The sequence below is a fragment of the Coffea arabica genome, chromosome 10e (assembly GCF_036785885.1).
Source record: "Coffea arabica cultivar ET-39 chromosome 10e, Coffea Arabica ET-39 HiFi, whole genome shotgun sequence".
NCBI lineage: Eukaryota > Viridiplantae > Streptophyta > Magnoliopsida > Gentianales > Rubiaceae > Coffea > Coffea arabica.
This window is the reverse complement of record NC_092328.1, coordinates 21,463,859-21,535,947: the sequence shown is the minus strand read 5'-3', so window position 1 is coordinate 21,535,947 and position 72,089 is coordinate 21,463,859. Positions and strand designations below refer to the sequence as shown.

Genomic DNA, 72,089 nt, shown 5'->3' with positions numbered 1-72,089 from the left:
GGATACCAACAGAGCTCTACTTCAGGAGGTGGAGGAGCTGAGCATTATGGTGAATGCTCAGAGTGCTAGGATTGCTGAGTTAGAGGGAACTGTAGTGGACGAGGTGGTTAGGGCTGAAGCCGCCCGTGATGAGCTTCAGAGAGTTAGAGCTTGACTTACTAGGATTGGTGAGGAGGTCCTGGATCGGGCCGCAGGGATCCTAGCAGATACTACTATGCTGATTGACAAGGTGATGGACGTTGTTCAGAGTTCGGCTCGGGAGGAGGATCCGGAGGAAGACCCTGAGGAGGAGATTCCCCCTGATAGCCCTACTGTGGATTATACCTAGAGTGATAGACTTTTGATTTTTGTAGCTAGAAAAAGCTAGGGTGATGCTAGTGCTAAGGCCATTGTATTTTACTTGACTGTATGGCCTACTTTTGAGGCACTTGGCTTTACTTTAGGCGTACATGACTAAAAGTACTTTTGTGGCACCTGTGTGTTATATTTTTGTAATCCCCCATGACTTGCTAATTGTATGGACTTTTAACATGCTAATATATATAAATTATGGTTATTTCCAATATTTTCATGATTGGTTCTTATTTTAAGTAATTCCTCGCGTAATTACTTTTATTTCTTGCATTAGGCATACCTAGAATTATGGACGGACGAAGGAGTGGTAGAGGTCATGGGTGAGGGAATAGGCAAATCCAACCTCAAGGACCAGGGATCGGCAACTGGGCCGACCCAGGGACAAGAGAATGTAGAGGGTAACCAAGTATCTACTGCCATTAATAGGATGACTGATATCCTTGAACGATTAGTTGAGAGACAGGGTCCAGGGCCACTTAACCAACCTGGGGCCCAGGATAGAGGGGAAGATAGAGGTTTGGAAAGGTTTCTGATGTTTAACCCGTCTAAATTCACTGGTGAACCTAATCCCGAGGTAGCGGAGAACTGGTTGGAGAGGATGACCAACATATTCGCCGCTTTAGACTATACTAAAGATAGGCAAGTGAACTTTGCTACTTTCCAATTTGAGGAGTAGCACGTGCCTGGTGGGACGTGATAAGGGGAAAGTGGGAGAGAGCCCAAACCTCTTGGACTTGGGAGAATTTTACGAGGGAGTTTAATGAGAAGTTCCTTCCGCCTCTGATCCAAGAGAAACGAGAGGACGAGTTTATAAAGTTGAGACAAGGAACTTTTAGTGTGGCCGAGTACGAAGGGAAGTTCACTAAGCTCTCAAAATACGCTCCCGAATTGGTGATTAATGAGCGAAAAAGGATAAGACATTTTGTACAAGGGCTTAATGTGGAGATTCAGGAGAGCTTGGCTGCAGCCCAAGTCTCTACATTTACTGAAGCTTTGGAGAAAGCGCAGAGAGTGGAGAGCGCAAGGATGCAAGTTAGGGACTTCCACTCTAAGAAAAGGAATGCTTCTAGCTATACTTCTGGACAGGTTAGTAAGAGTACCCCACATTCCAAGATGGGAAGAGGAATGGGAGGAGTAAGGACCGCAGAAGCTTCAAGGGCAGCTCTATCCAGAGGAGGTCGTAGTGGGCCGGTTCAATCGAGAGGAGTGCCTTCTAGTGGTTTGGTCATAACCATTCAAATTAATTGTGGTTACTGTGGCAAGTCAAATCACTCGGATAATGATTGTTGGAGGAAGTCGGGAAAGTGCTTGGTTGTGGTAATGCCTAGCACCATCTCGCGAATTGTCCAAGTAAGTTGAAGGTAGGAGGTAGCACTCAAAGGGCTGAAAAGTCAACCTCTAAGTAGACTAGTGCTGGAGAGAGTCGACCAAAAGTACCTGCTAGGGTTTACGCATTGGACTACCAACAGATCCCCGATGCTACTGAGGTGGTTGAAGGTACGATCCCAATCTTTCACCATTTAGCTAAGGTTTTAATTGATCCGGGTGTAATACATTTTTTTGTAAACCCTAACTTTATGAGTGGTATAGATCTGAAACCAATTAAGTTACCTTATGATTTGGAGGTTAGAACATCTACTGGAGATCAAAGTTTAATCACTAACTTGGTGTATAAGGATTGTGAGATTTGGGTTGGTGAACAGAAATTATTGGCCGATTTGATAGGTTTAGTGATTAAGGGGTATGATGTGATCCTAGGAATGGACTGGTTAGCCCGTTACAATGTCCAGTTGAATTGTAAGACAAAAACAGTAGAATTGTGCATTCCAGGAGAGGCAACCCTGAAATTGGATGTAAGGGGTAGATTAACCTTATCTGCACTTATCTCAGGGATTCGAGTTAGGAAAATGTTAAGTAAGGGAGTTCAGGGATATTTGACTTTTCTTATTAATACTCCTAGTGATAAAGTGAGTTTAGAGGACATGCCTGTAGTGAAGGAGTATCCGGATGCCTTTCCTGAAGAGTTAGAGTCTTTACCCCCGGAAAGGGAAATAACTTTTAAGATTGATGTGGCTCCGGGAGTAGCATCTATCTCTAAGACGCCGTATAGGATGGCCCTAGTTAAATTGAAAGAGTTGAAATTGCAGTTACAGGATTTACTAGGGCGGGGTTTTGTAAAGGAGAGTGATTTACCGTAGGGAGCACCCGTGTTAGCTCTACTGAATGGGAAGGATAGTTTTGTGGTCTATACAGATGCTTCAAAGGAAGGTTTGAGATGTGTATTAATGCAAAATGAGAAAGTGATAGCGTATGCCTCTAGGAAATTAAAGCCGCACGAGAAATATTACCCGACTCATGATTTGGAGTTAGCAGCTGTAGTGTTTGCATTAAAGAAGTGGAGGCATTACCTTTATGGAGTGACGTTTGAGGTTTTTACCGACCATAAGAGCCTTAAGTATTTGTTTTCTCAAAAGGAGCTGAACTTGAGACAACGCCGTTGGATGGAATTCTTGGAAGATTATTATTGCTCGATAAAATACCATCCAGGGAAAGCCAATGTAGTGGTTGATGCTTTAAGTCATCAAGTGCAAGTGGCAGGATTGATGATTAAAGAGATGCACTTGTTGGAGGAGGTTAGTACATGGAATCCCCAACTTGAATCGAGAAAAGTAATTCTGGGGAATATCGTCGTGAAATCCACTTTGTTGGAACGTATTAAAGAGACTCAGGGAAGGGACCTTGAAGTGCAAAAGTGGTTGGAAAAAGTCAAAAAAGGAGAACAGTCGGATTTTAACTTGGGAGTGAATGGTGTATTAAGGTTTCGGAATCGGATAGTAGTGCCAAAGGACGAAGGGCTTAAGAAGGAAATTTTGGAAGAAGCACACCGATCTAAGTACATGGCACATCCTGGAGGGAATAAAATGTACCAAGGCTTGAAAAGTTTGTACTGGTGAGAGAGCATGAAGAAAGAAATTGCTTAGTTTGTCCAAACCTGTTTGATTTGTCAACATGTTAAAGCCGAACATCAGAAACCATCAGGTCTTTTGTAACCTTTAGAAATACCCGAGTGGAAATGAGAAAATATCACAATGGATTTTGTATCGGGATTACCTAGGACACAAAGGGGTCATGATGCCATTTGGGTAACAGTGGATAGGTTGACCAAATCGACTCACTTTTTGCCAATTAATATAAAATACCCATTGGAGAAGTTAGCTAAGTTATACCTAGATGAGATTATAAGGCTACACAGGATACCTGTAAGTATTTTGTTCGATCGAGACCCTAGATTCGTCTCACGATTCTGGCAAAAGATGCAAGAGGTGTTGGGGACTAAATTGAACTTTAGTACTACTTACCATCCCCAGACAGATGGACAATCTGAGAGGACGATTCGGACGCTCGAGGACATGTTAAGAACTTGTACTTTGGATTTTGGGGAGAGTTGGAGTAAGTATTTGACTTTGGTGGAATTTGCCTATAATAATAGTTTTCGTTTTTCCATTTTAATGGCTCCGTACGAAACACTATATGGTCGGAAGTGTAGATCTTTGATCTGCTGGGATGAAGTTGGTGAAAGAAATATTTTAGACCCGACTACAGTGCCTTGAATTGAGGAGGCAAACGAAAAGGTGAAGTTGATACGCCAGAGGATTCAAACCGCACAAAGTCGTCAAAAGAGTTATGCGGATAACCGAAGGAAGGACTTAGAATTTGCGGTTGGAGATCAAGTTTTTCTTAAGATTACCCCTCTGAAAGCGAGTTTGATGACAGGAAGAGGGAAGAAGTTGCAACCGTGATTTGTAGGACCATACGAGATAATCCAACGTGTAGGAAGTGTGGCTTATAAGTTGGAATTGCCACCAAGTCTATCTCGGATCCACAATGTTTTCCACTTATCGATGCTTAAGAAATACCATCCAGATCCGTCTCACGTTCTGTAACCGGAGAATATTGAAATTGACGAGGCACTGACCTATGAGGAGAAACCGATAAAGCTTCTAGATCGAAAGGTGAAAGAATTGAGAAACAAGCGGATTCCGTTGGTGAAAGTTCTTTGGAGGAACCATGGACTCGAGGAAGCAACTTGGGAAGTTGAAGAAGAAATTCGAGGAAAATATCCAGACCTGTTCTCAAATCAAGGTATAATTTCGAGGACGAAATTCTCTTAAGGGGGAGAGGATGTGAGGACCCGAAAATTTTCTTATTTTATCTTATATTACTAGTTTATTTAAATATTTATTGACCCGTTTTCTCCGAATAATTTATTTCAACCATTTTAAATCCATTTACATGGAACTATGCCTTACTTGTATTTTAAAAACGTTCCGTTAGCAGATTTAATTTTTGGAAGCTCGTTTAGTAAGAAATAGCGAATACACGCTTTTGAGGCAATATTCGATCTGAGAGTGCAATGATCTTGGAGATTTGAGGATTCATGCCTTAGTCTTCAAATAGTTATTTTTATGATTATTTACCCTAGTATTAGGTACTTATATTATCGTTACAAGAATTTCTTTTAAGTTTCGCTTTATCGCGCGCGAATTGGAAGTTCGCGTAAACCGAGCCGGAACGGTTAAATGGAAATTTAAGAAATTAATACTAGACTACTAAGAGTGAATAATTATAATGTTAAAGGAAGTGTATTAGAGGTTTAGTGCACAAGTGAAACAAACCCGAGAGAAAACGGAGACGAAACTCGCGCGTGCGCGCACTATTCATAGTTGACTTTTGCTCAAAAATTAACCACAAACACTCAAGTTTCTCCAAGAAGCTTCATTCATTAGCTCACTCTCTCTCTCCTCACTACCTTGCTCGGCCGAAATACTCCAAGGAAGAAGAAGAAAAGCTCTCTTCAATCCACTTCACTTTGTGCTTCCATCTCACTTCAAATCTTTCACACAACCTCACATCTACTTGGAGACTTACTTACTCTTGGCGGAGGTCCTCATCTTGCCGGTTTTCTTAGGAGTTTTGGGACAAAAATTTCTGATTTCTCTCAAAGCTAGGAGGTAACCATCCATCACCATCCAATCTTTCATTCTTGGCTTTAATGGGTTTTATTCTTAGCTTTGAAATTGTAGCTTCATTAGTGTTGTTGTTACTTGGATTGGAATGGCTGATGCGGGCTCTATGAATTCTCACCTTGGTTGTATGGGCTGATATGATGATATACTTCTTGATTTGATTTGTTTAAGTGTTGTTTAAGATGATTATGGATAGAGAATCGAAGGAAAGTTGAAGGAAAATTTCGCATGGTTGCTGACCGAAATCTGTCCTTTTTACCGTGGCTTTAGTTTGAATTTCTGATGCTCAAATGAATTTGAAACTGATGTATATATGTTGTAGATGGTGTGTAGAAAGTTTCTACCAAAAATCATTTGAATTGGTTGGATAAAAATTGAATTTTGGCAAGAACAAATCTAGAAAATTCGTGTAGCAGTGGTCCACTGGCAGTGTTCTTTGAACGAACGTATCTCTCTGTCTGAATATCGGAATTGAGTACCGTCAGTGGCATTCAAAACTAGACATCTGTAGTTTTCTAATGGTGTATAATGTACCTTCTAATTCGAACTTAGTCATCTGTAGTAATTGATCAAAGTCGGTTGTCCTGTATGACTGTTCAACCGAGAGCAGAGTAGAAGCTGCAACTTGTGCCTCTATTTTATCTCATTTACAAACTGAATTTCAAAATGATTTGTTCTGATGAAATGTAGACTTTTGAATCTAGTTTCAAACGCCAGTGATCATTCTCAATTTTGAGTTGTATTGAGTGAGATATAGTCCAATTCCCGAACTGTACCAAAGCTGGAAAACCCTGATTTTTGCTAGCCGATTGGTCTAGTTTGACTTGGGACATGTTGTTTCGAAAATTTTGGTGTCAAACACCTATCAAATGTATATTAGATGTTTCATAGACCTTAGTGTCACCAATAAACCAAATTGGAGTTGATTTCATTGGGCAAAATATTTGAAAAAGGAAAAGGAAACAAGAAGACAGATTTGTCTTGGAAATTCCTTGAACTTTGGTAGTTTTGTTAACTACGTTCCCATACGAGTTTTCAAATGAAATTTTATAGAGTAGTCCTTATATGGAAGTTGAATTGTACCAAATTTGGTGTTGTTCTAAGACCATTTTGATACCCAAATGATGTCCCAAAGTTTACTTTCAAATCTGGAAAATTCACGGTTTAGTAGTGAAAATTTACCAACTTTGAGCTACTATATCTTGACGCTCAAAATTTTGAATTTAGTTCCGTTTGTTGTGTTTGAAAGCTTGATTGGACTTCTTATTGTGTTATGAATTTTGGAGGCTAGTTCACTTTCTGTGAATTTTGCCGAATTTCCAAAGTTGCCGAAAACTAAGATTGAAACCGTCTTATAGGTTCAAATCAGCCACTTTGAGCTGAAATTTGAATATCTTCTGTTTAGAATCTTGGAAAGGTGTCTTCTAGGAACTTTTAGTACTTTGAAACTAGTTTCCAATGGTCAAAGTTTTCCAATTTTGGACCTACTGAGTGCAAGATATGATTTTTCAAAATTGACACTTAAAACTGAAATTTTCCAACTTGTTGGGAAATGGGTTTTAAAACTCTTCACTACCCTTCGATATTGATTGACTATTTTACACTTGATTTCAAAGAGGAAAAATTAGTTTTCCTTGTGTTATTAAACCCCATTTTTGAGCCTCGATTTACGAGTAATTAAGGCTCTCTTTCATGATATTTTCTTAGATTGTACAAGTGTACAATCTTCCTTGTTAACAAGGGATTTATAAGTGATAGTGTGTGATAGCCAATTATTATTTGCTCAGGCACTCAAGGGGACCTTCAGGAGGACCTCACGGTGGACGCCTAAAACATTTGATTGAGCACTACTCCCTTATTTTTTATTGGTGAGTGTCAAGTGCATGACTTGTTGAAATTATGTGAATTACATCTTATGTATTGAATGATTGATAATTGTTGAGTCGAGTGTGTACTTTATCACACTCGTACTCTTTTAACTGATTGAAATACTGAATTGTTCATGACTGAATTGTAATTGATTGACTAAACTAAAATTGAATGACTGAATGTCGTTGGAGTGAATCTTCTCGACCCATAACTGAACTGCGGGGACGCCCAAATCTCAATTGGCCGACCTTGCGACTCGAGCCAGCAAGGGCTTGGTCGAGGAGTTTGGTGAACCATGAGACAACTGTAAGATTGATCTATTGAGAGATCTTACTTGGCCTACTCGCGTAGTAGTGCCTTTTATTGAAGTGCGGGCCCGGTGAGGTGTATGGTGGACGGAACTGTGAAGTAAGTGGAGTTCTACGGAATTAAATGCCGACCCGGTTGATTGAGTGTCATCGCGGGAAGGTATTCGATCGAGGTTTGGCGAAGCAAGTGGAACTTAGATCCTGAGAGCTTCAATATCCTTGAATTGTTTCTGTTTTACTTTCCCTACTTGAAATGTCAATTAATTGGATTGTACTGTATACATACTGTGTAATCGTGATTGTTACTTGAACTACGCGTCTGCATGTGTGTTTCTTGGCCTCACGAGCATCCGCTCACCCCGTTAGATTTGTTTTCCTTAACAGGAACCGAAATGGAAGGAGTTATGGAAAAGCCTACTTGATGGCTCTTTGGATTTGAATTTTGGAATGTATTTTGTCTAGACATCCTTTTGGGAAGTTGTATATTTTGGAAAGGGGATGTACTTTTAAACGTGTGATGTAAGATTGAATATTTATGTATGGAAATGACTTCATGCCTTTATTCCGATTTCATCGTTAGTATTGTACTTTAAGTTTGAACTGGAATTGTACTGAGTCTTGGCGAGAGCTGGGCAGGCATCCCACCGATACCCTTTGGTTCGCCTTAGGAAGAAGTGGAGGCATCACAAAACCAGCCAAGGCATTTAAAGAAAAGGTGACAATCAGATTGTTTTTGTTTTTGTTTTTTTTTTACGTGATTGACACAAAACCTCACGAACAAGAGAACACACAACTCAAACAAGGCACAAGACACGGACAGCAAGGAAATAAGACTCGAACAGCCAAGACGCAACACAAAACCCTAGCGGCACAACTAGGATATATACGGACATATTTGTTTTTGTTTTGACACAAAAAGGAAAGAACAGGAACGTATGACAGAAACACAAGGAAAAACGTATGACAAAACACAAAGGAAAGATATACTTGATACCGTTAACTAGCTCTGATGCCAAGCTGATACCCACCACGATTGGCATGAACTCGTATCCCACGTAGCCCTGGATCTAGACGAACACTCAAGTTGGATGTGGTGTCCTTGACCCTTCATACCCGCGTAGTTGCGAACCTATTGAACTTAATCTCAACCCACAACTAAACAAAAGAGTGAACCAAGGTTTTAGGTAGAAGACGCCACAACCAATGGTGGTTTATTGGTTGATAAGTCCGAGAACACCTAAGAGCAATTCTCAATATTCAAGCAAAGATCTCTAGGAAAAGAGAGTGCAAAACTCACAAGTTTTGGCTAGAAATTTCGTGTATTCAAAAACTGAAAAAATAAGGTGGCTAAAGGCTATATTTATAGCCTTTTACAAGACTCAAAAATCCTAACTGGATGCTACTTCCCTAAACCTAATTGACTATGGTCTTGGTCAACATGACCTGGACATTATTTCCTAACTCAATGACTGTTTTAACCCTTAAACTAATAACTAAAATCCGAATAACAATCTGGAAAATATTAACTAAACAAGACATCGTGCTTTATTCGACCAAGTAACTCGAACTTCTTTAATCCTCGGCTCCAATGCCTTGATCTCCATTCTCACTTGCATCCATGACTTGAATAAGTGTATAAAGTGTTGTATCTTCATGATCAAGTCCTTGAATACTACGTGTATCACCAACTAGAGCTTGTGTATCACGAACTAAGGCTTGAAATGACTCTCTAAGCTTCCTAGCACGTGCTCGAGTGATCGTGTGATGCCCCGAAAAAAAAATGAGTTTGAGAACCCGGAAATTTTTTACTTTTCTAGGGTTTATTTTTTAAACACCCGCCTTTTCTACATTTTCTTGATTAGAAAAATTCCCCAGATAAAGTTTATGAGCAAATATAGTTTTCGAATGATTTTTCTAGTATCGGTTAGTTTTGAGAAATTAAAAGCGTATTTTGGACGTGGGACCCGCTAGTGCGGTAAATGCATTATATTTTTAACCACTTGTTGGAATTTTGTATTTTCAAGATGTTAAGTGATATTATTTTACAAAGTGTTAAGATATTTTTATTGAAGAGACAAAAGGATAGAGTTGCATTAATGGAGTGACATGTGTCACACAACCATTGGTTGGACTTTGTTGGCAACTATTCACACTTTTGACTTTTGACCAAATTGAGTAAATATCTTGAAAAATTGCTCAAAAATCGCCATTTTCTTCTCCTTCATGGCCGATTCTTCCTTGAGCAAAGAAGAAAGAAATTCTTCAACTTTCTAGTTTCCATTTCACTCAATCTTCCAAAACCAACCACATAACTTAGATTCTACTCCATAAAATTTCTCCCTTGGGTGCTAGTATGTAGTTTAGTGAAGTTTGTTTGAAGACTTAAGGTGTCCAACATCTTCCTCTCTCTTGGTTACTTGGTAAGTGGTATATGAACACCCTCCTATATCTAATGATGTTGAATTTGTGCCTAATGGTGGCTATAGTGTTGGAAATTGTGGTTTATTTCTTGGTTTGGGATGAAATGGTGAAGTTTACAATTTATTGGTGAATTTTCTGGTTTAATGTGATCATGATGTTGTGGCCTTGTATGATGATTGGAAATGTTATGTAATGAAGCTAGAAGGTGGAAAAAGTGGACAATTGCAACCAATTTTGGGTTTGGAAGAAATTCTGGAAAATTAGGGTTCTTGAAGCTACATTCTGTCCGAATTTTTAGGTCATAGATAGAGGCCGAATTGGCCTTAGCTCAAAACATGAAAGTTGTAGGGAATGACATTTTAGAGGTGTCTACAAAATTTCAGGTCATTTGGAGTATTTTAGAATGAGATATGTCATTTTTACTGTTGCTGTTCTGGGTGATCAGAATGTGTGAACTGCGATTGTAATCGTCTGTTTTGACTGGAATTGCTTTGGATTTGGATGTTGGTGTCTTCTGATGAAATGTATCTTGATGTCTTAGCTATCATATTCCTTTGGAATCAATGCATTTGGACCTGTATAGACTGAATTGGACTGATTACAGTTTTGTGTGATTTGGGAACCTGCAATTACGGTTCTGGGTTGGTTTTCTGCATTTTTGACCTAGTTGTGCTAGGATTTGGACTGAGTGGACTTCTACATTGTTGTAGCCCTGTCTTTTACCTTCTAGATGGTGGGTCTTACACCCTTATCCGATAAGCGTAACGTATTTTGTGCCATTACCGCAAAAGGACGTCAAAACTGTTTTCTGGTTTTGAGCAATTGTGGTTAATTGCTATGTGATTGGGTTTGATTGTAGGATGGAAAGGATGAATTTATGGGAAAATGCTGTCCGATTTTTAATAGCGTTGGTTACCTTAAGTTTGAAGTGAAAGGCTTGGACTTGAATGATGGAATTGGCTACATTGAACAAGGATTATGAGTCGTGGAGGTGAGTGACCCTAAACTATTTCCAAAGTACTTGTGACATGTTTCTTGCATTAATTATTCGATTGCATATCATGCGTGCTTGCATGTGAATTCATGACATGATTTGGCTTCAATGAGTTCTGGGAAAGTCTTGTGCTGGACACCAACGTCTCCACCTTGTTATGGTTCATGTTCATGGTTATCTGGAGCACCGATGTTGCTCCCACTTTCGTGAGTTCGTGAGTTAATGTTAAATGAAATATTTGAGCGTTGGGTGTTCAAGTGCTATGATTTCACCGGCTCACGAGAGCACTAAACGGACATTTGATCTCTGAATCATGACATCATCGAAATCATCGAAATGCAACATTGTGAAATATATTTGCTTAATGATTTTGCTGGTTACTCGCTGAGCTTCTAGCTCACCCCAAAAATATTTTATTCCTCTCCACAGGGCTCAAGGCGAAGGCAGGACTTGTTGTGCTTATTCACGTGAATGGATGGCCTTTATGTTGTACAATTTGGATTTGGAATCATTTTATGTATAGTTGGGAATTGTTTCCGTTGCATTTGTGACATGTAATTTTTGGAGAATTTGATGTATATTGGAGATTTATATTATAATATTTGAGGTTTATTCTTGTAATTCATTTGAGGACTTTAGTGAACGACTGAGTCCCGGCGAGAGCCGGGCAGGCGGCCCGCCGATACCCTTGGGTTCGCCCTTGGGAGAAGTGGGGTCGTCACAGATCGGACCTCTTGAAACGGCTTGAATGGTACTCCCTTGAGCCGTGGGGTTCTCTTCACCATTATTTTGAGTTTTCCTCTAAGATTCTAATTGTCTTGTATGGAAGCGAAAGCCATTAACAAGAATCTTTTGATATGTTCTCCCCACATTATTTGGACCCCTAGCCAGAAGTTTCAAATCTTTGGAGATGTCAACATCATCAACCACTTGAATCTGCTTAACCTATTATATACAAAATGTTTCAATGAAAAATTTCTTCTTTTATGCATAAAAAAAGATAACAAAACCTGTAAGATTGTTGAGCTTACATGGTCCAAAAACCAATCTGCAAAGTTCTCACAATGAATGCGTTAAATGACATGTTTTCCAGCATGTGGATTTTGCTCCTCCACCATTTTATGGTGTTGGCTGCATGTAGAAACTCACTAAGTATTCAACATATATAATTTTTTGAATTGAAAGGAACTTACTTACTCAACATATGGCTTCATGTGGTCGTAGTTAAATAGCACATATTGATGTGTTTTTCTCAAAATTTCATTGCTGAAATTTGTTGGAGTTCCTTTTCCTAATGGATGACATGAACAGGAAAATACATGTACCTTCACTTGAGGTCTCGCCCACATCATCGTTTCTACTTGTCCGATTAAACTTTGTTCCAACATAATTAGCTAGGTATAAGGAACAAAAATTCAAACATTCCTCGACTAAATACCCTTCAGCAATTCAACTTTCTGGTCCACTTCTATTTCGGATGTAGGATTTCAAAGTTCCTAAATACCTTGACAAGACAAGTTTTAATTCAAGTTTAGAATATTGAGATGAAGTTGATTATGAAAAATGTCTAAAATTTTCAAAATACTTCACTTAAATATTTCATGAGTACCTTTCTATAGGATACATCCACCGATAATGAACAAGCCCTCCTGTAACGGCCCCACTTTCCCCTAAGGCGAACCAAAGGGTTCGGCGGACCGCCTGCCCAGCTCTCGTCGGGACTCAGTCAGTCACTATAAGAAAAGACCATAAAACCCACAAAACAATCGAAATAACAATAATCCCAAACTTAAACGTAAACTTATATACATAGCCATCCCAAAAGCAATACAACTTATGTACAAAGGTTCTCCATTCTCCATACAACCAGCCCACCAAACATTGGGGCGAGAACCATAACAAAAGAATCAAAAGTACTAGATCGGCTAGTCTATACGTAGCTTCCGTCCTTGCACGTCTTCCCCTGCTAAGGAAAACAAAAAAAACTAAAGGAATGAGCTGGAAAGCTCAGTGAGGTTCCGTACACATAGGTAACAAGAGAATCAATGCATTCAATACATATAAACAACAATTCAAGATACAAGTACAATAAAGCGATAAACACATTCATGAAAAGGATACGGACTCACAAGGAGCCATTCGTTCATTCGTTCGTTCATTCATTCTCCTTTCATTCCCCTACCTTCAATCATTTAAAATGCATTTTGTATAAGTAAAACCCCTCATTCATTCATTCGTTCATTCCTTTCATTCACCCCGTCCCTGGCTTTTGGCCAGGCTCCACCAACCTACAAGGTAATACTCGAGTATACCGAAACGTTCACCCAAGTCCCTAATCGCCCGACCGAGTCCGCTTCTGGCTCGAGACGACCGGTAACAAGGGGCAATGGCCAGTTCAGCCCAAAAGGCTTACATTCATGCACAATTAACATTTCAATCGCTCAATCATTAAAATTTCACAATCATTGAGGCTAAGTGCGATAAAGTACACACTCGCCTCGAAAACTCATTTAGCAATCATTGAAAGCATTTAACATGTTATCAATCATTCAAACAAGCCATATAATCATGAAACGTAACAAACAAGGAACACTCACCTAGTTATTGTGCACTTCTCAATCACCAATGAAACCTAAAATTAGATAAGATCACATTACAATTCATCGAGCATGATTTAGATGAAATCAAGAAATACCCGACTACTTGCGAGTAAACGTATAAAAGACTTTCAAAGTATAAAGAGGCATTTGGATCCGTGGACAATAATAACCCTAATGCGACCCAAACCAAAAAGGGTTATAGAAGTTGTAACGGAAACACTTAACTCAAAACAATTCACATTTCCAGGAAATAAGCTAAGGCAATATTCTTTCAGAATTGTTTGTATGACTCAATAGCATATATATTCAAGTGGTCAATAAATGACCGAAACCAATAAAAATCATGTGAAAAGGAGGACAAAATACTTTAACTTCCACACTTAAAACCTTGCTTAGAAACAATGCACTTATGGCCGAAAAAACCCGAACTCATACCTCTATAGGTTGAAAAGGCTTAAGGAACATTTGAAGTTTGAAACGGAAGAGGTATCATGTTTTCCAAAAGATAAAATGGTTACATTATTTGCCAAAGGACAATGTACGAGTTCGAATAGAAACTTAGCCTTCGAACCTTTATTCAAAGACCCGAAGACACTTCCAAGGAAATACGGTCAATTTGATACAAAATACATTTCCAAAACCCACTTTAACTTATTCAATTTACAAGAAAATAAACGGATGGCATGTCCCTTGTGTTTACCTATTTTCCAGCAATTAATGGCTTCATTAATTCTCAAATCAGTCCCAACAGCTCATTAAAATCATATAAATACAAAATAAATACGAAAAGCAAGCTAGAAACATTTTCGGACAAAAACAGTTTTGACATCATTTTGCGGTTTTGGCACCATTGGCGCTACGATTATCGTATTAGGGTGTAAGACCCACCATCTCGAAGCTAAAATACAGGGCTACAACAATGTAGAAGGCCACTCAGTCCAAATCCTAGCACAACTAAGTCAAATATGCCAAATAACAAACCAGAACCGTAATTGCAGGTTTACAAATTACACTATGCTGTAATCAGTACAACTCAGTCTAAACAGGTCCAAATGCAGAAATTCCAAAGGCATATGGTAGCTAGGACATCAAGCTACATTTCACCAGAAGACCTCAACCACCAAATCCAAAGCAATTCCAGTCAAAACAGCCAATTACAAACGCAGTCCGGCCATCCTGAAGAACCCAGAACAGCAACAGTAAAATCGACATTTCTCACTCTACACTACTCCAAATGACCTGAAATTTTACAGGAACTTCAAACACATCAATACCTACAACTTTCATGTTTTAATCCAAGGCCAATTCGGCCTCTAACCATATGATACAAAACCGGCCAGAATTGGCTATATAAAACCCTAACTTTTCACATTTCCTTCCAAATCCAAAATTGGTTGCAATTATCTATCATATACACCTACTAGAGTCATTACCCTACATTTCCAACCATCATAGATAGCCACAACATCATGGTCACATTAAACCAGAAAAATCATAATTAAATATAAAACTTCACCATAAATCAACCCAAATCAAGATATAACTCACTAAGTGACATATCCAACCCTTACAATTCACAATTTAACCATTATCAATGCAAGAGAGAACTTTCTTAATCAACTTACCTCACAACTCAAGAAGACTAGCAATTCAAAGCTTCCCTTTCAAAATCACTCCACCCAAAAGCTTTAACCTTCCAAGAAGCTCACTTGTACGGAGTGGTTTCAAAATCTATCGGTGAAATTCCAAGATTGAAGCAAAAATCAAAGATGAAGATTGAAGAGTTTTTCTCTCTTTGCTCTCAAAGCTCACGGTTGGACAGGGAAGAAATGAGATATTTTGGACCAAAAAGATGATAAGAAGGAAGAAAAAACGCTGGTCAAACCAGCTGTCCTGTCACAATCCGGCCGGTTTCTGGCCGGATTCCCGGCCGGATTCCTGGCCGGATATGAGGCAGAGACGAATCAAATTTTTTCCAAAACTGCACCACAATCCGGCCAACAATCCGGCCAAGAAATGGACGGATTTCCGGCCGGATTCGGTCCTTCAGCATTTTCGTAAAATTTTTCCTCTTTTCCAAGTTTGAATGCCATGCTCAAACGTAGTTCTAACACATACACATACATACATATCTCATACATAATTGCACCTAACAAAAAGGCCTTCCCGTTTTGAAACGATTAGTGGACAAAACTTCAATTAAACGGGAAACGAGAATAAACCAAAACACTTAGAAAGTATGAAAGGTTTAGGGTTCTCACACCTCCTATATTTGCTTCACTAACCAAATGAATAGCTAGATGTACCATCACATTAAAAAAGGATGGCGGAAAAATCCTTTCCAATTGACAAAGTATGATACCAATTTCTTTTTCCAAATGAACTAAATCTACTGGATACAAAACTTTGGAGCACAACTTGCAAAAATACCTGCTCAATTTGATCAAAGAAGAGCGAACTGTTTTTGATAAGGTTCTTCTCAAAGCTATTGGGAGAAGCTGTTGCATCAAAATATGGTAATCATGACTTTTTGGTGGGAGAAATTTTTAGTGGCTTTACTTTAACACATCTAGATATATTTTCTGCGTATCCCTCTGGAACTTTTATCCCTTTCAAAACTTTGTAAAATATCTCCTTTTCCTTCTTTTTCATTGTAAAGCAAGCTGGAGGCAGAAGACTCCTACCATTTCCCTTTTCAATGGGATGCAATTCTGATCTTATACCCATATCACAAAGGTCAAGACGTGATTTTTTATTATCTTTGGTTTTTTCCAGATTCAATAATGTAGCCACAATGCTCTCACAAATGTACTTCTCAATGTGCATAACATCAAGATTATGACGTATCATATTGTCTTTCCAATAGGGCAAATCAAAGAAACTACTTAATTTTTTCCAATTAAATGCCAATTCCGAATTGTCACTAACTTTCTTCCCAAGTTTAATACTATAACCAGCTAACTTATCTAAATTTACAGACCCCATTAACCTTCCTGGTGGATTTCCATACTCTACAGTTCCATTGAAAGATTTAGCATCTTTGCGAAATGGATAATTCATTTCCAAGTACCTCCGATGGCCCATATAGCAATATTTTCCCCAATTTTGTAGATTTTGTGAACATGTGTATTTATGACATACAAGACATGCAAGTTTTCCTTTAATGCTCCATTCGGAGAGGATTGCATAACCAAGAAAGTCACTAATGGTCCATAAAAGTGCTGCGCGAAGTTGAAAGTTTTCTTTCTTAATGCATCATATGTATTCACTCCAACATCCCACAATTCCTTTAATTCTGTTATGAGAGGTTTTAAATATATATCAATACTATTTCTTGGTGCAAATGGACCGGGTATCAACAATGACAACATAAAGTTTGGTTGTTTCATACATATCCATGGCGGCAAATTATATGGCATCAATATTACCGGCCAAGCGCTATGAGTTGAACTCATATTTTTGAATGGATTAAATCCATCTGATGCTAGGCCCAACCTCACATTACGAGAATCTTGAGAAAATTCTGGATGTTGAAAGTCAAAGGTTTGCAAAGATGGAGAATTTGCAGGGTGCCTTATGTTACCATCATTAGTACGACCTTCTGCATGCCATCTCATATGGCCTGCAATTTTGGAGGACATAAACAGGCGTTGTAACCTATGTTTTAGGGGAAAATGCCATAAAACCTTATACTGTATTTTTCTTCCCTCACCAATCGGATCATTTTTAGATTTAACCCATCTGGATTCTTTACATGTTTCACAATGCTTTCTTCTTTCATCTACCCCCCAATGCAAAGTGCATTCATTCGGACATGCATCATATTTATCATACCCAAGTCCTAATTCCTTCATTAACTTTTCAGCTTCATAATAAGATTTAGGCAAACCATCCATTGCATCTGGAAAGTCTTCTTTCAACAAATCAAGTAACATATCAAAAATTTTGTTGCTAAGTTTACCAAGGCATTTGAGGTGAAGCAACCGAATCATAAGGGAAGTTTTGAGAATCTTTTACATCCAGAGTAAAGCTCTTTGTTAGAATTATCAATTAGATTGTAAAATATTTTAGCTTATACATTGGGCAATTGGTTTTTGTTCCAGTTCCATCTATCTTTGTATGATCTTGTTCAGGAATTCCCAATGCATCATGAACCAAACCATGCATGTCATCAAGTTCATCCCGTACCCCATGTGAGATATTATGGGAAGTAGGTTTTGGTGCACCAGAGTAAACAAATTCTCCATGAGCTGCCCAATGGGTGTATCCTTTAACAAAATCATAAACTTTCAAATGAAGTTCTGCATTCTCCCTGGTAATACATGCACCACACTTACATTCTTTACATGGACGTAATATCATCCCATTTATACTTGAATTCTGGAATGCATAATTTAAGAATTTTTGCAAACCATCCCAATATTCTTTGCTTAGTCCATTCTTTTGCATCCAAGTTTTATCCATATTCTATAACCATGACAAATTTAACCTTAAAGTATACACATACATACATATACATATATATATAAGCAAAAGAAAGCAATTAAGAATAATATTAACAAAGAGCATCACTCATACAACAAAAAGATTATTAGGATACCAAGAAGCTATTTGGAAGTCAACAAGAAGGTCACTGTTTGAGATAAAAGCACAAGACATGAGCAAATAGATTGAACCCCAAAGATTTTCCACCACTAGCCATTTATCACGTGTCACGAAGTAAACAGTTTTTTACACGAATCAACGTTAAGAATAAAATTTGCATACCATATGATATATCCACTGCAATGACACTCCAGTTTAAAAAAGAAATTAAGAATCCCAATGACCAAAAGATGAAAAGGAATGTACATTACAGGTTCAAACAAATGAACAAATTTAATATCATATATGTAACTTAATCTGATTTATACTAAACAAAGAACACAAGAATATAAGTTGGCTTGTACATTTGGTGAAATCAATGTGCAGCGTCTTCAACATGATTTTTTTTCACAGATAACTATCGTCAATTCAAACATGTTGTGAAACATTAATGAACTTAAGTAAAATTTTAATAATTGTATATTTTGAATAGGTGGTATTCGTCTTTCTCTAATTATTCAAGAAGAAAAATAACATCAGCTTGCAAATTTCTTGAAAAATATTTTTAAAAATGAGAAAGAACCAAAAGTGCTGAATGACTTTTCCTAATTATTCTCAAGCAAACAAAACAAACAAATATATAAGAGTTTTAAACTTATCTTTTTGAGATGTTGATTAATTGTTTATATCTATGATTAGTTGTCTTAAATTTTTTTTTGCCTAATTGAGCATCGATTTTAATTTTCCAACTATATCAGTGGCTATCCAAGGAATATACTTTCTTTGTGTACATATATAAAAGCACCAACATATGCATGAAAATGATCCAAGACATGCACATTTTCCCCATTTGAACAGAAAACCACAAATGCAAATTATTCTCATTGAATAATACTTTCATTAAAAGCATCGAGATAGCAGGAATTTTATCTAAACTCAAGAAATAAAAAGATTGTATGTTCATGTTTGAGGGATTAACTTAGCTTCCAAAGTTAAAATTCAGAAACCCCTGTATTGGTGCCAATTATTTTTCAGGTAAACTTAATTGCCATATTACCATATTATGAATCAAGTTTGGAAACTCAACTAGAACTCAAACAACTATTAACAGTTAACTTTCTTCCCTAAACCTAAACCATCAAATTAAGAAAACATCCCTACCATTAGTAAGGAAGAATTGCAATTTTTGTTGTATAGGATCTATCAAGGGCATGAATAATCTCAATTTTGCAAGACAATATCGACAAACAAATTGCAATTATTCACATAGGGCAGGCAAAGCATATGATTTTCAAAAACCCATAATACACTTACCTTTTAATCGCTACACTATCCTTCTCTTCCTCTGGTCAAATTGGAGTGCATCTAAAAACTCAAGATAGAAAGAGATAGGGTAGGGATTAAAGAATGAAAAAATAATGTAGGTCTGGAAGATTGATTTTGATGATGATGGATTTTGTGAATAGGGTCCAAGGGTTTAGTTTTGGAGAAGAAACTGGTTGAACTTTTTTGGTGTGAATTGTGAGAGGTAGAGCTTTCAAAGAGAAGTGTATTGGGCAAAATTTTAGTGAAGCGGCAAAATTTTCCTTGTTGCATTCATTTTTTCTTTTCCCCACTCTTTTTCACCATTTCTTTTATACCAGTGACAAAACTACGTCGTTTCTATCTCAATTTCCTATTACTTCTACTGACATTCACAGAAAATGCCCTAATAGCTATTCATATTATTTTATTATGACACGTACTTTTTTATGTCTTCATAAAAGATGTAAAATGACACTTACAAAAAAGTGTCCTTATAGGTATGTCATAATAGGACTTTTTTCTTGTAGTGTTCATTTCAACTTTCTATGAATTTAATGTAATCAACTTTCTATGAATTATTAATGTAAGGCTCTGACTAACTTCCAATTAATGTAAGGGTATGTTAGGAAAGTAGTATTCCAAATTTATTCTTCCAATAAAATTAGGGTAATGTTATTTGCACTCCCACTATCTCATCTTTATTTTGATAAGACCATATTGTACCCTCTGTAATTTCATCTCCTTGTCTATGAGTTAACTTTACTAGATTTTCTCTTACATTCTAAAACGAATTAATTATTCCATTACACATTAAAATGACTAATTTAAAATTGTCACTAATATGTATTATGTATTTTTCTACAAAACTTAACGAAACTATATGTGACGGCCCCATCTCCCCCTAGGGCGTACCCCAAGGTTCGGCGGGTCGCCTGCCCAGCTCTCGCCAGGACTCAGTCGATCACTTCAGTTCTCAATTAAAATCGGAATAAAACCACAAGAATAAATAGGCAACTATCCAAAACTTAAAGCGGAACTTATATACATTGTCATCCCAAAAGAGAGTATAAACATCGAATATACAAAGGTTCTCAATCCTTCATACGTCCAGCCCGTGCCAAGCACTAGGGCGAGAACCATTACAACAGAACTAAACTGGCTAGTCTATGCTCTCATCCTGCTCGCCGTCCCCTGTTAAGGAAAACAAAACTAAAGGGATGAGCTTGAAAGCTCAGTGAGGTTCCGAACACATATACAAGTAATAAACCCAATACATTAACCCATAATTCAAGAAAACATTTACACTATAAAGCGATAAACACATTCATTAAAAGGATACGTGCTCTCAAGGAGCCATTCATTCATTCGTTCATTCATTCATTCTCCTTTCATTCCCTTATACCTTCAATCATTTAAAAATGCATTTTTGTCAATAAAACCCCTCGTTCATTCATTCGTTCATTCATTTCATTCACCCCCTTCCCGGACATTGGCCAGGCTCCACCAACCTCCAAGGTAATACCATATCGCCCGACCAAACGTTCACCCATATCGCCCGACCGAGTCCGCTTCTGGCTCGAGTCGATCGGTAATAAGGGGCAGTGGCCAGTTCAGCCAAAAGGCTTACATTCATGCACAAGTAGCATTTCAATCGTTCAATCATTGTAAAGTTCACAATCATTTAGGCTGAGTGCGATAAAGTACACACTCGCCTAGAAAACTCGTTTTGGCTAATCATTGAAAGCGTTTAACATGTTATCAGTCATATATACAAGCCATATAATCAAGAAACATAAAAAACAAGGAACACTCACCTATACAAGCAAAATAACGTCCAATTCCTCAATCACCAATGAAACGTAAAATTAAGCAAGAGAACATATTACAAGTTATCTAGTAAATCAACTAGGTAAAAGTAAAGGAAGTCTGAGAAAGAGGGTATTTGAATCTGTGGTCGGAAATAATTAGGGTTTCGTAATCCAAGCGAGAAACCAAATTCAAAAGAGCTATAAAATTTTCCAATGGAAATCCTTGAACTAACGACAAGTCGGAATCCAACTACATAGGCTAAGAAATACTGTTTTCGGAATCGTTTATATGGTTCAAAATCATCTCATATTCAAGTAGATATTATAGACTAAATGCCTTAATGAAATTCATGAAAAAGGGAGGACAAAATACCCAAAAAAAACCCTAAACCACTCCTCTTTATTTGGGTAAGAGTAAGTAAATATTTGGAGTTTCCAATTAAAGAAGGATCATGTTTTAAGATGGAAAAATAGTCATAGGATTTGCTAATCGAAAATATATAAGTTCAAATAGAAACTTAGCTCTTAAGCGAAAATTTGGGCAGCACGCCCTTTGTGTTTACCTATTTTCCAGCCATTTATGGCTTCATTATTTTTCCTCAGCCAATCCCAAAGTCATACATATCATAGATTCAAGTAAATATGTGACAGCCCCACCTTCCCCTAAGGCGAACCAGAGGGGTTAGCGGATTGCCTGCCCAACTCTCGCCAGGACTAACGGTGCAGTTTAGAGCGATCTATTGCGTTCCGGAACTTATAACGCGCGTAAACGAGTCAAAATGGTAAAATAACCCAAAATAAAAATAATAAATCTGGAGTCGGTCATGAATAGTAACCGACCCGTCAGAATCCAACCAAATAGCAAGCAAACATTCACATCTTGAACTTTAGCAATTACAACCCAAAGTGGCATACCAAAGTTTCCAAAAGTTCATATATACACGGGTTGCCAAATTAAAATTGAAAACGGCCCTAAAGATACATTTAGGGTTTCACTTCAAATACAATACAAAAGAGATATTCACCAAGTTCATTCGGCAACCATCTATCAAGATTCATTCCAAAAGAGTCATATTCCTGTAAGGAAAACAAAAGGAACGGTGTGAGCTAATTGCCCAGTGAGATTACTACTCAAGCAACCAAGTTCATAGATGCATCAAGCTTCTCAGTCCAATTCATCAAGAGTTAATAAAAACACACATCAATAATGAGGATAAAAGGATACGGGCGGCTCTCAAGAGCCCTTTTCCTCGTTGGCATTCTTGATCGGATCGCATTGACTCTCCGTCAATGTTTAAAAGTAACCAACCGTAGACTCCACTTTACTTCCGTTCCTTCCACCTAACATCCCCCTACCGGGCCCGAAATCCAAACACTTGCACTTTGGTATTACTCGAGTATACCGGAATCGAGAGTCTCGCAAGCAATTTACATTCAAAGCCATATAGTAACACACAAGTGAGTAGTACACTCACCAAGCTCGCAAATGTGGTTTCATGCACTTCCGTCAAAAGAACGTTGTGCACCAACGTCACACCCTAAAACATGCAAACAAGTACAATGAGACTCGATAACGAGTCATAAACCAATGCTAAATACAACCCCAATAGGGTTCCATAAGCATATACAAACATTAGAGGAAACCAGAAAATGCGGAAATGCAATTAGCTTTGGCCCTGAAAAAAACAGTTTTTGACCTCTTTTGCGGTAATGGCACCAAAGGCACTACGATTACCGGATGAAAGTGTATGATACACCGTTTCGAAGCTACAAGACAGGTATACAACATTACAGAAGGTCACTCAACCCATTTTTGAGTGCAAACAGGTCAAAAATGCAAGATACTACATCAAAACCGTAAAAACGGATTCACAAAACGTATTCTAGCGTAAACATCATAAATCAGGATATCCAAGTCCAAATCCAGAAATTCAAAAACCAGATGAAAAATAAGAAACAGGGCTACATTTTATCAGAAGACCTCAACAACCAATTCGGAAGCAATTCCAGCCAAAACAACCAATTACAGGCGCAATTCTTACATTCGGGTAAAACCAGAACAGCAAGGGTAATTTCGACTTTTCTCATTCTACGTTACTCCGATTGACCTGAAATTTTGTAGGTACCTCTAAAATGTCATTACCTACAACTTTCATGTTTTAAGACAAGGACAATTCGGCCTCTAACTAGGAGCTATAAATTCGGGCAGAATGTTCCCTAACCAAAACCTAACTTTCCAAAATTTCTTCCAATTCAGCAATTGTTTGCAATTAACCACTTTTTCCACCTCTTAGAGTCATTATATACCATTTCCAATCATCATAGATAGCCACACAATCATGCTCATATTAAAACAGAAAAAACCCCAAAAATAATAAAACTTCATCACTTCAACCACAAATCAAGAAATAATCCATAAACTTGCATCTCATACTACCACTAATCATGATTTAAGCATCAATTAAGGAATGAGAGTGGTTCTTCTCAACTCACCTTAGAAACAAGAGAGAGAGAGCAATAGGTCCTCTTAGCTTTCCAAATAACTCCACAAATCAACTCACTAACACTAATTGAAGAGGTTTTATGGAGAAATTGCAAGTTTCAATGGTTGGTTGGATGGATTTGAGCTAAATGGAAGCAAACCTTGAAGAGTTTCTTTCTTTCTTTTGGAGAGAGAGGGCCGGCCAACAAGGGAAGAGAAATGGAGAAATTTTGGTTGTTTTTTGATTTAGTTAGTCAATTGGTAAGACCATGAATAGTGGTCTTAAAGGTAAACCCACTCAAATGGTGACACTTGTCACCTTTTATTAAATGCTTACCTATCTTGTCTCTCTTATACCAATCCACTTAGCCTCCTCTAATTATCTCTTAACACCCGGTAAATTAATTTTAGTATCCAAAACTTAACCTAGTTAACCGAATTTTTCTGAACTTTTTGCACTAGTGGGTCCCACGTCCGGTATACGCTCTTAATTTCTCAAAACCTATTCGATACTAGAAAAATCATCTAAAAATTGTATCTGCTCCTTAAAAGTATCTAGAAATTTTTCCTAATCACGAAAATGCAGAAAACAAGCCATGGAAAATAATAAAACCTAGAAAATGGAAAAAATACGGGTTCTCACACTCTCTCCCCCTTAAAAGAATTTCGCCCTCGAAATTTTACCTTCAAAATTTAAAGTAACCAATGGCTTGTACCTGCTCCGTCTTCAGAGTCAGAAGAAACGAGGTTCTTCATTCCAGTCCCTTCTCCACTTGACGGTCCAGGGTCGGTCTTGATTGGTTGTTGGGTTCCTTTCTTTTCACGCACTTTAATCGGGCAATGAGCAATTCGATGCTCGGCGCTCCCACAGCGCAGACATCTCCTCCCCTTTCTCCAACAATCCACTTCAATCTGATTGGATTTTCCACAATAACTACAACTTGTCACACCACCCTTTCCATGACCCTTCTTAGCAAATGACCTACCTCGCTTACCCTGTTCTGGCCTTTGACTCTCAAGAGATGCGCTCCTTTTCTTTGCATGGAAGGTCTTCACTTGTGGCCTTGCAACTTCGGTCCTTTGAGTTTTCTCTAGAACCCCCATGGAAGTAGTGCTTTGTGCCATTGCTAAGGCCTCCTCGGAAATCCCTTCGTATTTCCTTTTTAGCTCTAAGTTCTTGTGCAAGAGCTCAATTTTCTCTGAATACTCATGCTTCCATCGCCCTTCCCAGTATGCGACTAGTTTCTTTTGGACTTCTATTTCGTCTCGAAGAACCGCGATTTCCTTATACATCTCAACCCAACGTGCCATTTCACCGAATTGTTGGACCTCAGATGGTAGCCTGTCGGCAAAACAATGGGTCATAATAAAGTCTTGAATACAAGTGGCACTCTTGGTCCATGTTTGGTTCAGCTGTTGTTTCCTCCCTTTCTTCTCTTGACTCTTGGTCTCGTTTTGTTTCACTGCTATGACCATGTCCGCGACTACGTCATTTTTTTCCCCCCCTCTCTCTTTTCTTTCCAAAAGGGTACTTTAATAAATAAATGCAGTAAATTGACTAAAATAACAAAATCCATCATACCAATTACACAAATAACATATCGCACATAACACGCCATGTCAAAAAAATGGATAAGCAAGTACACACATACATATCAAGTTGGACAGATAACCACGTACACAAACACATATACTAACGTCAGGTGGTAATAATATACGGACGAACCAAAAGGAAAAGGTGCAGTCGTCCCAGTATCAGCCCGTCTGGTCTCTCACGTCACTTACTATCCAAACTAGATGTTCATTGATCTCTTGTGCTCATTTTAGTCAGACAAAGCCTGTTCATGTTTCCAAAATACAAGACTCGTTTCCAAAATACAAGGCTCGTTTCCAAAATACAAGGCTCAAATACCTAGTAGCTTGCATCGCCTCAATTCTGGAGTACTCGGGCACGAGAATCCGAAATAAGATAGTTCACATCTCGAGCTGGCCAGTCCCAAGAGTAAACCATCTACAAATCGAAATTCCTGCCCGACATACTTATCTATGGTCCTTAGATACCATGAGAAAGATTAAAGACCTATAACACTTCAAGGTTCATAGCTTATGCTCGAACGAGCACTTAATCCTTCATACCCATTCGGATATCCGTTGAATGGCTGTGGCGACTTGATCTGGCCCATTTTCATTATTTCCTTCAGAGCCTCGTCCTGGCTCCCCATCCCTACTTGGACCACCGGAATCCATCTAGGGATACAAGTCTATAGATCGGAACATAACATGTACTTATTGTCCAAACTATAGGCAAAAGAGGGGACACAAAACTTATGCATAAAAGACACACAAAAGAGAAGTTCTAAAATTATACTCAAATATATACATGTATTTACAAAGTCACACCCAAAAGATTTACAATTTACCCGACCTCCAGTCGGTACAAAACCCAATATACACATAAGCACTGGCTCCAAAAATCTAGCCAATCAACCAAATAACAAAAGGGAGTAGTCATGCCAGTTCTAACAAAAGTAATCCACAAAAGTAGCTGGTCAGCTAAACAAAAATACAAAAGCGACCCTACACGCCTCCCCTAGGGCCTAGGTTCCCAACGGAACCTAACGTGTCCACCTCGTCAATCACCTCTGGACCGGCGGCTCGTGGTGGTGCCTCCGCGGCCATATCTAGTATGACCTCGCAGTCCATCGAAATACTCCGAACCCTCTCCTTCAGCTGCCTCTTCATAGCGAAGAGGTGCTGGTGTGTGTCCTGAAGCTGACGGCGTAAAGCGTCCGCCCTATGCATCTCATCTCGGAGACCCCGCTCCAAGTCCCTAATGTGCATCGCCTGCCCGTGGCCAACCTCTCTGGCCTCCTCTAGCTGACTAATCAGGCTGCGTCGCTCATCGTCCACTGCCAGGACGACCTCGTCAGGGTAACTGTACGTATCCCAACACCTACAAGGTCGGTGCGACACCTGACCAAAAGGGGAGTACAAAGTGTAAGGCTCTCCAGGCCTCTGCCGATAGCGGATCGCCCGCTTACGCAACACTCGATCCTCTGGGCCCCTCGCACTCAGAGATCTCGGTCCCACGCCACTAGGTCCCGCACCACTCGAACTGCCCGGGTACATACCTTCAAAACATTAATTCGTCAGTTCTCCGGCATTTCAGCTTAAAATATATCAGTCATCTTAAAAGAATCAAGTATGCCTAGTGCCTATCACGTATGTCCCACTTGCCCCAAGTCCTCTTAACCTAGGCGCTCTGATAACACCTGTGACAGCCCCACCTTCCCCTAAGGCGAACCAGAGGGGTTAGCGGACTGCCTGCCCAGCTCTCGCCAGGACTAACGGTGCAGTTTAGAGCGATCTATTACGTTCCGGAACTTATAACGCGCGTAAACAAGTCAAAATGGCAAAATAACCCAAAATAAAAAAAATAAATCCGGAGTCGGTCATGAATAGTAACAGACCCGTCAGAATCCAACCAAATAGTAAGCAAATATTCACATCTTGAACTTTAGCAATTACAACCCAAAGTGGCATACCAAAGTTTCCAAAAGTTCATATATACACGGGTTGCCAAATTAAAATTGAAAACGGCCCTAAAGATACATTTAGGGTTTCACTTCAAATACAATACAAAAGAGATATTCATCAAGTTCATTCGGCAACCATCTATCAAGATTCATTCCAAAAGAGTCATATTCCTGTAAGGAAAACAAAAGGAACGGTGTGAGCTAATTGCCCAGTGAGATTACTACTCAAGCAACCAAGTTCATAGATGCATCAAGCTTCTCAGTCCAATTCATCAAGAGTTAATAAAAACACACATCAATAATGAGGATAAAAGGATACGGGCGGCTCTCAAGAGCCCTTTTCCTCGTTGGCATTCTTGATCGGATCGCATTGACTCTCCGTCAATGTTTAAAAGTAACCAACCGTAGACTCCACTTTACTTCCGTTCCTTCCACCTAACATCCCCCCTACCGGGCCCGAAATCCAAACACTTGCACTTTGGTATTACTCGATTATACCGGAATCGAGAGTCTCGCATACTACAAGATTCCATATAACTTTACCCAAGGTTCATTAATTGGCACGACCAAGCCCTCGTCGGCTCGATTCAATCAACTACCAATGGGGTTGAGCTCAATGATAACATTTGTAGTCGTTGGATACTCGTCCAATCGACACCAAGTCAAGTACTTTCATTTCATGTAACATTTCATGTAACATTCCAATAACATGACAACAATGATATAAGGCATATAAGTGAGAGTGATAAAGTACACTTTCACTTCAATCAAGTCACATTCAATTCACTTCAAGCAATTTACATTCAAAGCCATATAGTAACACACAAGTGAGTAGTACACTCACCAAGCTCGCAAATATGGTTTCATGCACTTCCGTCAAAAGAACGTTGTGCACCAACGTCACACCCTAAAACATGCAAACAAGTACAATGAGACTCGATAACGAGTCATAAACCAATGCCAAATACAACCCCAATAGGGTTCCATAAGCATATACAAACATTAGAGGAAACCAGAAAATGCGGAAATGCAATTAGCTTTGGCCCTGAAAAAAACAGTTTTTGACCTCTTTTTGCGGTAATGGCACCAAAGGCACTACGATTACCGGATGAAAGTGTATGATACACCGTTTCGAAGCTACAAGACAGGGATACAACATTACAGAAGGTCACTCAACCCAGTTTTGAGTGCAAACAGGTCAAAATGCAAGATACTACATCAAAACCGTAAAAACGGATTCACAAAACGCATTCTAGTGGAAACATCATAAATCAGGCTATCCAATTCCAAATCCAGAAATTCCAAAACCAGATGAAAACTAAGAAACAGGGATACATTTCATCAGAAGACATAAACAACCAATTCGGAAGCAAGTCCAGCCAAAACAACCAATTACAGGCGCAATTCTTACATTCGGGTAAAATCAGAACAGCAATGGTAATTTCGAATTTTCTCATTCTACGCTACTCCAATTGACCTGAAATTTTGTAGGTACCTCTAAAATATCATTCCCTAAAACTTTCATGTTTTAAGCCAAGGCCAATTCGGCCTCTAACTAGGAACGATAAATTCGGGCAGAATGTTCCCTAACCAAAACCTAACTTTCCAAAATTTCTTCCAATTCAGCAATTGTTTGCAATTAACCACTTTTTCCACCTCTTAGAGTCATTATATACAATTTCCAATCATCATAGATAGCCACACAATCATGCTCATATTAAAACAGAAAAAACCCCAAAAATAATAAAACTTCATCACTTCAACCACAAATCAAGAAATAATCCATAAACTTGCATCTCATGCTACCACTAATCATGATTTAAGCATCAATTAAGGAAGGAGAGTGGTTCTTCTCAACTCACCTTAGAAACAAGAGAGAGAGAGCAATAGGTCCTCTTAGCTTTCCAAATAACTCCACAAATCAACTCACTAACACTAATTGAAGAGGTTTTATGGAGAAATTGCAAGTTTCAATGGTTGGTTGGATGGATTTGAGCTAAATGGAAGCAAACCTTGAAGAGTTTCTTTCTTTCTTTTGGAGAGAGAGGGCCGGCCAACAAGGGAAGAGAAATGGAGAAATTTTGGTTGTTTTTTTTATTTAGTTAGTCAATTGGTAAGACCATGAATAGTGGTCTTAAAGGTAAACCCACTCAAATGATGACACTTGTCACCTTTTATTAAATGCTTACCTATCTTGTCTCTCTTATACCAATCCACTTAGCCTCCTCTAATTATCTCTTAACACCCGGTAAATTAATTTCAGTATCCAAAACTTAACCTAGTTGACCGAATTTTTCCGAACTTTTTGCACTAGTGGGTCCCACGTCCGGTATACGCTCTTAATTTCTCAAAACCTATTCGATACTAGAAAAATCATCTAAAAATTATATCTTCTCCTTAAAAGTATCTAGAAATTTTTCCTAATCACGAAAATGCAGAAAACAAGCCATGGAAAATAATAAAACCTAGAAAATGGGAAAAATACGGGTTCTCACAAAATATCCGTTCCATAGGCTCATAACAACATAAGAACAAAAATCAAAGTGATAACAAGTGCCGAAATGCAATCTAGCAAAAGATAGATTTGACGTGTGGTTGCGGAAAGAACACATCTGAGGCTACGCTTATCGGATTGGGATGAATCTTATGCCGTTTCGAAGTTAACACACAGGCTACAATTTTCATGAAGACCACTTAGTGCAGTTTCCAATGCAACCTAGTCAAATTCCCAATTTACAGAACCAAAATCCAACTAGTCGGCTAATTAACCGCACTACCTTTAAATGGCTATATCTCAGGTTACCAAGGTCCGATTAAGGTGTTCTTGGAGGCGTTTAAAAACTAAGACAGAACACTAAAAATTTCATGTTTTGGACATTGGCTAAATCAGTACGTATCATAGTGAACAAACACGATTAACTGGATGAATTGTCGAACACGGGTCACTGGAATGCATCCTAGGGCAGCGAGAGTCTTTTGCCCTTTTCTCAGTCTACGTTACTCCAATTAGGCTGAAATTTTGTAGGCACCTATAAAATACCATTCTATACAACTTTCATGTTTTAGGCCAAGCCTAATTCGGCTTCTAACTATGAGTACTAAAACCGGGCAGAACTGAACTGAAAATTTCCAGAAATCTGGGATTCTTGCAATCAATTGCTAATTTCCTTATTTTTGGCTTGCTTCACTACCTTAACTTCCCATATCAGATTATAAATGTAAGGATCGAAGACAACCAATCGAAAAGTCAATCAATAAGCAATTAAAAGATCGCAATATAACAATAAGTAAAAGGAAAGAATTGCAAACCAATTAACTACCCAGCTCCTCTTGAGCTTCAAACAAACTACTTCAAATTGATGAATTACAATCACTCTTGTGTACAAAGGAAGGTTCACCTCCTCCTTGCCCCGAACTCCCTCGGTCAAGCCAGGACGTTTTACTATCCCTCAGGACAACCCACACAGAGCTACACTCATGAAAGATTCACTCACAAATGAAAAGCTTACAATGAACCTCACACCACTAAGACTACAAATCTTCTTTGAAGAGTATTTTCTCACTAAAATCTCTCTAGATCTTTTGTATCTTCAGTGTGCCAAAGTTGTTTGAAGTATCTGACCAAACACTATTTATATAGGACCAAGAAAGAGCCTCATTAAAGCTTCCAACGGATAGAAAGTAGCTGAAGAGTCAACTAGCCGTTGGAGTGTCGGACGTCCGATAGCCCTGTTTTATGCGTCCGACAGCAGGCAGCGAGTTTCAGAGATTTTCTTCAATTCTTTCGGACGTCCGGTGCAAGCTCTTTATGCGTCCGACAGCAAACAAACAGATTTGAGAAATTATCTTGTTTGTATCGGACGTCCGGTAGAGACATATTCAACGTTCGATAGTTTCGTCGACTTCGAAGGATCCTATCGGACGTCCGAAGCATGCGTCCGAAGTTGTGCAATGATTATCAGACGTCCGATCCTGACTTCTTGAGCGTCCGACAGCTTCAGCATACTTTGTCATCTTTCAATTGTACTTGATCTTTGGAACTAATTTGCTTCATAACTGAATAGATCTTTTAAGAGACATTAGTAACATCCATTTGTTTTGTAAACATCAAAAGATAGGGATCAAGATCAACAATCTCCCCCTTTTTGATGATGACAAAACAATGGATGAAAAGAAACAAAAATAAATATAAGCTCCCCCTCAATCATTGCAACCAAAACTTTTAAGAGCCAAACTCATAATCGCAGAATAACTCCCCCTTACACATTGCATCCATTTCTCCCCCTTTTTGTCATCATAAGAGTAAAAATCAACTACTATAATCCAGCAACAATAACAGAGAATTCAATATTCCAAGAAAAAATAGAGAAATGACAGCAATCACAGCAAATCATCATGAGATCAGCATTATTCTTTTATCTCTCTTTTTGACATCATATAGATTCAGTAGTATTCAAAGACATCAGCGAAAACTCAGATCAAAGTATCAAAAGAAAAAATATTATGAACAAGAATCACTGCAATGATTAGACAAAACCTCCTACTTGTTAAAATTAGCATCATGTCTAACTATCCACATGAATTTCATGCCTCTTCTCATATTCTTTCTCACATAACAATCACTATTCATGTGACCTTTTTGACAACAAAAATTACACATAACCAAAGAGTTATTTACATGAACAGGTTTAATAAATCTTACTTGTCTTCTCCTATGGATAGCAAACTCATTTGAATTAGAATTCAACCTATTCTTTTGAAAATAGACTTGTTTCTTGTGTTTAAGCAACTCATTTAAACCATCCATTCTTCTTTTCAAATCACCTTGTTCCTTTTTGAACAAATCACAAAGTTTTGCTTTTCTATCAAGCTCAAAATGTAAAGCAGTCTCACTCTTTTTGAAGTAATCATTTTCAGCAATCAACTTTTTGTTTTGTTGAAAAAGATTTGCATTATCTCGAAGCAAAAACCCAATTTTCTGTGTTAACTCCTTGTTTCTAGCATAAGATTCTTTCAAACTATCATGCAATTTTATAATGAAATGTTCAAGATCATCTTCAGTTTCATCATCACAATCAGATTGAGAGTTAGAAGATGTTACCTCATCATCTCCAATGGCCATGAAAGCCAATTGAGCAGATTCTTCTTCCTCTTCAATTTCACCATCGGAGTTGCATTCATTCCATGTGAACTGGAAGTTATTGAATCTGGGTTTTCTTTCACCTTTTCTCTTCTTCACTGGACACTCACTTGCATAGTGTCCAGGTTGGCCGCATTCAAAGCACTTGTCACCTTGCTTTTTGTTGGTTTCATATCTTCCTTTGTTTCTTGCATTGTTGAATTGATTAGAATCTGAATTGCTAGGTTCTCCTCTTCTAAATTTTTTTTTGTTGAGAATCCTCTTGAAACTTCTTGTGATGAGAGCAAGATCACTGTCATCAACTTCCATATCTTCTTCATCTAGGGAGGCAGAATCATCTTCATTTTGTGATACCTTTAGAGCAATGCTCCTTCTTACTTTCGCATCCTCCTCCTCTTGCACTTTGGATTTAAATTTCAGCTCATAAGAGGTTAGAGAATTAATAAGAGATTCAATAGGCATAGTATTCAAATCTTTAGCCTCCTCAATAGCAGTCACTTTATTTTCCCAATCATTGGACAAGGCATTCAGGATTTTTCTATTTTTCTCACCTAGAGAATATTCTTTTTCCAGCACCTCTAAGTCCTTAATGAGGTCGTTGAATCTACAATACATCTCATCTATGTTTTCATGAGGTTCCATCTTGAACGATTCATACTTGGTAACCAGAATGGACTTCTTTTGTTCTCTAACATTCTCACTACCTTCATGAAATTCTCTCAATTTATCCCAAATTTCCTTGGCTGATTTGCAGCCTTTGACTCTAGCAGATTCATTTGAATCTAAGGCACAATATAACACATTCATGGCTTTTACATTTAAGGTGAGATGAATTCTATCCGTAGCAGTCAGTTCACTTCTCATTTTTTGTCTAGATCTGTGAGTATTTTCATCTATAAGAGAGGTATCATAAGGACCTTCACTAATAATAAACCACAATTCAATATCAATAGACTGCAAAAAGATAATCATTCTTTCTTTCCAACTCACATAATTTGACCCATTAAACATAGGTGGTCTAATGACAGAATGTCCTTCAAAAAACATAGCATTATTGGTTGTCATTTTTACTCCCAAGCCGATTGAGCTTAATCTCAAGGAGACCAAGCTCTGATACCAATTGTAAGGATCGAAGACAACCAATCGAAAAGCCAATCAATAAGCAATTAAAAGATCGCAATATAACAATAAGTAAAAAGAAAGAATTGCAAACCAATTAACTACCCAGCTCCTCTTGAGCTTCAAACAAACTACTTCAAATTGATGAATTACAATCACTCTTGTGTACAAAGGAAGGTTCACCTCCTCCTTGCCCCGAAATCCCTCGGTCAAGCCAGGACGTTTTACTATCCCTCAGGACAACCCACACAGAGCTACACTCATGAAAGATTCACTCACAAATGAAAAGCTTACAATGAACCTCACACCACTAAGACTACAAATCTTCTTTGAAGAGTATTTTCTCACTAAAATCTCTCTAGATCTTTTGTATCTTCAGTGTGCCAAAGTTGTTTGAAGTATCTGACCAAACACTATTTATATAGGACCAAGAAAGAGCCTCATTAAAGCTTCCAACGGATAGAAAGTAGCTGAAGAGTCAACTAGCCGTTGGAGTGTCGGACGTCCGATAGCCCTGTTTTATGCGTCCGACAGCAGGCAATGAGTTTCAGAGATTTTCTTCAATTCTTTCGGACGTCCGGTGCAAGCTCTTTGTGCGTCCGACAGCAAACAAACAGATTTGAGAAATTATCTTGTTTGTATCGGACGTCCGGTAGAGACATATTCAACGTCCGATAGTTTCGTCGACTTCGAAGGATCCTATCGGACGTCCGAAGCATGCGTCCGAAGTTGTGCAATGATTATCGGACGTCCGATCCTGACTTCTTGAGCGTCCGACAGCTTCAGCATACTTTGTCATCTTTCAATTGTACTTGATCTTTGGAACTAATTTGCTTCATAACTGAATAGATCTTTTCAGAGACATTAGTAACATCCATTTGTTTTGTAAACATCAAAAGATAGGGATCAAGATCAACAATAAACATCAAAGCCCCAATTTTTAAGCACTAGAAAAATTATAGGAAAGCTGTAAAAATTCCAATAAAAATGGAAAATCAGGATCCAAGCCTCTATTTCACCACATACATCAATAATTCAACCGTATGTGACATATTTAGCAACTAATCGCGAATTTAATCGGAGAGTCAAGGTTCTAGCATGTATACCTTTCCAAGGAGACTAGAAACAAGTGTTTAAGGCCTTTGTTCCTCAAGAAAATTACACCGGTAGGTAGCCCTTATGCTAGATAACAACTTAATCGGAGTAGATTTGCGTGAATAGAAGAAACTTTTCAAGATTTGGAGAAGAACAAGATGAACTCTCTTTGTCTTTCTCTCTCTCTCTTGTCTCGGCTATGGAGCAGAAAAAATGAAGAAGAAAGGCTGTTCTCAGGGAGTTAAGAAGATAAGAGATTAGGATTAATCTAAGCCACAAGTTTGGCCAACACTTGGCTTAATTACAACCACAAAAATTTCTCTTTCTTCTCCTTGCATTTTGGCCACATATTTTGGTCAAGAGATAACCATGAGAGGGAAGATATTTTGCTCACTTAGTGATAAGCTTGTATGGCAAGAAAGTGGTGATCAAGTGGTGGTTAAATTGGTAGTACACGGTATGCGTCGGTTCGAGCCGTTTTTCCTTAAATCACACGTACTAGGGTTTTTTTTTTCTTTTCACTAACTTTTTATCATTGCTTCTAATCACATATTATTTCTCACTTAAAAGTCACTCTTAAGCACCAAATTTGATCCGTACTCTGTACCGGATAATTACACTGCGGATACACGAAAATTCTTATTTCACCTTGAATTGAAAACGAATAGGAAAACCCTAATTTCCTATGACTTTTGGCATTTTTCTAGGGTGATTTAGCCGTAGGATGGTATGAATAATAATTACCAAATAATTTTCAAATAAAAGGGAATTTGAGAAAATATAAGGAATTTGCAAGTCCTCACACTATATGATGCCAAAAATCAATCTGGCAATATAATATGAACAGATTCCAAACTTCAAACCCAAAAAATAAATAAATAAATAAATCCAAGCATCAAAGATGACCAAAAATTGAGTGTAACTACAATATCTCATAAATAGGACACTAATACTTCAAAAAGTCTATTAAGAATATCTCAAATAGCCACCATAGAGGGAGTGAAACTTTCTAGTATATTTCAACTAAAGCATAACAGCATCTAGTATTCAGATGATGCAATGGAACCTCAATTGTGCTCATAAAAAATCTACAAAATTGAAATTGAAATAAAAATATGAAAAATATTTGAAAAAACAGTTATGTAGATTTAGAAATGGTGAAGCAAAAGTTAAATTTTTTTTAACCTTTTGAACACATACGACAATGTCTCCAATTTCCTTACATGTGAACACAAGATAGAATATGAAAAGAAATTAGGGTAGAGGTAACATGGTCTCATAAAGATGAAAATGGGATAGTGGGAGTATAAATAATATAAGGGGAGTGTAAATAACATTACCCTAAAATTAAATAATTTTCTTAATCTGTGTGAAAAAAAACTAGGCCTATCAAATTTTATTGTTTTCCGTTCAAACTTTAGAACTCTTTGTTTAAATTATTGAAAGTGTATGTCAATAGTATTCTTGCGCGTACGCATATCATGCATTGTTGCTTTTTAACAACAACAGTAGTGGATACCCAAGTATTTCTCTCCTCCTCATTTTCTCCTTCATTTCCTATGCTTCATTCATTAATCCCAACCAAAAACACAAAAATACAGGATTAATTGAGGTCGAGTTGTCTCAACATTATTGCAAATAGAAGTGCAGTGCAAGAACCAAGAGTACAGTCTCCAGCTATAGCTATGGTGTTTCAAGAATTTGGAGATCTAAACCCGCAGTATGATACATCAAGCTCAATAAAGAAATTAGCCCTCGTAGCATCAATAGCTGCAGCTGTTCATTATGGATGGGCATTGCAACTTTCACTCTTGACACCCTATATTCAACTTCTTGGTGTTCCCCATAAATGGGCAGCATTTGTTTGGCTTTGTGGCCCTATTTCAGGTTTGCTCATTCAACCAACAATCGGTCATTATAGTGATTGTTGCACGTCCAGGTTTGGCCGTAGACGCCCATTTATTGTTGTGGGTGCTATTCTCCTATGCATTGCAGTATTCCTTATAGGCTTTGCTGCAGATATTGGCCACATGTTTGGTGATTCCCTAGGAACAAGGACCAAACCAAGAGCGGTTGCTTTGTTCGTGCTTGGATTTTGGATACTAGACATTTCAAACAATTTGATTCAAGGACCTTGTAGAGCTCTTTTGGCTGACCTTTGCAGACAGAACGAAGCTAAATTGACGATTGGAAATTCCCTCTTTGCATTTTTTATGGCCGTTGGAAATATGATTGGTTATGCTTTGGGATCTTATGTGAGCTTTTATCATCTTTTTCCGTTCACAAAGACTCAGGCTTGTGATATTTATTGTGCAAACCTGAAAACTTGTTTTATATGTGGCGTTTTCTTTGTCATAATTACTACAACATTAGTTGTTACCTTTGTCAGGGAGGAAGCATTGGATCCATCCATTTTCCCGAAAAAGGGTGTTTTTCATGATGAAGAGGCACAACTGTCATTTTTTGGGCAGTTACTATTAGTACTTGGAAACTTGCCTAAGCCAATGAAAAATTTACTCATTGTAACTGCCTTAAATTGGATTGGATGGTTCCCCTTTACTATGTTTAGTACAGATTGGATGGGCAAAGAGGTCTACGGTGGTCAAGCTAATGGAAACGCCCAAGATATTCAACTATATCAACTAGGGGTCTGGACTGGAACAATGGGACTAATGTTATATGTTGTGGTTCTTGGCACTGTGTCACTTTTCATGGAGCCACTTGTACGTATGATTGGCAATGTAGCAAAGGTTTGGGGCATCAGCAATTTTGTTTTGGCAATTTGCATGGTGATGACAACTTATATCACAAAGATGGCAATCGATGCTAGACAATTAGTGGACAGCACTGCTAGTAAAGGACTCATAACGCCTCCTCCTTCTGTGAAGATATCTTCTCTGTCTTTGTTTGCCATCCTGGGTATCCCACAAGCGGTTAGTTTCCATCTAGAGATCTTATATTGATAAGAGACTGATCAATTACTTAGCTTTGATGACTCGAAATTTATTTTAGCAATCATAGAATCTAAAAACATTCTTTCAACAACCGAAAGACTGAATGATTCTAGAATATCTATTTCAAGTAATACTTCTTCTTTTTGAATTCATAATTTAACACAAGGTAACACTAATGCATATTTTTCGTTTAAAAACTCTAGCTTCCCCACCTAATTTTCCAATAAATATATATTCCAGATGACCAAATCGATTACTAAAACCTTGTGTGTCTATAATATATGTGCTTGTAGGTGACTTACAGCATTCCATTTGCTCTTGCGTCTATATATTCCAATGAAAGTGGAACAGGACAAGGTAGCGAATATTTCTTTTGAAAAAAAAATGTATTATTTGTTTTGTAGTATTCCTCATTTATGCCAAACATAACAAAACAAACTCCTAAATCCTATTCCCTTCTGGTCTTCTTTGACTATTGGATATTGTAGGGCTCGGACTTGGGGTTCTAAATCTTGCCATTGTTATCCCACAGGTATTTATATCTCACTCATTGTAGACAATCTTTTATTTTCCTTTTTCAAAATATTTCCTTGTAATTGAATAGTAATTTTTTGGGTAAATTACTCATAACACCCCTTTGCTTGTGCTTAATATTACATGATCCCCTAATGTTTCAAAATATCCACATTACTTCCATGTATTTTATGTAAAGTATAAAATAGATGAAAAGCATCTTTGCTCATGTTGATTAACCGAAATGTACTCCAAAGGTGCATGTCAAAAATTTTTAATATTATGTTAACCTGCCTATGATTTTGCACAAATATCCACTTATTTCCCTTGTAGTATTGCATCTTCCATGCAATCTCTTTATGATTTTATGAAAAGTGGTTAGACTATTGTTATATTTATATTTAAGTAAGGGAAACACTCACATTTCAGCTAACAACATTATAGAGACTAGTTTTCATCAAATTTTCACTTTATATAAAATAACAGAAGATGTTATGTGGATATTTTGAAATCTTAGGGATCATAAGGTATCATGCAAAAGCACAGAGGGTTATGAGTATAGTAATTAAACCCAACCCGACCCAACAATTGAACCGGTCAAACCAATGGGCAGGCCATGGAATTGGGCCGGTTTAGCAAATTGCAGATGACTCGCTTTAAACCGTTTGACCCGCACGGTCGAACCAATTACCCGCTAAACCTGATGGTTTTTGATGAACTTGGCGGGTTTTGGAAATTTTTCTGAAATTACCTTTTTGCCCAATTTTTTAATTTGACCAACCACACTAATATGGGCATTGTCGTCTTTTTTACGATTAGATGAGAAAAATTGAAAAGGGATTTGGGAATTAGGGTTTCTTTCTTTCTTTGACACTTAAATTTATCATTTACGTTGGTGTATAATATCAATATGAATTCATAAACTAAGGAACACGTATAAGTATCACTTGTGTGTATGAACTATGAAATATGAATAGATTATGGCTTGTTAACATTTAAGAATTTCTATACTTATATTATAATTTATATGTTTATTTAATTATATTATATATTTTTTATTATATATTGTGATCCGATGGTTTAATCAGTGACTCGCCGGTTGAACTACTAACTCGCCAACCCGGTCCTCCTACCAAGTTGATGCCCGGGTTGGTTTTAATTACTATGGTTATGAGTAATTTACCCTTTTCTTTTGGGTATATTTGAAGACTACATTTTTGAAGTGTTTAAGCGAACTTATATTCACCAAAATTGATAAACCTTTTCAACCTGTGCAGATGTTTGTGGCAGTTTCAAGTGGACAATTGGACGATATGTATTACGATAGCAACTTGCCGGCCTTTTTAATGGGAGCCGTTGCAGCCGGATTAAGTGGCACTTTGGCTTTTACGTTGCTAAGTGTTAATCAGCAATCAACAAATTGAGAGCAATTATGCACTTGTTATTAGCCAGTTGTCACTTCGCTAATCCCATATGCGTCAAGTGAAGATAGAGGATTCAATACAAACAAAATACTTCCGTTTCAAATCTCTTCACTTGAACATGATAACCAACCTATCCATGCAATTCTTGATCATAATACAGGATGGTGTCAGAGCATATTTTTTGACTTGGTAGCCTCCAAAGCTCATGCTATTAGAATGTTAGGGCAATGGGTAAACAAGCTAGCTGCATGTACTGATGTACTGAGTGTCGGCCGCAGGACTGGGATGTTGTGTAAGGATTGTCGAGGTTGTTCTGAAACGTTTCTTGTAAATAAATAATGTACACTCTAATCTGTCTGTTGTATATACTAGCATATACTCTATTTGTAAAAGCTTTTAGTTAGTTAAAATAAAACCCTGTGTATAAATCTTAAATTGCAATATGTCCAACGAAAATTAGTTATCTGCAGTTTGTACTTATGATTAACGATCAAAATTTACAGTTAAATTTTCCATTTCAAAATATACTGTGATGACTTCTATGCACTTTGATAAAGTTCATAAATTGATTCGCTTACCTTTTTCCTATTTCTTTTTGTTTTTTTTTAACTTTGCCCTTTTCTTCTTTCACATGCCACCCCTTTAGCTCATTTTCCTTTTTTTTTTTTGGGTATTGATATGGTTCTTCAATCTGTTGTCTTTTGCTGTAATTGTTGCTCTTATGCTCAAGACTAGAAGAAAATATATGATGCCTCGCATTTGGCTTTTCACATGCTTTTACTGCGTAACTGTACAAAGGTCCCCTTGTAAAGTGAACTCCAATTTTTTCTAGTCTCACACATCTCTGTAACATATGAAGAAACTAGAGCTTATGATAAAAAGATTACCAAAAGTAAAAATAATAAAATAAATTGTAACAAATACTGTAGGGTGAGTTAAAGCAAATAATTGAAAGAGAATATGTTGAGAAACAATTATATTATGTATCCAAATGATGATAATAGGTGAAGAAGTGATATCCTATCGCACATAGTAGATAATACAAAGGAAAGAAAAACCGAAAAGAAAACATCTGTTTGATGACCCATTCTAGCTAAATTTAATTGAATCAAACCTTAATATATTCATATGTGTTTGTTAACCAAAAAAAAAATATTTTAATCAATTAAGTGGTTCTAAATTGTTTAGGAGAAACATACTTTAAAAAATAATAATAAGTTGCTCACTTATCACTTAATGCAAATGTAAGATTTATAACTTTTATTGTGTCAAAATAATTTTTTTTTACAGTATCTTAGATTTTAACAAAGGAGCAAAAGAAACTATTGAACTTTGTGCTAAAATTTGTACTTTCTCAAACAAATTTGTTCTAATATATTTTTACTCTTAATTTGTGGTTCATTTTTTTTAATATCTTATTTTCAATGAAATTAAGTCATATATTACTAATTAAATATAAAATTTTAATAGCATCATTAATGAATAAATCAGCACAAGTATAAATTACAATAAAAATGAAAATTAGCATCCATGTGTTTATAATTATCCAACAGGCATATAAAATGGAGTGTTTAGATTCAGAAATTGACTTGTATCAAATTCAGTATTCATCAAGTCAATTACTTAATAGATTCAAATTTTAGATTTTAGAATTTAGATTTCAATTTTATCAAATGCATACTTGTAGTTAAGGAACTTAATATTCAACCTAACTTTTGACTAGTAGGCATAGGGAAAATTTCAGAAACCTCAAGGGAGGCTTGTGACAATTTCACTCAACTCGCTTGAGATTTACATAATTACGGGGACCTCCTTTGATGCAATAAAAACAACAACAAAGCCTTTCATTGAAAAACTCTGCCAAAAATTAATTTTTTCTCATCTATTGTCAACCAATGACTTGAACTACAACCTTGCATATTTAACTCTCTATCCTCTCCCGCTGACACCTTTTTTCTTCCAAACTCATTTATCTATTCTCATTTACCAAATGTGTACCGCCGCCATGAAAAAAACCACCACACATACCAACCACCAATGCTTATCCATCATGGTGCCTATTTCCAATTCTCTCTCTTTCAATACTAATAAAGAGCTTCTTTGTGCCCATTTTTATTTTCAATTTTGGTAGGTATTAGCAAGTTGAGTGATGATTTCGTTGTCAAACAAGATGGAGAAAAAGAAACAAAGATAGTGGCGATGATAAAACAAATTACTTAAGGTGGGAAATGGAAGAAGGACTAAATAAAGATTATACTACTATGGTTATTATAGAAAAAAAATGTTCCTGGTATATTTATAACTACATTGTGTTTATGTGAGGACCCGAATTTTTATTTTTCTTACTTTTATTTTATTTTTCTGGCTTATTTAATTATTTATTTATCCGTTTACTCCGAATAATTTATTTCATCGATTTTAAATCCATTTGCACGGAACAATGTGTCATTTATATTTTTAAAACGTTTCGTTAGCGAATTTAATTTTTCTGTGGCTCGTTTAGCGAGAAATAACGAATGCACATTTTTCGAGGCAAATTCGATCCCAAAGTACATTAATCTTGGAGAATTAAGGATGATTAATAGTAGACTAAAAAAATTTAATGGAGGGACTAGAGGTGAGTGAGTTAAATTAAGCTCAATTAGGAGCACTAATTGCTCACTAATCGGTTGTTGACTTTTGGGGTATCAAGAACACCTTTATGTCATTCCTCTTGTCACACCATCAAATCACCCAACTACCACCAAAACCTTTCTTCCTCTCCACTCCTCTTGGCCGACTCCCCCTTCCCCATTTCCCCTCAAAATTTCAGCTCTCTTGTCCTCCATTTTCCTCCAAGAAAGCTCTCCAAATTTGCTCTTTTCTTGGTTCTTCATACAAGCTCAGAAGGTGGCTTAATCAAGGAAGAAACTTTGGTGATTTAAGAGCTCAAACCCTAGTGTTTAGTCTTCATCTTGGCAGCAAGGTAAGCATCCAAAGAAACCTCAACTTTTTCTTCTCAAATCTTAGTAGTAAGTTAGTCTAGTTAGTTTAGTTGTTGGGTTGTTGATGGGTTCACAAGAACCTTAACATTAGGTAGTGGACTTGAGGTGGCTTTATAGGTAGAGGCCTTGAGAATTATTTTGTGTTTATGTGCTTGTTTGATGCTTATTATGAGATGATTTGGTTTAGTTCTAGTTGGAAAGTTGAAAAGAAAGCTAGAGGAATGAGAGATGCTTGCTGGCCGAAATTTGCTGGTTGTTCCTCTATTGTTAATTTTGAATTTTTGATGTTATTTTGGTTCAATAATGCTTGATATATGATGGTGTTTATGTGTGTTTAATATCTCCCAAAAAGCTTTACAATTGGTTGAGTTAAAGTAGGGTTTAAGAGAGGAAGACATCTGGAAACTTTTATGATCAGGAGCCCTGACCAGTACTCACATTTTGGATCATAACTTTCTGTCTGGGAGTTGAAATTGAGTGCTGTTTGTGGCATCCGAAACTAGACTCCGAGGGATTTCCGTCGGTATAAAATGTACCTCCTAATTCATTTCCTATAAGCCGTAGTGAACCGGCAAAGATGACTGACTTTCCCTCACTGCTTTCATCCGAGGAACAGTCTTAGCTGCAGTTTGTAGCTCAATTTCACCTATCTTGCAAAACAAATTTTAAGACAGTTCCTTCTAATGATTTTTAGCATTTTGAACATAGTTTTCAATGCCATAAACCATGCCAAATTTTTGAGTCGTGTAGCTCTAGTTTTGATCAGATTTTGAAACTCTGTCAAGTACGTCAGAACAGGAATTTCGTGAAACAGGTCACAAAGATCCATTTTCTTAAAACTATTGTATCTTGGTGTATAAAGGTCCAAATTGAGTTTTGTTTATTGCATTTGAAAATAGATTAGGAATTCTAATTGTGGTATAAATTTCAAGGGTTGATTCAATTTCTACGAATTTTTTCGAATTTCCAAACTTTGCTGAAATTGGAAGCCTGTTTTGCTCTGTCCTGTCTGGAACAGTGACTTTGAGCTAAAATTTGAATGATTTCAAATTGGAGTCTGAGAAAAGTGTCTTCTAGAGAAGTTTAGTACATTAAGTCTAGTTTCCAACGGTATAAAGTTTCCAAATTTTGGACTTACAGAACTCGAGATACGATTTTTCCAAGTAGTGTTGCACCAAGCTGGAAATTTTCTGGTTTCAACCAAAGTACTCTTTTAAACACTTTCAACCTCCCTTTGAGATTGTAGTCCATTTTAAGTTTAATTTCATGGTTGGATACAAGGTCTCTTTGAACATTAGGCCTTCATTTCGAATCTTGGTTTCCAAATGATTAAACTTCCCTTAATGTGTTTCTTGGTTGTTAACTTCCTTGGTTAATGGCACCTCTATTCTTATGCCCTCGATTCCCATGAGTTTGAATTTCAAAAGGAGAGCATTTTAACTAGAGTAATTCTTGGTGAATTTCAATAGTTTATACTCGAACTTGGAATCTTTAGCTTTGATATTTACTATGAAATGAGTGGGGTTTTGAGGAATTCTAACTCCATTAGTTTAGAAAATTTGAACGTTCCTTATATTCTTTAAACTTGGGCGTAGGACTAGAAGTTTTGAGAAATGAAAACCACTTTTCCTTTTCTCGATTTTCGTGTCAAAAGTATATATGATACTTTCTTTTGGGAATTGATATTACTTACCACGACTTGAATCGAAAACAACCTTTGAGCTCTCTTTAAGCATTATTTCAATGATCTAGCGAGAAAAACTCTTTTAACTCAACTCCACTTGTGACCTTGAGAGTAGGTAGCAAGAAAATATTTTTTCTTTATAATCTTGGTCGAGTACCTAGGTAATCATGATTGTGCATGTCTCAGGTGGTCACGAGGACGCCGAAGAGCTCATCTGATTCTCGCTTTGCTCTTGTTTTGCCTTGACTTTTGGTGAGTGTCAAGTGCATGTTCGATATTAATATGATTAAATTGAGATTTGTATAAGTGCTATATGATACGTGAATTTGCCGAGGCGAGAGTGTACTTTACCTCCCTCGTCCTCTGTCTCTCTCTCTCTTGATTACATGATACTTGTTACATGAATATATATGACTTGCACTTGTACATGAACATGTTTTAAGTCGTGAGCACTGAGCGGCTAGAAGTATCACGCCCTATCGGGTGGAAGGTACCGCTCACCCCGACTCAGTACTATGATCGACTCTAAATCGATTGGAGCGTTGTCTCATCGACCCTTATACTTGTTGGGACGCCCCAACCCATTGGCTAACATTGTAAATCGAACCGGCAAGGGCTTGGTCAAGAAGCTTGGTGAACCTTGGGAAATATTATAGCTTGATCTTTTGAGATCTCGCTTGGCATACTCGAATAGTATTGCCATCTCATGCGTGTTTGGTTCCGGATCTGAGTGGCTGTTATGTTGGATGGAGGAAGTAAGTGGAGCACTACGGTCGTGTTACTACTTGGGTTGACACAGAGTCAACCCCAGATGGCTCAAATTGATCGAGACGTGGGAATAGCTCCTGAGAGCTCCTGTATCCTCCTTGTGTGTTAAATTCCTACTTGTGCACTTAAATGAAATGTCAGGTTTTAAGTTGCTTTTAAGCATGCTATTTGATTAATTGGTTCTACGTGCTTGCTTGCTTGCTTGTTTTCTTGGCCTCACTGAGTGTTAGCTCATCCCTTTAAGTTTGTTCTTCCTTAACAGGGTTTGGAGGTGAAAATTGGAGTTCCTAGACTAGCGACTTAGTTGAAGCTAGTATACTTTGGTATGTTATGGGAGACCATTAAAGTGTAAATTTTGTATACTTGGGTTTTGTTGTTTGTAATTATAAATGGTATACTTGGGAGTTTCGAGCTTGTATTTTGAAGTACTTCTTAATTAAGTCGACGGTTGATTTGTAATCCTTTGTTAAGCTTGAATGAGTGTGTGAGTCCTGACGAGAGTTGGGCAGACGTTCCGCTGATACCTAAGGGTTTGCCCTAGGGAGGGGTGGGGGCGTCACAGTTTATATTTTTAATTTACAATTATTGATGATGGTATTGCTACACAGATAGAAGTTGATTGATTTTGAACTCTTTGTTGATGGAGTATATTGCATATTAGCATTATTGGTCATGATACTTTTCTTGAAACTAATCTTGATCTATAAGTTGGTTGATTAAGTTTAATCAATGATAAATTAAATTAGTATAAGTTGGTTGATTAAGTTTAATTAATGATAAATTAAAGGAGTTTCATTTATCTAGTTCTTATTATTAAGAATTTTAACTTGTACTTATTATCGACGTATTAGAGAGTCTAATGGATCACACAAAAAAAGAGTCAATTGTACAAAGTTAAAGATATTCGAGTAATAAGAACTCAATTGATAAGTTTAAGAAACTTATAGTTTAATTCGTAACATAAGTTAAAATTGAGGGACTTATATTGCAAATAAGAAAAAGCATTTCCAAAGCAAAAGTTGTATTGGAAACTGGATTCCTAAATCATAATGCAATTGAATTAGACTTTCCTAATAGAATTAAGAAACTTATTTGTCTATATATATCCTAATTACTCTAGCTTGCAAGAAAATTAATTCTTCACATAGTAGTGTGAGATTTTTGAGAAAAATCTAAAGAGAAAAGAATAGAAAAATTGGCTCCCCAAAGCTTAATTACTTGCTATATTTTCTTGGTTAAAGAAACAAAGTTTTCTCCATTAAATTTTGCTGTATTATGAGGAATTGTCTTCAGGATAGTGGCCTAGAAAATTTAAATTCAGATGTAAATTTGAAGAAGGTTCTGGGTTAAACCAAAAATATAATTGAATATTTATATTTGAAGCTATAATTTCTATTTCCATCAATATTTCTAATCTACATTCAGGATGTATTATAACTAATGATAAAATATTATTATACGAATTTTCCATGAATGAGCAATAGAGTGACCATCTTCTATCCTATACTCAAAGCTTTACATTAAAAAGAAGGGTCCATCATACTTCCATACCTTACTCCTGATTTTTTGACCAATAAAGTTTCGGCTACCTCCCCAAGGACTTCTTATTGGGTGTTTCAGCCTCAAACCACCTGAGTGACTTCCTTTAGGGGCCGCTTCAAAGCCTTGCAGCGCAGTTTAATTTCATTTCCTACCTCTAGATGTACTCAGAAGTAAAATAATGGGAGTTTATGAAGGAAAGCACTTGTTTTATTAATATAAAGGCTATAGGTACAAGGTAAATAGATGGTACACTCTCTCTTCTTTTCAGTATTCATGAGAGATATTCAAAAATCATTAAGAAAAATTACTATGGCTATTCTAGGTGGAGTGAAGGATTACATGAGGTCAGCTAAGTATCGATTGCCCCCTTCTACTTTTGGTCCTTCTATTTATAGAGCTTTTGGACTTCAACTTTGACTTTAAGTGGTTTTACTCATGGACTTCTTTCAATTCGGTGAACTTGAATTTTTATTTTGGATTTCGGAGATGCTTCATGACGTAACTGCTTACATCTATTCCATGCTCTGACTGCTGGATGAGGCGTCCTTTTCTTTTTTGCTGCAACTAGGGTTGGCTTTGTGCTATCTCATTCAGCAAAGAGTCGTTATTGCCTTTTGGCTTGATTTAATTCGGCAACTCTTAAGTAATGTAATTTTCCAATTTAGATAATTTAATGCAGCTTCTGGAGTCTTTCCAGCATAAGTGGTCATTATCAACGAAAAGGCCCCATCTCTGCCATAGGTTTGGAACCCTTGCTTGGGAGTATTTTCATGGTTTTGTAGTACAATCCTCATCCCAAAGGCTCTCCGATATGTGCTTTGTCTTCAGAAAAGTATTCATATTCTTTTTGTGAGGACTCGAAAATTATTTTACTTTATTTTATTTTATTTCTTTGAATACATTTTCTTTACTTTACGTTATTGCCTTAATTTCTTAGATATTTTTACAAGTGATTCAAGTTTTTAAAGTATTTTTCTTTTTAAGTTAGTACATGTTAAGTTCGTAGTGCATTACGGAAGTAGGACCCACTACTGAGGTGTGTGCAATAAATTTTTGAAGATTAAGAGGAGTTTTGTGCAAAGGGATATTATTTTATAAAGTGTTATGGGATAATTGTAGGTTGGCTAGATATTTTAGCATTTGGACAACCATTAGATGAGGATTAACCATTGGAAGACACTTGTCATCAAAGCCATGGAGCTTTGACTTTGACTAAGACCTTTCTTAGCCTTTAATAAAAACAAAAATTGACCCAAAAATCCTTCATTTTTCCCTTCTTTGGCCGGCCACTTTGTGACGGCCCCACCTCCCCCTTGTGAGAACCGGAAAATTTTCTTAGTTTCTAGGCATTATTTTATTTATTTACACACATTTTCTAAATTTTCTTTATTATGAAAATTTTCTAGATAATTTTCATGAGTAAAAATAGTTTTTAAATTATTTTCTTAGTATAAGATAGTTCATGAGACAATAGTAGTATATATTTGACGTGGGACCCGCTAATGCGTTAAGTGAGATAAATTCGGCCAATTAGGTTAAGTTTTACATAAAGGGATTAAATTACTAGGTGTTAGGAGATAATTAGAGGTTACCTAGATGGATTAACCTTGGAGAGACAAAAAGATAGGTTTGAAATTAAAAGGTGCTAGGTGTCGCGATATGGTTGGATGTCGGACTTTGACCACTATTCCCCAACTTTACTAAAACATTAATTTTGACCCAAAATCATCTTCATTCTTGCTCCTTCTTGGCTGAGCTTCATAGAGAGAAAAAGAGAGAAAACCTTCAACTTGTTTCTTCCATTCTTGCTCATATCTTGTGATCCAACCACTAGAACTTCAAATTACTACATAAAAAATCCTTTGCTAGGTAGGATTAAAGAAGGTGGTGGAGTGGTTTTAGAAGAGGAGGTTCTAAGTTGCTATCTTTCTTGAGTTTATAAGGTGAGTTGCTAAGAAATTTCCTCTTTGTTCTTAATAAGGGTAGATTAGTGGTTTTATTGGCTAAATATGTTATTTTGTGGAAGATTTCATGATTTTAAGTAAAGTTCGATAAATTTCTGATTTATTAGTGATTTTTTTGATTTTATATAATAATTGTTGGTTGGCCATGGAATGATAGCTTGATATGGTGTAAAATGGAGCCTTTGTGTGTTAATTGTGGTTGTTGCGGAAAATTTCAGTTTTTGGGTTTCAAAATTTGGGGCTTTTGTAGGGTTGTTGTGGAACTCTTGATTGGCTAAAATTGAAGGGTATTGTAACCCTAATAAGGTGTGTTGAATAGCTTATGAATTGTAGTTGTACTGGTAGTTGTGTTGGATGAATTTAAATGGTTGTTTGTAGGATGGAAAATCTGAAATTTTAGGGGAAATGCTGTCCAAATTTTAAGTCTATGTGATTTCTTGGTTTTGGCTTGCTTTGAGTGGAAATGAGTGACTTTGGGGGTTGTCTAAACCTTTGGCACCAACTGTTTCTTATTTTCTGTGAGAACTCGCAAATTCCTTACATATTTCTCAAAAAAATTCCTTTTATTTGAAAATTATTTGGTAATTATTATTTCGTGTTATCCATGGTTCAATCACCCTAGAAAAGTGCCAATGACCATAGGAAATTAGGGTTTTCCTATTCGTTTTCAATTCAAGGTGAAATCGGATTTTTCGTGTAACCGCAGTATAATTATCTGGTACCGAGTAAGGATCAAATTTGGTGCTTAAGAGTGACTTTTAAGTGAGAAATAGTATGTGATTAGAAGCAATGATAAAAATTTAGTCAATTGGAAGTAAAAAAAAACCCTAGTACGTGCGATTTAAGAGAAAACGCGTCACACCGACGTGTACCGTGCACTACCGTTTGAACCACCACTTGACCACCACTTTCTTGCCATACAAGTTTATTACTAATGGAGCAAAATATCTCCTCTCTCATGATGACCTCTTGACCGAAATTTGTGGCTAAAATGCAAGGAAAGAAAGAGAAAATTTTGTGGTGGAAATCAAGCCAAGTGTTGCCTAAACTTGTGGTCCAAATTAATCCTAATCTTCTTGCTTTCTTATCTTACAAACTTAGCTCATTCTTCTTCATTTTTTCTTCTCCTTGGCCGAAATAAGAGAGAGAGAGAGAGAGAGACAAAGAGAGTTCATCTCATTCTCCTTCATTTCTTCTCCAAATCTTGAAAAGTTTCTTCTATTCGTGCAAATCTACTCCGATTAAGTTGTTATCTAGCACAAAGGCTACCTACCGGTGTAATTTTCTCGAGGAACAAAGGCCTTGAACACTTGTTTCTAGTTTCCTGGGAAAGGTATACATGCTAGAACCTTGATTCTCCGATTAAATGCGTGATTAGTTGCTAAATATGTCACATATGGTTGAATTATTGATGTATGTGGTGAAATAGAGGCTTGGATCATGATTTTCCATTTTATTGGAATTTTTACAGTTTTCCTATGATTCTTCTAGTGCTTAAAATTTGGGGCTTTGATGTTTAAAGTTTAATATGGGAAGTTAAGATGGTGAAGCAAGCCAAAAATAAAGAAATTAGCATTTGATTTCAAGAATTTCCAGATTTCAGGAACTTGAAAATTCAGTTCTGCCCGTTTCTGTATCACCTAGTTAGAGGCCGAATTTGGCTTGGCATAAAAAATAAAAGTTGTATAGAATAGTATTTTATAGTTTCCCACAAAATTTTAGCTCAATCGGAGCAACGTAGCTTGTGAAAAGATGAAAATACCCTCGCTGATCTAGGTTACTTTCCAGAATTCCGCGTGGACAGTTTAGTCTCTTTGGTTGTGTTTGTTCACTATAATTAGTTCAGATTTAGCCAATTGTCAAAACATGAAAGTTTTAGTACCCTGTATTAGCTTTTCAACGCCGCCAAGAACGTCTTAAATGGACCTCAGTAGACTGGGATATGGTCATTTGAATGCAGTGCAGTTAATTAACCGACTAGTTGGATTTTGGATCTGTAAAGTGGGCATTTGACTAGATTGCGCTGTAAATCTGACTAAGTCATCTTCATGAGAATTGTATAAATTTGTCTTAGCTTTCATATGGCTTTGGAATTACTGGATTTGGAGTTATGTGTGCTGAGATCAGAGTGGATGAATCAAGACTACCACAGTAAACCTCGAACTAAAAGATCTGGGACCATTTTGATAAATTGACCTAGATACAGGGAAAAATGGACTGAGTGGCCTTCTTCAACATTGTAGCCCTGTGTCTTAGCTTCGAAACGGCTTAAGTTTCATCCCAATCCGATAAGTGTAACTCCGGTTGTGACCGTTATGCATGAACCCGTCAAAACTGTCTTTTATCAAATTGCATTTCCGCACTTGTTATTACTTTGATTTTTGTTCTTATATTGTCTTGAGCCTATGAAATGGCTATTATGATGAGTTTGTGCTGTACATGACTTTGGGATTGGCTGAGAAAAATCATGAAGCCATAAATGGCTGGAAATTAGGTAAATACAAAGGGCATGCTGCCCAAATTTTCGCCCGAAAGCTAAGTTCTATTTGAACTTGTATAATACCATGACCGTTTTTCCATCTTAAAAACATGATCCTTCTTCAATTGGAAACTTCAAATGTTTACTTACTCTTACCACATAAAGAGGAGTGCTTTCGGATTTTCTTGAGTATTTTGTCCTCTCTTTTTCATGAATTTCATTAAGACAATTAGTCTATAATATCTACTTGAATATGAGATAAGTTTCAACCATATAAACGATTCCAAAAACGGTATTTTTTAGTATATCTAGTTGGATTTTGACTTGTCTCTAGTTCAAGTGTTTCCATTAGAAAAATTTATAACCCTTTTGAGTTTGGTTTTACGTGTGGTCTAGGAAACCCTAGTTATTTTGTCCACGGGCCCAAATGTCCTCGTTCCACTTTAAAGTCTTTTTATACGTTCTACTCATCATTTGTCGAGCTTCTTTGATTGCACCTAATTGTTTGTGATAAATGAGTGGTAATATTCTTTTCATTTAATTTTAGGTTTTCTCAGTGACTAAAGATAATATCCGGAAGAATATTTTGCACGTTATTGTGCGTGAATAGGTGAGTGTTCTATATACCCGTTGTTTTCTGTGACTACCTGATTACTTGACTATCTGTTCACTCGATTTCCAATTTATGTGATTACGTGATATCCGTGAATTACATGCTCCCATGAAATCAACTTGTATTGCTTACGTGCTAAGTGTCCACTTGATTACTTAATTATCATGAATCACATGCTATATGAAGTTGTCCATCATTGTTAGGCGAGTGTGTACTTTACCTCACTCGACCTATTCAATTGATGAATTTTACCCTTTGCCAAATTATTTGGTTACTTGTGCATGTTGTAAGCTCTAAGCTGAACTTGGGCCCCGCCTCGGTTACTGACCTACTCGAGCCAGGACTGGGCTCGGTCGGGTAGGTTGGAACCCTGGACAACCGTCGGTATACTCGAGTATTACCACTGGAGGGATAAGGTGATGGCCAGTCAACCGTGGGGATCCGGAAGTTATAAGGTGCAGAGGACCGACAAAGTTCCACCGGAACACCGTATCCTTCAGTATATGGTTACCGTGTATCATGATAATTGTTCCATGCTAAAATGCCAACATGAAATCATGTGCTATACCTGTGATATGCTCCATACCTGTAATAAGTCCCAACCACTCATGAACTATACATAAGGTTTTCTGGATTAATTGTTATTACATGACTAATGTTCCTTGTTTAATTACTTGTTTATATATATAGAACCTCACTGGGCTTTTTAGCTCATACCACGTCAATTGTTTTCCTTAGCAGGGGAAGGCGAGCAAGGACGAGAGTTCTGTATAGTCTAGTTGATCTAGTTCTTTGGCCTTGTAATGATTTTCGCCCTAGTGCTTGGCACGGGCTGGTTGTATGAGGAATGAGAACCCTTGTATATTCGATGTTTGTACTTGAATGGTAAACACTTGGAAAACTTCTGGTGTGTAGAAGTTTCTTATCTTTTACTTGAGCATCTATTGTCTATGGATGTATATACATGATACGAGTGAGTGAGTCCTGGCGAGAGTTGGGCAGGCGACCCGCTGATACCCTGGGGTACGCCCTAGGGAGAAGTGGGGCCGTCACATTTTCACTTCCAAGTTCTTTTTGGCCTTGCATTAGTAGTTTATTGATTAGGTTTACGACTCGTGCCCGAGTCTCAATTGTGATTTTTTTATTGTTATAGGGCGTGTGACGACCCCACGCTACCCAGAGGCGTACCAAAGGGTTTAGCGGATCGCCTGCCTAGCTCGCGCCAGGACTCAATACTTAAAGTGAGAAAATCGATTTCACGCTAAAAGAAAGTTCTATTTACTCTATTACATCTTTAAAAGTTGTACAAACTATTACATCAAGCCATACATACCACTAGTACCAGAAAGTAAACCCTAGAAAAGCTGGTGACTATAACCACCACAACCAAAATATACATCTTACTCGTCAGCCTATAATTAGTACTAGGGCAAATCAATTATTCTTTAAACCAAAAGTCTATACACCTTCCTGAGCTTTCCCCGCGTCGGCCCCTGCTAAGGAAAACAAATGGAATGGGGTAAGCTATATGCTTAGTGAAAAATCAGGGGTAAAATTGTAAACTCACATCCAAATAAACAAGTAAATCAGGATATTTCACATCAATAACAAAAAGGTAACATCACAATGGTAGGATACGGGTGGCTCCAAAACCAGTTCAATTCCCTGAGCTTGAACGCTTGTTGACACTCCGTCAACCAAAGTACTCATGGTCCGTAGACTCCATTTACATTCCCCGTTCACCTTATCAACCCCGCTGGCCAGTCAACAGCACACAGCAGCTCGACCGAAACAAAATCACTTAGCTTTAATCAAAGCTTTAACAAAGGATGAAATCCCAAGGTTAGCATGGAACTAACTTCGACCAAACCCCGGCTGGCTCGAATAGTTCGTCTACCCTTGGAACCGGGCTGGAACCAAGCCCGGAGATATCCAATCTCTCAATAGATGATATCTCTCAACAAAGTACTTACCCCAACAGCAAACAGTAAAAGGGGTTCAACTCAGGTCATGTAATCACCCCCATCAGCACACAACAAAAGGGTAATACTCAACATAAGGCATGAATTCTCACATATGAAATCAAAACAATGGATGGGCTTAGGTCGAGTGAGATAAAGTATACCCTCGCCTAAGTACCCATTTAACATATACAAAGCACTTTGACAATTTCACATCAGTAAACAACTCAACTACTCACTCAAAATAGTGAGCACGCAAATCAAGGCACTGTATACGGGTCCACCGACTCCGTCCAGTTCGTCACTGCCTGTGATAGAAGATTATACTCAACTATCAGTGAATCGACCATCACAAATGGAAATAAGGACTAAAACGATTAAAGCGGCAAAAAGAACAAGGAAATGCATGCGCGCATGCGCGGAAATGACAACGGTATGAAAATGGGTTACACGGTTTTGATCATAACTGGAGTTGTGGTTATCGGATCAAGGTGTACTAGGTAGCGTCTCGTAGCTAAGACAAAAGGTTACAACTTTCATGAAGACAATTCGACCCAGTTTTCAGTGGATCCAGGTCAAATTTGCAAAATACAGAACTAGAACTCGAAGGTTAGTTTATTCCTCTAGTGAAAATTTGGGCGGCATGCCCCTTGTGTTTACCTATTTTCCAGCCATTTATCGCTTCAATATTTTCCTCAAATCAGTCCCAAAGTCACACATATGCAATGGTAACACAATAGCCCTTCAACTCGGCTCAAAATAATCCAAGTACAACACAAGTCTTAACAAGGCAACCGGAAATCAAGTTTAAAGACGAATAACCAAATGGCAGATTTGACGTCTTTTAGCGTATCGGTCACAACCGAAGCTACGCTTATCGGATTGGGGTACAACTTATACAGTTTCGAAGCTAAGACGGAGAACTACAAGTCTCATGAAGACATCAACAGAAAATTCGTTCATTTCCAAGGTCAAATTTATTAATTACAGAACCATAATTCCACCGTCAAGCTGGTTAATAGTACTATGTTCAAATGACAATAACTCAGGCTACAAAAGTCTGATCGAGGCATTTTTTGATGTGTTGGAAACCTACAACATAGCACTACAACTTTCATGTTTTGGCCAAATGCTAATTCAATACGGATGAAGGTGAAAAACATCGGCCAGAATGATGAAATGTCAAAACTGTCCACAGAACTCTACCTATGGCAGTCGAGGGTATTTTTGTCATTTCATGAGATACAGTACTTGAATTGAGCTGAAATTTTGTAGGCAGCTATAAAAAATTATTTCCTACAACTTTCATGTTTCTTCACATTTCTAGCTTAAACCACTACTATAACTTCCTATACAAGATTATATACACCATATACCATCCAAACAACAAGAAATATAAGTGAACAATTCAAAACCCTAACTCACAATTTCATCACCACAATCATCAAAACCACTTAAATAGGTATCACAAGGCAAGAATACAAGTTACTACATAACTTAAACAAGCCTAAGGGGAAGGAAGAAGATGAACAGCCATAATACCTCAATAAAAGGCTTGCAAAAGATATCCTTTACCTCTCCTTGTAAAATTTTACTTCCCCAAGCTTCCTAAGCTCTCCAATTAGAAGTTAATCGGTTTAGTTTGCTTGATTTCTCACTCAAACAAGCTAAGCTCAAGATAAAACGGAGTTTTCTTCTCTTTCTCTGTCTCTCCTTGAGGTTTGGCCAAGCTGATGGAATGGAGGAGAAAATGAAGCTTCAAGAAGGTTAATAAGATGGTAATTAGTTTGGGTCAAAGTTAGGTGGATGACCGCCAAGTGTCACCACAAGATTCAATCTCAATTTATTTCTTTTTCCTCCCTTTTCTGGGTCAATAATTTTGGCCGTCTTGAGCTGGATTAAGGGCTGATATTTTGCACTAATATCAATGATATTTGATGGTAAGAAAGTGGTGTGTTCAATCAGTAACAAACGGCACTCGTCGGTTCAACCCGATTTTCCTTATTTCGCACGTACTAGGATTTTCACTTACCATTCACTAATTTATTATTACTACTTCTAATCACACACTTTATCTTATTTAAAACTCACTCTTAATCACCAAATTTGGTATACACTCCGTACCGGGTACTCACACTACGAAAAGACATAAAACCCTTAGTTTGCCCTATCGATGAATGAAAAGGGAAAACTCTTAATTCTATTTGTAAGGTCCAAAGACAACCTAAGAGGGGGGTGAATTAGGTTGATTAAAATCTTAATCAAATTTATGCACTTTTTCTTTAATAAAAATTTACCTTCTTTTCTAGTAATGATCAACCAAGTAGATTAGACGAAGAGAGCAATGTTGATTAGAAAAACAAGTATAGATAAGCAATAAAAATTTTATTAAACAAAAAGAATAAGAAAGAATATCAAACCGATTGTCTACCAAGCTTTCCTCAAACTTGAAGACCAATCACTAGGTTGAGCAACTTCTCTTTGATGAAAGATGATCAACTAGATGTACAATGGAGGGAGCACTTCCTCCTTGCCCTAAGCCTCACTTAGTCAAGCTAAGAAGTTTTACAATCACTCAGATAACCCTCAACAAAGCTACACTAATGAAACTTTCAACCACAAAAGAAATGCTCACAAGAAATTCACACCACTTGGAAAACAAATCTAGCTTTGGAGACTATTTTCTAGCTAAAATATCTCTTGAGATCTTGTAAACAAAGTGTGCAAAAGTCTTTTGATGATTCAGAATCGTTTGTATTTCAAGGGAACAAAAAATGGGCTTCATTAATACTTCCAACGGATAGAAGGCAGATGAAGAGTCAGCTAGCCGTTGGGGCTGTCGGACGTCCGACAGATTATTCGTCGTCCGATCCCATCGTCCGAAAATCAGTCAAGTTGTTTTCGGACGTCCGATGGGATTTTATCGTCCGAGCTTCTGTGTCCGAACGTCGTCCAGAGAGTTATCAAAGCTTCGTGGAATTTTTAGGACGTCCGATGAGATTGATGTGCGTCCGAAGCATGCGTCCGATCCTTCAGGACGTCCGATGCTTCCTTACGAGCGTCCGACAAAGTTTCCTTCTTGATGTTCTTCATTCTTTCGGACGTCCGACAGATTCCTTTCGGACGTCCGACATGAGTGTCCTGGTTTTGCTTCTTCTTTTGGTTGATTTTCATTTCATGACATATTCGTACCTGATTCTTTGATAGGCAAAAACACTTATATTTGAAGAAAGTTAGATAAACATTTTGTTGACCTTGGTCGATCAATCCTTGGTTTAGATGATTAACAAACTAAAATGTAGATTTGGGCTAATGTTTTTATGTGAGCAATTTGTTAGAACAGATTCTTGTGGCACAAAAAAAGAAGCAAAAACAGGGCACTCATGTGGGACGTCCGAAAGGAAGCTATCGGACGTCCGAAAGGATGAAGAACATCAAGAAGGAAACTCTGTCGGACGCTCGTGAGGAAGCATCGGACGTCCGGAAGGATCGGACGCACGCATCGGACGCACATCGATCGAATCGGACGTCCGAGAAATTTCGCAAAGATTTGATGACTCTCTGACGACGTTCGGACGCATGGTTCGGACGTCCGACAGGTGGTTTGGACGCAGGGTTCAGACGTTCGACAGGTGGTTCGGACGTCCGACAGGCCAACGGCTAGTTTTGACAGCATTTAATATTTGACCGTTGGAGAGCCTTTTGGAGCCATTTCTCACCTTCTATAAACACCCCAAAGCACAAGAAGACACGAGACTTTTGCCAACACAAAATACAAGCTTACATGTGAGATTTTTGAGTAGAAAGATTTTTTGTTGGTTGTATAAGGGGTTGGGAAAGTTGGGTTGTGAGGTTGCTCAAGTGAAGGTTATTCTCTAGGAGGAGTAAAACCTTGTTGAAGGTGAACCTATCACTTGAAGTGGTAAAACCTTGGTGAAGGTTGCCTCATTTGTATAAAATAGTTCTTAATTGGGTGAGTGATCTTTCAAGTGTAGGCTGTTGAGGGTTAACTAGAATTGTTGTAAAACTCCTTGGCTCAACCACAGTGTGTTTGGGGTGAGGAAGGAGTGAGCCTTCACTTGTACATCTTGGTTAGCATCGCCATCTATTGAAGAGGCTATTGGATTGATATTTGGTTTGCATTTCTTATCTTTTCTCTTTAATTAAGTTTTCTTTATTGTGCTTAAATTTGATATATCTTTGTGCATCATTGTGAATTTGTTTGTACTCATTGGGTTGCACCGGGCACTTACAATTGGTATCAGAGCTTGGTCTCTTTTGATCAAGCTTAACCGCTTAGAGTAAAGATCATGGCAACCATAAAAGTTTCTTTTTTAGAAGGACAATCTATTGATAGACCACCTATGTTTAATGGTTCTCATTTTAGCATGTGGAAACAAAGAATGATGATTTTCTTACAATCCGTTTATATTGAATTATGGTATGTGGTAGAAGATGGTCCTTATGAAGCTAGAATAGTTGACTCTACCACCAATTTGAGTAGATTAAAGACTAGACAAGAATTGAATGAAAAAGACAAGAGATACCTTTCTTTGAATGCCAAGGCCATGTGTATATTGTACAATGCATTAGATGTAAATGAATCTAGTAGGATTAAAGGTTGTAAATCAGCTAAAGATATTTGGGATAAATTGTGTGTATTTCATGAAGGTAACCAAGATATTAAAGAACAAAAGAAATCTTTGCTTGTTTCTCAATATGAATTTTTCAAAATGCATCCTCTTGAAAATGTTGATGAGATGTGTAGTAGATTTTGTGACATTATTGAAGATCTTAAATTGCTTGGAAAAGAATATTCTTTGGGTGAGAAAAATAGAAAGATTTTGAATGCCTTGCCAAAAGAATGGGAAAACAAAATAAATGCTATAGAAGAGGCAAAGGATTTAAATTCTATGTCCATTGAATCTCTTGTGGATACCCTAACCTCTTATGAATTAAAGCTGAAATTCAAAGTGCAAGAGGAAGAAAATGCAAGAATGTATAAGAGAGGCATAGCTTTTAAAGCATCTCAAGTGGGGGATAACCCATCCTTCATGGGTAATGAAATCATGGAAGTGGTCAATGATATAACTCCTCACATCAAAAGTTTCAAGAAGATCTTCAACAAGAGATGTTCAAGAGGAGATTGCAAAATTACATGGGATGAATGCAATTCAAAAAGAGAAAAAGAAGAGTTGGCCCAAATGGCACTAATGGCCGTTGGAGAAGATGAGGTAAGTTCTTATCACTCTTCTTGTGATGAAGATAATGAAGATGATGATGTGAAAATTCTTATGATTAAAATGCATAAAAGTTTGAGAAAATCTTATGCTAAAAATAAAGATTTGAAAACAAAAATAAATGATTTGTTGGAAGAAAACTCCAAACTTTTTCAAGAAAACAAATGTTTGAGAATGGAAAATGATGATTTAAAAAATCAAAAAAGTGTTTTTGATTGCAAAAATAATTTGAAAAGGAAGTTGGAAGAGAAAACAAAGTTTTATGAAAAAATGTTGGAGGAACAAAATGTGTTAAAGAAAAGAATTAATGACTTGAACGAGTTTCTCCAAAATGAAAAACAAACGTTTTCTCAAACAAAAGAAAGCAAATCTTTTCAAGGTACAAATAAGTTTGCTATGATAAGAAGTAAGAAAATTAGTTGCATTAAATCCACCTATGTGCAAAATACTTCTATCATGTGTCACTTTTGTTGCCAATTTGGACATATGCAAAATGATTGCTATGTAAAGAAAAATATGAGAAAAGGTATGAAATCCATGTGGATTGCTAGATCATGTGGTACTAACTCCCAAGAACCCTATAAAAAAATTACAATTGGTATCATGAAAGTTTTGTCATTGTATATGGTCTTGATTTGGAAAATAAAGGGGGAGTTTGCTTTTTGATTGATGTCAAAAGGGGGAGTAGGATTTATTGAAATTTCTTTGTATGTTGGCATTTTTTAAGGGGGAGTTTTATTTGAACTTATTTGATCAAAGAAATCTTCATTTTGTTTGTCATCATCAAAAAGGGGGAGATTGTTGACCTTGGTCGATCAATCCTTGGTTTTGATGATTAACAAACTAAAATGTAGATTTGGGCTAATGTTTTTATGTGAGCAATTTGTTAGAACAGATTCTTGTGGCACAAAAGAAGAAGCAAAAACAGGGCACTCATGTGGGACGTCCGAAAGGAAGCTATCGGACGTCCGAAAGGATGAAGAACATCAAGAAGGAAACTCTGTCGGACGCTCGTGAGGAAGCATCGGACGTCCGGAAGGATCGGACGCACGCATCGGACGCACATCGATCGCATCGGACGTCCGAGAAATTTCGCAAAGATTTGATGACTCTCTGACGACGTTCGGACGCATGGTTCGGACGTCCGACAGGTGGTTTGGACGCAGGGTTCGGACGTTCGACAGGTGGTTCGGACGTCCGACAGGCCAACGGCTAGTTTTGACAGCATTTAATATTTGACCGTTGGAGAGCCTTTTGGAGCCATTTCTCACCTTCTATAAACACCCCAAAGCACAAGAAGACACGAGACTTTTGCCAACACAAAATACAAGCTTACATGTGAGATTTTTGAGTAGAAAGATTCTTTGTTGGTTGTATAAGGGGTTGGGGAAGTTGGGTTGTGAGGTTGCTCAAGTGAAGGTTATTCTCTAGGAGGAGTAAAACCTTGGTGAAGGTGAACCTATCACTTGAAGTGGTAAAACCTTGGTGAAGGTTGCCTCATTTGTATAAAATAGTTCTTAATTGGGTGAGTGATCTTTCAAGTGTAGGCTGTTGAGGGTTAACTAGAATTGTTGTAAAACTCCTTGGCTCAACCAAAGTGTGTTTGGGGTGAGGAAGGAGTGAGCCTTCACTTGTACATCTTGGTTAGCATCGCCATCTATTGAAGAGGCTATTGGATTGATATTTGGTTTGCATTTCTTATCTTTTCTCTTTAATTAAGTTTTCTTTATTGTGCTTAAATTTGATATATCTTTGTGCATCATTGTGAATTTGTTTGTACTCATTGGGTTGCACCGGGCACTTACACATTTCAAAGTACTTTGTGATCATCAAAACCAAGAATAACACTATTCTTTATTCCAAACATTGGAGATGTGAATGAGTAGTGTTACTATTATAAGGGAATAAATGCCAAAGAAAAAGGAATTTTAAGAAAATATGAGGGATTTTACAATTCCATAGATTAACATTAGGGTTTCAATTAAAATGTGAGAGATTTAAGAAAATCGGTTAGTCACAAGTGAAAACTAGGGTTTTGAGTACAAGTAGGGTTTCTAGTCTTTAAAACAAAACAATGTCTTAAAATAAAAATAAACTAAAGAAACCGTAATATCCTCTTTGAGACTAAACAAAAATATTATCCTAAAAGTCGGGGTATCACAATCTCCCCTCCTTCAAAGAATTTCGTCCTCGAAATTGCAACCAACGAGCTATAGGTTGGAATACTCTAATATCTCATTAACGAGTTCATCATTGCTAATAAAATTTACCTTAAAAGTTCGTCCCTCTATGTATTTCAATCCAAGAACCAACCGTGTAATCCTTATCTCAAAGTCTCAATGGTCTTGAAATGTCTTGTAAAACGAGTAGAAGGAAACCTCAATACGATGGAAAATAGGGAGGGTACCTTCGATGATTGCCAATGGGTCTATCACCTCTTGATTTCCTATTGCATAGGTCCTTGCCAGCACTTTCGGTCGATTACCCGCTACATTGGTTGGCTTAGAAGTGTTTCCCTCTGCTCTTGGCAAATTTCCTTCTTTTGGCAGGTGAGGACACTGAGCAATCAGGTGCTCAACACTACCACATCGATAGCATTTCCGAACTTTTCCTTTCTTCTAACAATTATCTTCCATGTGGTTAGCAGCCCCACAAAATCCACATGCCATTCTAGGTCCTGATGTCGGACCTCTTCATGAGGTACCCCTTTGGGTCTCTCTCCCTACCTGACCCTTCTCAAAATTTCCTTGATTTGGGATCCCTGTGGATCGTGGTCTACCTACTCCTCGACCCCTCTTAGATGGTGGCTCGCTCCCCGAGCTCTGTCCCTCAATATAACTATTGGTGTCAGGTTGTCTTCGTTTCCTAACATGAAAAGCCTTTACGTGACTCTTGGTATTTTCAATTCTTTGTGCTTTTTCAATAGCTTGACTATAAGTCTCCAATTGAGCAGCTGTCAGTGCCTCTTGAATCTCTACATTTAAACCCTGGACAAACCGTCGAATTCTCTTTCGGTCTGTCAGCACTAACTCTGGAGCAAAACGAGAGAGTTTGGTAAATTGCGTCTCGTACTCCGCCACACTCATAGTCCCTTGACGTAGGCGTATGAACTCATCCTCTCGCCTTTCTTGAACAAGTGGCGGTAAGTACTTCTCATTAAACTCACGAGCAAAATTAACCCATGTCCATGGGGTCTGCTCTCTATCCCATTTGGCTCGAATCACATTCCACCAGGCATGAGCCGCTCCCTCAAATTGAAAAACGGCAAAAGCTATTTGCCGTTCCTCCGGGTATCCTAATGCAGCGAATATATCTAACATTCGACCCAACCAACTCTCCGCTATATCAGGGTTAGTTCCACCCAAAAATTTTGGCGGTAGAAACTTCTGAAACCGTTCTAAGGCACGGTCCTCTCCCTCATGATTTCCGGGATGCTGTACCTGGCCTTGACCCTGTTGGTTGACCATTCGTTCTAACAAATCAGCCATTCGCTGTATGGCTATAGCTACTTGGGTCTCGACTTGTATATTTGCATTTTCATTTCTTACCCCTTCGGTTCCTTGTCCTCGTCCTCGTCCTCTACCCCCACCACGAGTCTCCATTTGATTGTTTTATAACTTCAATAATTGGAAAAAAATATGGTACAAGTTCAAAGCGTTGAAAAATTATAAAATGCACGAATTAGCCAAGATATCAAAATATCATACACGAAACTATATACATATATATACAATTCATGCCAAAAGTATACACATATCAGTCCACATAACAACTAATATCCAACCAGTACAAAACATGTTAATTAATGAGCACACCGGCTCCAAAAGTTAACATAACTGTGACAGCCACACTTTTTCCAAGGGCGAACCCGAGGGTATTGGCGGGACGCCTGCCCAACTCTCTCCAGGACTCACTCACTCGGATCTCCAGCATACATCCATATACAATAAATAACATCACAATTCAAACTTATAATATACATCGATGCACAAATCCAGATACACAACTTCTACACACCAAAATACTTCAAAGTGTTTACAATTCGAGTACAATCAACCCTAGTCGAGTGCTAGCGCGAGTACCATTCAAAGTTTAAAACTAAACTACTCTGTACAAGTCTCACGCCTCGCTCATACTCCCTCCTAAGGAAAACAAATGGAATAGGGTAAGCTATATGTTTAGTGAATAATCAGAGGAAAAAAATGTAAAATAACATCCAATAAACAAGTAAATCAGGATATTTCACATCAATAACAGAAATATAACATCACAATGGTAGATACGGGTGGCTCCAAAGCCAGTTCAATTCCCCGAGCTTGAACGCCTGTTGACACTCCGTCAACCGAAGTACTCATAGACCGTACACTCCACTTAACTTTCCCCGTTCACCTTATCAACCCCCGCTGGCCAGTCAACAGCACAGAGCAGCTCGAGCGAAACAAAATATCTTAGCTTTCATCAAAGCTTTAACAAAGAACTAAATCCCAAGGTTAGCATGGAACTATCTTCGACCAAGCCCCGACTAGCTCGAATAGTTCGTCTACCCTTGGAACCGGGTTAGAACCAAGCCCTGAGATATCCAATCTCTCAATAGATGATATCTCTCAACAAGGTACACAACAAAATACTTACCCCAACAGCACACAGTAAAAGGGGTTCAACTCAAATCATGTAATCACCCCCATCAGCACACAGCAAAAGGGTGATACTCAACATAAGGCATGTATTCTCACATATGAAATCAAAATAAAGGATGGGCTTAGGTTGAGTGAGATAAAGTACACCCTCGCCTAAGTACCCATTTAACATATACAAAGCACTTTAACAATTTCACGTCAATAAACAACCCAATTACTCACTTGATAAAGCTTCGCACGAAAAATGATACAATTCACTGAGCTTGACCGTCACCGTCAAAAGCCTCACAGTCTGTATTGACAGATTAAATACACACATAAGTGAAACAGCCATACAATAGCAGTTTATAACTTAAACGATCGAAAACGGTCGAAAATAGTCAAAAATAATAAAAAACGGTCAAAAACGACGTTAAGGCCAAAAGAATGTCGAAATTGGCCGAAACGGCCGGAATGGTAACAAAATAACAAAAGTAGTCCTAAACGGTCTAAAATGGAAAAAACGGTTGAGAAATGCACGTGCGTGTGTGTGAAAATGAAAATGGTACAAAACAGGTTACAACTTCCATGAAGACACGTCAACCCAGTTTTCAAGGTATCCAAGTCAAATGTGCAAGTTATAGAACTCGAACTCCAAAGACCAGTTTAAATCTCTAGTGAAAATTTGGCGGCATGCCCCTTGTGTTTCCCTATTTTCCTGCCATTTATGGCTTCAATATTTTCCTGAAACAGTCCCAAAGTCACACACCAAATAATCTTATTTCAATAGCCGTTCAATAGGCTCAAAGTCATACAAGTACAAAATCAAGCTAGGGCCATGTGCGGAAATGAAGTTTGAGTCAAGAAACAAAAGACAGATTTGACATTGTTTTGCGTAACGGACACAACCGAGGCTACACTTATCGGATTGGGATGCAATTTATACCATTTCGAAGCTAAGATAAAGGGCTACGACCTTGATGAAGACCACTCAGTCCAGTTCGCAGTGTATCCAGGTCAAAATTCCATTGTACAAAACCAGAATCTCACAAACGGGTTAGCTAACCGCACCATGGTGAAACGATAATAACTCTGGCTACCGAAGTCCAATCAATGTGATTCTAGGGGCGTTGGAAAATTAAGACATAGAACTACAACTTCTATGTTTTAGCCAACAGCTAATTCTGTACGGATCAGGGTGAACAGACGCGGTCAGATTGGTGAAATGCCAAAACTGTCCCTAACGTTCTACCTATGGCAGTCAGGGGTATTTCGGTATTTTCATAGGATTCATTGCTCCGATTGAGCTGAAATTTTACAGGAACTTATAAAACATCATTATATATAACTTTCGTGTTTTATTCTAAGCGTAATTTGGCCTCTAACATGATGAACTGAAACCGGGCAGAACAGGGTACATACTAACTTCAATTCTGGAAATTTGCTACAATCAAGATATAAATCTCATTTTTAGCTTGAAACCATCACTACCACCTCTTATACCAACATATATACATCATACACCATCCATAAAACAAGTATGAGGAGGGTTATCATTCAAACCCTAACTCAATTGCATCATTCCAATCATCCAAAATCACTTGATATAAGCATTATTATAACCACAAATACAAGCCACTAAGCAACTCCAACATGATTAAAGGACAAAGAAAAGTATGGGCAGCCATATTACCTCAAAACAAAGCTTGCTTGAGTTATCCTCCACTTCCCCTTGAAATTTTTGGTTCCTTAAGCTTCCCAAGCTCCCAAACTAGTGATTAATCGGTTTAGTTTTTCTTGTTTTCACTCAAAATGGTTCAAACTCAAGATGGATTGAAGTTGTTTCTCTTGCTCTCTCTCTCTCCCTTAAGCTCGGCCAAACCAGGGAAAAATGGTGAAGAAATGGAGCCAATGTGAAGATAAGAAGCAAAGAAAATTGGCTTGGTCAAAGGTCTTGGATTGGTGCCACTTGTCACCACCAATTTCCATCTCAAATTATTTTCTTTTCTCTTGTTTTTGAGTCAATAATTTCGGCTGCCATAAGGGATATTTTGGGGCTTGATATTAATCACTTAATAGCAAGGAGATTAAGGTAATAAAGTAGTGTTCAAGTGGTGCACTTACTCGGTAACAAACGGTACCCGTTGGTTCAACCCGTTTTTTCTTAAATCGCGTATACTAGGGTTTTAACTTATAATTCACTAACTTATTATTATCACTTCTAATCACACACTTAATATCATCTAAAACTCACTCTTAATCACCAAATTTAGTACACTCTCCGTACCGAATGGTCATACTACGAAAAAGCGTGAAAACTCTAGTTTGTGATAACTTGAAAACGAAAAGGGAAAACCCTTAATTCTATGTTCATTTGCACTTATTGTGGGGCGATTGGGTAGTAGGGCCGCAGGGCTATTATAAAGTAATCTTTTCCAAATAAAAGGAAATTTTTAAGAAAAATGTGAGGGATTTTAGAATTCCATTGATTACAATTAGGGTTTCAATTAAAAATGAGAGATTTAAGAAAATCGATTAGTCACAAGTAAAGTAGGGTTTTTTTATTAAAATTTCAAGTGTCCAACAACAAAAAAATAATGTTTTAAAACAAGACAAAAGAAATAAATTGAAATTTTAAAAGAACGAGGGAAAAACATTGTCCTAACATTCGGGGTATCACAATCTCCCCTCCTTAAAAGAATGTCGTCCTCGACATTCCAACGGGTACTAATCCAGTCAAAATAGTCCTCCAAAGTCAGTCAAGTACTAAAAATCACTCCAATCCCTTATATATGATCTTATCACTTAGTAAAGAGCTAATAGATAGCTAAACAAGTAACCAAATAGAACATGCAAAAGGGTTCGGTTCACACAACTAGCCCTGAATTGAAAGTAAAGTCTCAGATATTCGAAAAATTCAGAACATGGCTTAGCCTCAAGTCGAAAATTTCTCAGGTCGGAAATTTTATCCCTGGCGGTGCTGGACAACACAACAAGCTAGCACAATGGCTATATTTCACCAGTGAGTCTCAGTTCAAGAAGTTCATCCCTGGCAGTGCTTGAAAACATAACAGGCAATGCCTCACCAGAGAGTTTCAGTTCAACCCGCTACAGAGGAGTAGTAGCCAGTCTACAACCACACGAGTACGAATAAGTTCAAAAGCAAGGTCAAAGCAGGGTTCAAACATATAAGTTCAAAAGCAGAGTCAATTATTTCAAGTTCAAGGGGCACGGGTACGAATAAGAACTTACTCTGCTAGCTTATACCCAGCAATTCACATTCTTAAACAGTCACCGAATTCAAATCCATATATAGGTCATATTACTCAAGGGTAAAGTCAAATCAGGTCCATTACGTGTACGTAAGAGCACACTCGCCAAAACAAGTTCAAGTCTCAAATGAGCTCATCTTAGTTTGTCTCAGACAGTTCAAGTATTGCAAATCCCTTTGATCAGTCCAATGACTAGGTTAAATGTTAGAATCATCCACGCCTTAACCTTTGCCATCAAAACTCACCTCAAGTGCAATCAAGATGCAGACCCTTATTCTAGCGCTCTCCACTATTTGGTACCCAAGTACAAGAATTCACAATACGAAAATTCACAACTCGAGCCGGCCGGTCCCAAGAGTAAATCACCCATATTAGAGATTCCTACCTGGCATACCTAACTATTGTCCCCAAAGTACCATGATAAAGGTTTAAACCTGGAACGTTTCATGATTCGTAACTTATGCTCAAAAGAGTCCTTAATCCTTTACACCCATTCACGAAATTAGGACCACAACACCACTTGACCCAAGCTTACTCCGTGCAGAGACCACGCGAAGTGGCTTTGATACCATCTGTGACGGCCCCACTTCTCCCAAGGGCGAATCCGAGGGTATCGGCGGGACGCCTGCCCAGCTCTTGCCAGGACTCACTCACTCGGATCTCCCGCAAACATCCATATACAATAAATAACATCACAATTCAAACTTATAATATACATCGATGCACAAATCCAGATACACAACTTCTACACACCAAAATACTTCAAAGTGTTTACAATTCGAGTACAATCAACCCTAGTCGAGTGCTAGCGCGAGTACCATTCAAAGTTCAAAACTAAACTACTCTGTACAAGTCTCACGCCTTACTCGTACTCCCTCCTAAGGAAAACAAATGGAATGGGGTAAGCTATATGCTTAGTGAATAATCAGGGGAAAAAAATGTAAAATCACATCCAATAAACAAGTAAATCAGGATATTTCACATCAATAACAGAAATATAACATCACAATGGTAGATACGGGTGGCTCCAAAGCCAGTTCAATTCCCCGAGCTTGAACGCCTGTTGACACTCCGTCAACCAAAGTACTCATAGACCGTACACTCCACTTAACTTTCCTCGTTCACCTTATCAACCCCCGCTGGCCAGTCAACAGCACACAGCAGCTCGAGCGAAACAAAATATCTTAGCTTTCATCAAAGCTTTAACAAAGAACTAAATCCCAAGGTTAGCATGGAACTATCTTCGACCAAGCCCCGACTAGCTCGAATAGTTCGTCTACCCTTGGAACCGGGTTAGAACCAAGCCCTGAGATATCCAATCTCTCAATAGATGATATCTCTCAACAAGGTACACAACAAAATACTTACCCCAACAGCACACAGTAAAAGGGGTTCAACTCAAATCATGTAATCACCCCCATCAGCACACAGCAAAAGGGTGATACTCAACATAAGGCATGTATTCTCACATATGAAATCAAAATAAAGGATGGGCTTAGGTTGAGTGAGATAAAGTACACCCTCGCCTAAGTACCCATTTAACATATACAAAGCACTTTAACAATTTCACGTCAATAAACAACCCAATTACTCACTTGATAAAGCTTCGCACGAAAAATGATACAATTCACTGAGCTTGACCGTCACCGTCAAAAGCCTCACAGTCTGTATTGACAGATTAAATACACACATAAGTGAAACAGCCATACAATAGCAGTTTATAACTTAAACGATCGAAAACGGTCGAAAATAGTCAAAAATAATAAAAAACGGTCAAAAACGACGTTAAGGCCAAAAGAATGTCGAAATTGGCCGAAACGGCCGGAATGGTAACAAAATAACAAAAGTAGTCCTAAACGGTCTAAAATGGAAAAAACGGTTGAGAAATGCACGTGCGTGTGCGTGAAAATGAAAATGGTACAAAACGGGTTACAACTTCCATGAAGACACGTCAACCCAGTTTTCAAGGTATCCAAGTCAAATGTGCAAGTTATAGAACTCGAACTCCAAAGACCAGTTTAAATCTCTAGTGAAAATTTGGCGGCATGCCCCTTGTGTTTCCCTATTTTCCTGAAACAGTCCCAAAGTCACACACCAAATAATCTTATTTCAATAGCCGTTCAATAGGCTCAAAGTCATACAAGTACAAAATCAAGCTAGGGCCATGTGCGGAAATGAAGTTTGAGTCAAGAAACAAAAGACAGATTTGACATTGTTTTGCGTAACTGACACAACCGAGGCTACACTTATCGGATTGGGATGCAATTTATACCATTTCGAAGCTAAGATAAAGGGCTACGACCTTGATGAAGACCACTCAGTCCAGTTCACAGTGTATCCAGGTCAAAATTCCATTGTACAAAACCAGAATCTCACAAACGGGTTAGCTAACCGCACCATGGTGAAACGATAATAACTCTGGCTACCGAAGTCCAATCAATGTGTTTCTAGGGGCGTTGGAAAACTAAGACATAGCACTACAACTTCTATGTTTTAGCTAACTCCTAATTCATTACGGATCAGGGTGAACAGACGCGGTCAGATTGGTGAAATGTCAAAACTGTCCCTAACGTTCTACCTATGGCAGTCAGGGGTATTTCGGTCTTTTCATAGGCTACATTGCTCCGATTGAGTTGAAATTTTACAGGAACTTAAAAAACATAATTATCTATAACTTTCATGTATTATGCTAAGCGTAATTTGGTCTCTAACATGGTGAACTGAAACCGGGCAGAACAGGGTACATACTAACTTCAATTCTGGAAATTTGCTACAATCAAGATATAAATCTCATTTTTAGCTTGAAACCATCACTACCACCTCTTATACCAACATATATACATCATACACCATCCATAAAACAAGTATAAGGAGGGTATCATTCAAACCCTAACTCAATTGCATCATTCCAATCATCCAAAATCACTTGATATAAGTATTATTATAACCACAAATACAAGCTACATAGCAACTCCAACATGATTAAAGGACAAAGAAAAGTATGGGCAGCCATATTACCTCAAAACAAAGCTTGCTAGAGTTATCCTCCACTTCCCCTTGAAATTTTTGGTTCCTTAAGCTTCCCAAGCTCCCAAACTAGTGATTAATCGGTTTAGTTTTTCTTGTTTTCACTCAAAATGGTTCAAACTCAAGATGGATTGAAGTTGTTTCTCTTGCTCTCTCTCTCTCCCTTAAGCTCGGCCAAACCAGGGAAAAATGGTGAAGAAATGGAGCCAATGTGAAGATAAGAAGCAAAGAAAATTGGCTTGGTCAAAGGTCTTGGATTGGTGCCACTTGTCACCACCAATTTCCATCTCAAATTATTTTCTTTTCTCTTGTTTTTGAGTCAATAATTTCGGCTGCCATAAGGGATATTTTGGGGCTGATATTAATCACTTAATAGCAAGGAGATTAAGGTAATAAAGTAGTGTTCAAGTGGTGCACTAACTCGGTAACAAACGGTACCCGTTGGTTCAACCCGTTTTTTCTTAAATCGCGTATACTATGGTTTTAACTTATAATTCACTAACTTATTATTATCACTTCTAATCACACACTTAATATCATCTAAAACTCACTCTTAATCACCAAATTTAGTACACTCTCCATACCGAATGGTCATACTACGAAAAGGCGTGAAAACTCTAGTTTGTGATAACTTGAAAACGAAAAGGGAAAACCCTTAATTCTATGTTCATTTGCACTTATTGTGGGGTGATTGGGTAGTAGGGCCGCAGGGCCATTATAAAGTAATCTTTTCCAAATAAAAGGGAATTTTTAAGAAAAATGTGAGGGATTTTAGAATTCCATTGATTACAATTAGGGTTTCAATTAAAAATGAGAGATTTAAGAAAACCGATTAGTCACAAGTAAACTAGGGTTTTTTTATTAAAATTTTAAGTGTCCAACAACAAAAAAATAATGTTTTAAAACAAGACAAAAGAAATAAATCAAAATTTTAAAAGAACGAGGGAAAAACATTGTCCTAACATTCGGGGTATCACAATCTCCCCTCCTTAAAAGAATGTCGTCCTCGATATTCCAACGGGTACTAATCCAGTCAAAATAGTCCTCCAAAGTCAGTCAAGTACTAAAAATCACTCCAATCCCTTATATATGATCTTATCACTTAGTAAAGAGCTAATAGATAGCTAAACAAGTAACCAAATAGAACATGCAAAAGGGTTCGGTTCACACAACTAGCCCTGAATTGAAAGTAAAGTCTCAGATATTCGAAAAATTCAGAACATGGCTTAGCCTCAAGTCGAAAATTTCTCAGGTCGGAAATTTTATCCCTGGCGGTGCTGGACAACACAATAAGCTAACACAACGGCTGTACTTCACCAGTGAGTCTCAATTCAAGAAGTTCATCCCTGGCGGTGCTTGAAAACACAACAGGCAATGCCTCACCAGAGAGTTTCAGTTCAACCTGCTACAGAGGAGTAGTAGCCGGTCTACAACCACATGAGTAGGAATAAGTTCAAAAGCAAGGCCAAAGCAGAGTTCAAACATATAAGTTCAAAAGCAGAGTCAATTACTTCAAGTTCAAGGGGCACGGGTACGAATAAGAACTCATTCGGCTAGCCTATACCCAGCAATTCACATTCTCAAACAGTCACTATGACGGCCCCAACTCCCCGTGGGGCGTATTCCAGGGTTCGGCGGGTCGCCTGCCCAGCTCACGCCAGGACTCAATACTCTAAAACTAGAAAATAAAGTTCACGCCAAAAGTAAGTTCTATGTACTCTATTATAGCTTCAAAGGTTGCATAAACTAGTACATCAAGTCATACATACCATGAGTATCAGAAAGTAAACCCTAGAAACGCTAACAACTACAACCACCACGATAACTATATACATCTTACTAGTCAACTTATAACAAGGATAAATTCACTATTCTCTAATCAAAAGACTAAACACCTTCCCGAGCGACCACGCGTCGGCCCCCTGCTAAGGAAAACAAATGTAATGGGGTAAGCTATATGCTTAGTGAATAATCAGGGGTATAAATGTAAACTCACATCCAAATAACAAGTAATCGGCTTATTTCACATCAATAACAAAAAGGTAACAACACAATCGTAGGACACAGGTGGCTCCAAAGCCAGTTCAATTCTCCGAGCTTGAACGCCTGTTGACACTCCGTCAACCAAAGTACTCATTGACCGTAGACCCCACTTAATTTTCGCCGTTCACCTTATCAACCCCCGCTGGCCAGTCAACAGCACACAGCAGCTCGAGCGAAACAAAATAACTTAGCTTTCGTCAAAGCTTTAACAAGGAATTAAATCCCAAGTTTAGCATGGAACTATCTCCGACCAAGCCCCAGCTGGCTCGAATAGTTCGTCTAACCCTTCGAACCGGGCTGGAACCAAGCCCTGAGATATCCGATCTCTCAATAGATGGTATCTCTCAACAAAGTACACATCAA

General features: G+C 37.7%; 1 protein-coding gene across 1 annotated transcript; it reads left to right on the top strand.

Moving 5' to 3' along the window:
- Nucleotides 1-36,327: 36,327 nt before the first annotated feature.
- Nucleotides 36,328-39,533, top strand: LOC140015167 (sucrose transport protein-like). Its single transcript, XM_072067070.1, has 4 exons — nucleotides 36,328-37,575; nucleotides 37,890-37,953; nucleotides 38,085-38,128; nucleotides 39,387-39,533. Exons 1-4 carry the CDS (start codon nucleotides 36,328-36,330, stop codon nucleotides 39,531-39,533), a joined length of 1,503 nt encoding a protein of 500 aa, XP_071923171.1.
- The last annotated feature ends 32,556 nt before the right edge of the window (nucleotides 39,534-72,089 follow it).

Coding starts and splice junctions, on each gene's coding strand:
- LOC140015167 (XM_072067070.1), top strand. CDS start 36,328: ATGGTGTTTCAAGAATTTGGAGATCTAAACCCGCAGTATGATACATCA. Junction 37,576..37,889: donor TCCTGGGTATCCCACAAGCG/GTTAGTTTCCAT, acceptor ATGTGCTTGTAG/GTGACTTACAGCATTCCATT. Junction 38,129..39,386: donor TTGCCATTGTTATCCCACAG/GTATTTATATCT, acceptor CAACCTGTGCAG/ATGTTTGTGGCAGTTTCAAG.